General features: G+C 43.8%; 4 protein-coding genes across 6 annotated transcripts; 1 reads left to right on the top strand and 3 right to left on the bottom strand.

Moving 5' to 3' along the window:
* Positions 1-2699: 2699 nt before the first annotated feature.
* LOC147221005 (uncharacterized) lies at positions 2700-4605 on the top strand. The gene is made up of 2 exons (XM_086170506.1): positions 2700-3006; positions 4194-4605. The coding sequence occupies exons 1-2, from the start codon at positions 2790-2792 to the stop codon at positions 4469-4471; spliced, it is 495 nt and encodes a 164-aa protein (XP_086026632.1). The 5' UTR covers positions 2700-2789; the 3' UTR covers positions 4472-4605.
* Positions 4606-5382: 777 nt separating this feature from the next.
* On the bottom strand, positions 5383-13569 carry farsa (phenylalanyl-tRNA synthetase subunit alpha). Its single transcript, XM_086170505.1, has 13 exons — positions 13404-13569; positions 13026-13163; positions 11668-11766; positions 11464-11582; positions 10178-10270; positions 9744-9872; positions 9538-9653; positions 9353-9437; positions 9172-9271; positions 8688-8856; positions 8433-8510; positions 8195-8309; positions 5383-5765 (listed from the first exon to the last, which is right to left on the bottom strand). Exons 1-13 carry the CDS (start codon positions 13548-13550, stop codon positions 5660-5662), a joined length of 1494 nt encoding a protein of 497 aa, XP_086026631.1. The 5' UTR covers positions 13551-13569; the 3' UTR covers positions 5383-5659.
* Positions 13570-14830: 1261 nt separating this feature from the next.
* ilf3b (interleukin enhancer binding factor 3b) lies at positions 14831-32446 on the bottom strand. Of its 3 annotated transcripts, none has more exons than XM_086170412.1 (18): positions 32394-32446; positions 30902-30999; positions 30027-30247; positions 29596-29770; positions 26329-26476; positions 24915-25006; positions 23566-23661; positions 22520-22631; positions 22331-22428; positions 22143-22254; positions 21939-22052; positions 21347-21552; positions 20630-20806; positions 20230-20511; positions 19994-20120; positions 19780-19827; positions 17204-17620; positions 14831-16378 (listed from the first exon to the last, which is right to left on the bottom strand). In XM_086170412.1, exons 2-18 carry the CDS (start codon positions 30902-30904, stop codon positions 16248-16250), a joined length of 2559 nt encoding a protein of 852 aa, XP_086026538.1. In that variant the 5' UTR covers positions 30905-30999; positions 32394-32446; the 3' UTR covers positions 14831-16247. The 3 variants fall into 3 exon arrangements, with proteins under 3 accessions (XP_086026538.1, XP_086026539.1, XP_086026540.1); XM_086170413.1 differs by lacking the exon at positions 32394-32446 and adding an exon at positions 31478-31505; XM_086170414.1 differs by lacking the exons at positions 14831-16378; positions 17204-17620 and adding an exon at positions 17741-18517.
* Positions 32447-35318: 2872 nt separating this feature from the next.
* LOC147221008 (prostaglandin E2 receptor EP1 subtype-like) lies at positions 35319-38592 on the bottom strand. The gene is made up of 3 exons (XM_086170488.1): positions 38341-38592; positions 37087-37854; positions 35319-36058 (listed from the first exon to the last, which is right to left on the bottom strand). The coding sequence occupies exons 1-3, from the start codon at positions 38398-38400 to the stop codon at positions 35783-35785; spliced, it is 1104 nt and encodes a 367-aa protein (XP_086026614.1). The 5' UTR covers positions 38401-38592; the 3' UTR covers positions 35319-35782.
* Between the last annotated feature and the right edge of the window lie 32768 nt (positions 38593-71360).

Below are 71360 nucleotides of genomic sequence, written 5' to 3' on the forward strand. Positions count from 1 at the left end.
CCGGACGACGGTAAACTCGGGGTTGTTGGTCTGTTTGGCCCGAGCTTTATTTTTCTGACAAAATAGCTCGCGTGAACTGCAAATATTGTATTAATGTTGAGAGAGAAACATTCAAATCCAAAGGATTCAAAGACTTATATTGTATAAACCTTTGTAATAACTCACTTGAATTACTGCGGTACTTCACTATGTTACTTTGCTCATTATTTATTCCTGTATATTGGTAAATATGAGACTTCAGAGTTTATTTATTTTATTTTTAGTTTGTTTTGTCCTTGTCTGTCTTGCTGCAAAACAATTTCCCAAGCGCGGGATCATTAATGTACATCTCATGTCATCAAAAAAAAAAAAAATGGTTGGGAAGCAGGTGTGTGCGTTTCTTTGGATTTATTGCACAGTAGCGCTCCGACTATAGCAGGGGTTGGCAATTATTTTGTCTGGCGGGCCACATTTCTTATCTCATTTTTATGCTTGGGCCAACTAGGTGAACAAAATGAAAATATTTCAATTTTTTGGCATTTTATTTCAATTTCAAAATCATGAATAATAATATAAATGTACCAACCGACATTATTTTGGAAAGAAATTAAAGGAAAAAAAAATGAAAAAGGAAAAAATAAGTTTCTACATTCAATATTGATCGAAAATATGTGTTAAGATATGCAAAGAAATTAGCAAAACGGGACGGATGCGGGCCGTAAAATGCCCAGATCTGGACTTTGGGATACCATCTCAACCGTGCTTGTGTTTCGGTTTGTGCCCAAGCGACACACTTGTCAGATTCCGTCTATGTTTACTGCTCTTTGGGGTCATTGTGGCCGCTTTGACCCCACAATGAGTCGCTCATCGGCTATGTCATGGTTATAAAGGTGTAATTACTCGTGACTTTGCTAAAATGCCCGTTAAAAGGACAATTTCAACGTGCAGGGGCAGCTGGACTCGTGTCTCACTGCCCTTTTTTGCATCTGCTGGATATTCTCTTAATTTTTTTTTTTTTTTTTTCTGTTTCATCCTCACCCATCAGGGAGCGGAGAAGGAAGGACGACCTCCATCCTCTCCAGCTTCATTGCATGTCTGTCACTTTGAAGTGGAGGGGCTCGAAGACGGCCAAATCCCCATCCGTGCATGTTCCACATGGCGTCGACGTAATGACATTGCTCTCCCAGTCCACTTTTATCTTTTGTTCGTGCCAAAGATGCGACCCGCCGGGACTAATTGCCCCTCCGTCCGCCTCCCGCCAAACCGAGATGTGTGGCGTGATGCGTCCCTCTTGTTATGCCAAATGAGCCGAAGAGATCTGACATCTCGCCGGCTCTTCTGCCCGCTTCCCTCCACCCGACTTCAGCTGTGCCGGCTTAATAACGGGGTAATTACACTGCTTTTCATCTCCCGTGATAATTTCGGGTGAAAATCCCCTCCGGCTTAAAAGCGGTCAGATTGTCTACGTGTTGACCGTCTGTCAGCTTTTCCACAACAAATATACGGATCCTAATATGACCTCGCTATTCATGATATGTTTTTTTTTCTTTATTTAAAGATACTCAGTCAGCAGAGGAGTTTACTGAAGAGCCTGCGACATCACCGTCACACATATTCTTCATACGTATATTTAAAACTTGTCAGTGTATTCAAAGTCTCATACTGTAAATATATAAATGTATATATATACATACATATATTTATATTCCTTTCCCGAAAGTTAATTGCAATTTGAATAAATATATAATATGAATGAATATATTCCTGAAAATGAACATAAAAATCCCATTCCACTTCTGTCAGTAGATTTTTGATATAAAGGACTGTCTCAGAAAATTGGAATATTGTGATAAAGTTCTTTATCTTCTGTGATGCAATTACAAAAACAAAAATGCCATACATTCTGGATTCATTACAAATCAACTGAAATATTGCAAGCCTTTTATTATTATAATATTGCTGATTACGGCTTACATCTTAAGAAAACTCAAAAATCATATCTGAAAATATTATAATATCGTGAAAAAGTAATTTTTGTTGTTTTAATTGCATTACAGAAGATAAAGAACTTAATCACAATATTCAGATTTTCTGTTTATATACTTTTTATATAATTTATATCAGTATTTATACCATCCCAATTAGTGCAAACACACACACTATACAGTGAGTATATACACACATATATATATTATATATAAATAAATTCCATGCTGTTATATTACATCTGTCTATTTATCTAATCTTTATTTTCTTCTTATTTGGCCATAAATGATGCGGTAAGATTAATAAATAGATTAATAGAGATATAATTGAGAATAATAATTTATAGTAGAGAATATTTTAATAGAGATTAATAAAGAAAAATAATTAAATATGAGATAAAATAGAATAAGATAAAAATAAATTAAAATAAAACAAATTTTAATAGCTTGTTTTTTATTAGACAACAGTTATTTAAGAGTTTTTTTGTTTTGTTTTTTTTACCGCACATTACATTGTAACCCGCTGGATTAAAGGGAACTAAGTGATCCACTGACGCGTTCGCGGGTAACGCAAAAAAATGGGAAAAAGCAAACACCGCAAAGTGGGATTAAAATAACTTTTTCCGGGCGGGATTTTCCTGGCAACCCGTGCAAGTGACGGTGCACGTAATCCCACGCGTGGCCGAAGACACCACCCCCTAACCCTCCACAAACACACACACACACCCACACACATACATCAGGACGCACCGTTGCTCCACGCGTTCGCCCAACTCCCACTCCCACTCCGGCGTGAAAGTCCCTCCACCCCCCGCTGCTGCAACCATGAACGGCTGGAACCTCACCGGGCTGGACGCGCACGCCGTCCCCTTTTCCACGGCCACGGAGGAGCCGCTGTTCCGGCAGTACAAGCCCGCGGTGAAGGACCTGATCCCGCTGCCCAAGGCGGTGCTTTACCTGCTCATGGCCGCGCTGGTGGTGGTCGGAGTTGCCTACGCCATTATCGGACACCTCATCAAGGACCTGGCCATCGACGTAGCAGGTACATTTGCACTACTTCGATGCATTTATATTCTTATTTATACAAAAACACACCCTGTATGTACTCTCTAAGTGTATACAGGACTGTCTCAGAAAATTAGAATATTGTGATAAAAGTTCTTTATCTTCTGTAATACAAAAATTCTCTCTCAAAATCTAAGAAAATCATGAAAAAGTAATTTTTTGTTTTTTAATTGCATTACAGAAGATAAAGAATTTTGTCACAATATTCAAATTTTCTGAGACAGTCCTGTATAAGTGTTTGCATATACCTGTGGCAAAGTACTTGTGTGAAATACTTATTGTGAAATACTTGTGTTTAAAGTGTTGACATCAACTAATTATATTAGTAACTAATTATATTAGCATATACTGTTTATATGCGTGCATATAAACTTGGATGGATATACTGTGAAGGTGTAGATTTAAAGTACTCAAATCAGATATACACTGCATAAAAAGTGTATGTATATATGTGTATATGTACTTGCATTTAAAGCACTTGAAATATAAACTGTTTATCTATCTATTTATCTCTCTCTCTATATATATATGCATACATACACTGTACATATATTCATGTAAATGCACAATATAAACAATTTCTAGACACATTTGCTGTACCTATTAGATTATGTCAGTTTAATCCTATATTCATAAACAAATATCTATGTAAAAAATGTGCATATATACATATGTATCCAAACATACAAACCACTTGGTTTAATCCCATATATATATACATATATATATATCTTCATACACATTATTAGTGTCATCATTTTGTTTATACATTGATATACATATATATATGTGTGTGTGTGTGTGTGTGTGTGTGTGTGTAAAGTGACAACGCCAGTTCGATAAAGTGTTGTATTTAATGTTTAAAAATATTTTCACTGAGTTTTTTTAATGTTAACCTATTGTATTGAATTCAGGAAAAGAAATATCATACAGACTAATTTCTACACTTTCTTTAAATCAGACTGAAATGAAATTATAATAAAGGAGATTTTTATTGATTTTTTTTTAATGCCGTTCATTTATTATAAGATGTTTTTTTTTGTGTACTTATCTCACACCAAGCTATGACTCGACCTTAAACTTCTTTTTAATTTGAATGCATCGGGGTTGCAAGGGGTCCCCCCATCGGCATCAGACTGTAACCTTTGACCCGGTTTCCCTCAGATTGCGTGTTGGGTCCACCGGGCAACGAAGACAAGGACGGGGACGACTCCCCCCAGCACGTGACCCCCGGCCACCCTCCGCCCGTGCACCCGTTCACCCACAACGCCTTCCACGTGTGGGACCAGGACGACGTGGTGATCCCCCTGCCCCCGGAGGAAGCCCCCCCGACCAGTCCTCTCCTGCTGGCCGCTATTCCCTACATCCCCTCTTTCTTCCCGCATTCCCACAGCCCGGGATTCTCCGGCAGCCCGCTGAAGGACAGCGGGACCCCTCCCTGATTACAGGGGAGACCACCGACCGGACGCTCAGGGATCAGACCGCTGCGACGTGTCCTTGTATTTGACACGTCCTCGGCTCTCCCTCCCTTCCAAATAAACGCGATCGGAAAAGTCAAAGGGAACGGGGGTGTCCGATAACCGGGAGATTATTGGGAGATCGATCGCCGGACGTCGTCGTCCGCGTTCCGACGGAGGTAATGAGACACTTCGTCCGGGTACACGCGCACACACACACACACACCTTGATGACTGGCGCTTTTTGAATGAACTCTTTCGATTTAATTCTTCTATTTTGTAATTAAAGTCAAGCGACTGCCCGCTCCCGTGTCTGCGTTATTGGTATTCGTTTAAGAGGCCAAAAAGCGATTGACTGCGGTGTAAGAGTTTGCTGATCTGACCTAACTGGCCGCTGAGCCCACTGAGATGGCGGTCTCGCTCGAGCGAAATGTTATTTCAAGACACCGGTGGGGGATTAAGTCTAAGAGGAAGAGTTAGGGAGTTCCAGCTATTCAGCGTGTGTGCGCACACACACACACATACACAAGAATTAAATCCTCTGACCTTTATCTTAGGTGTCACACCCACTCACGGCTTTCCCAGTCTGGTAACACAGAAGAGGAGGAGGCCAGTCATTCACACACACACACACACACCAGATTCTCTATTTAAAAAAGGAAAAACAAAACAAACACGCTAAAAATACAAGGAGCTCGCAGCAGCAAATCCCTTCCGTCCAATCAGACCTCAGATCTTATCCTCAGATATCGAAACTACGTAAAGGCTGAGGACTATCGGGTTCAAGACAGACACTGTAAGAAGATGCGAAGAGACAGAGGGATGTTTGGATCATTCGTCGATGTTTGTGTGTGTGTGTGTGTGTGTTTGTAAACACATCATGAGCATCGATCCCATAATCAGAAAAGTTTTTTATTTTACCTTTGGAAACATGGTTGTGTGCATCATCCTGTACATGATACTGAGGATGAACCTGCTGGGAGCTGCGGTGTAAAGTTCAGACGTTGGCTGTTGACGGTTCCACCAGCACACACACCTCTGACCTCTCTAATTGGCTGAGAGGATCGCGGCGGATTAGGGGAAGCCTGCTGGAGCGGGACGCGGGGGCTGAGTTGTTACTCAAGCCAGCCTCGTCGGGAGAAGGCGGCGGCGTCTGCGATGCCGCGGAGGTGTTCAGGAGTCCAGGCGGCAAATGGGGCCGTCGTAGACCATCTGCAGGTTGACTTTGTGTCCCACCAGCTCCCTGATGTTGTTAATGCCGTATTTAATCATGGTGGGCCTGAGGGGAGAGGAGGAGTTGGATTCAGCGCAGATAGGAGACCTCAGGAAGGGCGTTTTGTAACAAGACGGGGACTCAGTTTATACGCATCTTCTTTTCCTTTTGGGCGGCCTCAGAACCCTTCTACTTAAATCCTCTCCATCCCTCCTTTGTCCACGTCCGAACCGTCCCAGTCTGACTTTTACCTCCAGAACATCTACTGTGTGCCGGCCCTCGGACGGGACTCATTCCAGGTCCTCCTCACTCCCAAAGAGAACGTCCACATCTTCATCTCTGCTGTCTACAGCTCTTCTCCCTCCAGTGTCTCTAAACCAGACAACACGGGTGGTCTCACCGCCGTCTTCCACACCTTTCTGTTCATTCTGCCAATGCCCTGACACTTTTTTCCCAGCGGTTCTGACCTAATTGCATGTTTTTTCTCCGCGTTCTTCGCTGCTTTGGGCCGCTGACCGGAAGTACCGTATTTTCCGCACTATAAGGCGCACCTAAAACCCTTTAATCTTCTCAAAAACCGACGGTGCGCCTTGTAATCCGGTGCGACTTATATATAGATCAATATTGAGTCGCAAGAGGTCTCACAACTACGGGAAGTAGCCTCCATTTTCTCCCGTAGAAGAAGTAACACGCGGTGCATCCTGGGATATATGACTGCGCAAAGCAATGCATTTTAATTTCCATTTATGTGGTTGTGTGTGTGTGTAAAGAACCCAGCAGCAAGTAGAGACGTCACCCCGGTTACTATTCGATTGAAGGCAACTAGCTAGTGACATGAAAATAAATGAATTTAGAGGTCTTTCTCGGTGCTTTCATGTTATGAAACGCTTTGAACTGTGACAAATGAAGTTGGAAAAACATTGTTTTCAACAAAGGCGGCGCAAATACCGGTAAGAGCTAGCAGTACGTACGGTACCGCATTGTGAATGCACTAACTTGTTTTTGGAGTGAACGGAGACGTCAGAACGTTGGTTTGTATTCTATATATTAAGTTTGACTGACTTATCAGACTGTTTTGTTGACATTCCCTTTAGCGCAGCTCCGTTTAGTGGATACATAACGCAACCCCAGCCACTACTGTAGCTTCTGTTCTATGCGCCTTTTATGCAGTGCGCCTTATATGTATATATAAAACAGTCTTTTTGAAATAGGCTATTTATTGAAGGTGCGCCTTATAATCCAGTGCGCCTTATAGTGCGGAAAATCAGCCCTTAAAATCCTCCACCTTCCTACCTCCTCTCCCCGTAGCCTCACCGCTCCACTCGGGTCCCTCTCATACGCACATGCATTCCGTTTTGACGCAGCTGACCTTCGTCCCTCTCCTCTCCTGAGCATACCATCACCTCTACAGAAGTCCCCCCACCTGCTGGTCTGCAAACACCATCGTGCATGGAGCTTTCTGTCTAACCTGTCGCTTCTCAAATTCCATGGGTGCAATGCTAGTGGGGACGTGCGTGACCCCAGGGAACATATTTAACAGGGATGATAAGAAAGGCGGTGAGAGACAGAGGTAATGAGACACACGAAAATCGACCGAAAGCTAGGACTATTCGCGTATTTTGCCATTGGCTTCACTCAGACAACGATGAGAAACAACGAAAAGCCCGTGTGTTTACAGTGTCTAAAAAGCGGACAGCATGAAGCCAAATAAATTACGGTGTCACTTAAACCCAGCCCCCCCATTATGCTGATAAGCTGCTTGAGATATTTTGGCGAGAACGTGCTGATTATTGACAACAATCATCCCATTTTGTGAAAGCTACATCAGTAAACCGGCGAGCACTGTTATGTAAAGAAACGTTAAAGTTATTCTTTGTTGCAAGGTGATATATACTTATTTCTTTTTCTTATCTTAAATGTTAATACAGATACAATGTTGTGCAGCGGTGTACATAGAACAATTTTATAGACAAATTATACTATTCTTCATGGGGGGGGGGGCGCAAAATGTTCCTAGGTGTCTTGTTCCTAGGTGGGGCGTAACAGAAAAATAATTGAGAAGTACTGGTCTAACCTCACATGTCAGCCAGCAGCAAACAAGAAGGGGCTCAGAGCAGAGCCTTGATGCACTTCCTGCCTTGAACTTCTCTGTCACCCCTCACCAATGTCTCCCAGCTCTTATAGCTCTTATATATGAATAACACCCCGGCCACTTCCGCTGTGGGACTGGATCCTCTTCTCCAGACCCTCCGTTGCTCTGGACCGCTGACCCCGGGTACCTTAAATCCTCATTGAGCATCAGCCTCAGCCCATTCAATTCTCCAAACTAGTTTATTAACACTGAATGAGGCTCTAAGAGGGTGTGTGTGTGCAGCTCCGCCAAAGCAGGTGGAAGAAACGTCACTCTCTTTACACAGTGGACTAACAGGCAGAAGAAAGTAAGGTATTTTCTTAGTATAGACAGCGCAGTCTCTTGTTTGTGTGTATATGCTCACCTCTCCAGAGACAGTCCCCAGGCTATGACGGACACATCCTCGGGCAGGCCCATGGGCAGCAGCATCTCTGGCCTGAAGACGCCGGAGTTTCCCACCTCCACCCACTTCTTCAGTCCTGCATTAGTTTGTTTAAAGGAGAGAACAAGGAAAGCGAGAGACGAGTGATTTCTCTGAGACGGACCGGTCCGAAGTCCGGCCTGTGCAGAAAAAGAAGGAAAGAACCTTGGCGGTACCGTACCTTCGTGGTAGCTGAAAACCTCCATGCTGGGCTCTGTGTACGGGTTGTAGGCGGGCTTGAAACGTAGCTTTGTGATGCCTGTTAATGGGAGAGACGTCCCATTTGTTCAGTTAGTCAGTCAATCAAACCATGTTTATTATGAGACACTCGTGTGTATGTTCAACACTTCGACGTCTCAGGACCTTTCGGGTCAAACTATGCCACCGCGATGCGACTGGTCAATCCAAACGGGAGTGTCACTGGGTCGACGCCCACCTAGTTTGGTGAAGAACTGATGCAGGACGCCCATGAGGTCCCCCAGCGTCAGGCCGTAGTCGGCCACCACGCCTTCAATCTGGTGGAACTCGGCCAGGTGGGTGGCGTCCAGGGTCTCGTTCCGGAACACCCGGTCAATCGAGAAGTACTTGACCGGCGTGAAGGTCTCCTGGTTGGCGGGAAGCGAGAGAAGGGGGGCTTCAGGGAAGAGTAAGTGGCAGCACGCGGAGCAAACAGGTGGGTCCCGGCATGTTTGGCTCCAACTGTTATATTCTACGTCAATCCCTCCCCGGCCCAAAAAGGCTTTTCACAATATTTTGGACTCAAGTTACGGGATTTACCAGCGGATTAGCGAGGTCAGGCGTATGAGCCCGTACGCTTAGGACTTAACTATAAAGGGCAATCACGCGAGACACAAAAAAAAAACAAAACAAATAACAAGTAGGGATTTCTGCCCGTGGCGACCTGGAGTGCGCGAACTCACTTGTTGCGCGAGTTTATATAACATCCGTGCGCTGACCGCCGTGGTGTGTGTGCGGAGGATGTTCTTCTGCGCCTCCTCCATCTTCCAGTCGTACTTGTACCTGGGGCACATCGGGGGATATGGTCGGCCCGGATGGACTCCGCCGGATTAACCTATGACGTCACTGGTGATAAAGTCTCACCCTTGTGAACCAAAACCTCCATGGGAGTGGACCTCCTTCACTCGCTCCAGGTACTGCTGCGGGAACTGGTGGGCGAGGGCCGGGTCTGAGCAGAGCAGCAGAGTCAAATCACTAGCGTGTAAAAAAAACAAAATAAACAAAAACCCACACACAGGAGGAATCCAGGTGTGCACGGCGAGGCTCACCGGACAGGAAGAATGTGTCGTGCTGGTCCCGGGCCGGATGCTGCTGAGGCTGGAACAGCGAGTCAAAGTTCCAGAAGGAGCTCTCGATGAAGTTGTTGGTCGGCATCTCGGTGAAACTGCGGGAACGGAGACCGTGGAGGAAAACGGATTTTGGCCAGGTTGTGTGGACACGCGCATGGACCAGTCCTCCCCAGAGGGGTACTCACCCCATCTCCAGGAAGATCTGCCTGAACTGTGTGCGCACCTTCATCAGCGGGTGCAGGTGGCCGCAGTCTGGAGCCACACCCATGGCCTCGAAGTTGTAGGGCTTAAATTTCTTCTCTTTCCAGCTCCCCCTGTGAGACGGAGGGAGGCGTTCTCATGGTTATCATTCATACCTTCTACCCACGCATAGCATGAGTGGTTTAAGTCTCATTTGGTTTCCGCTGGCCGTGTACCGCCTTGCCTTTAGGGCAGAGTCCCCAACTTGGGATTTGCCCCCTTATGTAAGCGGAGGTTCCTCTTTGTCCTCGACCTGAGACCCCGCGCGCCGTCACTGACAGGACGGGTCGGGGCAGATTGGACAAGACGCCGATTGTTTGGGTTTCGCAGCTTCAGGAGACGGACGGACAGAAGAGCGTTTTGGAGCGGCTGGACTCACGTGGAGATCATTTCGGGGGTGAGCTCTGTCTCCGGTTTGGTCACGTCAGTGCTGAATTCAGTTCCCTTGGTGATCCAGTAGGACTTAATCGTTCTAAAAACACAGCAATAAATACATCAACCCATGATAATCTTAAGAATTTTTTGGTGGGACAATGCCATTCCTTCTCATTCTTTCTGAATGAATGACTTCATATCCTGATGACGCATTAAATAAGTATTCTGAGCACAACAGGCGTTCCCAGATGCAAACAAAGTAAAAGCAGTGGTTGTGTCTCGTTCAAACGTAAACCCGCCGCCTGTCTGCATCTCCACACTTTATGCGTGAGGGTGGAACCACAGTGACTTACATGGAAAAGAAAAAAATGGCAGGCAGGGTTAAACCATATAGAAAGAGCGATCATGGGGTGAAGTGTTTTTTTTTACACTTAAAGTGCACACATTCAAAAGTCTTCCAGGTTTAGGGTTGAATTTATCGGAGCGTTACCACCACCGCCAATGTTATGCAACATGGTTAGTACTCGTGATATAAGTGTTTTCGATTGAGTAAGGTTTCTGATCGCATGATCTACCGGCAAACTAGTCAAACTCGTCATACAATGCGTTATTCCGAACTAGTGAACCACTGATGCGCCAGATATTTGCCTCGAGAGCGATAGTTTTTATAGTCAGACCTAAATGAATTCTTATAAATGGCATTTCTCAACAGCTGCAGTAAATGTATTATGCAATGGCATGTAAATGTGGTGCCGGCTGCTGTGCGGTACGAGGGGCTGCAGCCGAGGGAGCTAGATAAACCACTAATAAAAATATGGAGAATAGCAATTTGGATTTTTGGTGCAAGGGGCGCTAAAAAAAAAACAACCTCTGGATTATTACCGAGGAGCATCTTCTCCCAAAAACGTGTTTACGTCGGGGTGCAATCTGTCGTAAAGCACGAGGTGCGGTGCACCTGATGTAACCGGCTGCTTCCTCCCCACCCTCAGGGAGAATGTACGTTTGACACCTTGCCCTCGAGATCATAACTTATTTTCCCATCATGCGTTCACCTGCTTACTGTTCTACTGGTTGATCTTCATAGTGACACCTCTTTATGAATAGGAGTGCTCCAAACATGCTTCACAAATGGAAAAGATGGAGGAATAGATAGCTTGAAGCTGTCTGATCAAAAAAAAATAAAATCCTAGCGTCTAGCTCACCTGCATGAAGACACTGAACCTGTTTCATTTCTTCAAATGTCTACTGCCACCCACTGGTAGACGCGGAGTGTAGGTATTGGTCACTTACACTTCGGAGAGCAGTTTTCTCTTCTTAAGCTCATTCTTTTCTTTCTCATCTACTCGCGTGGTTTCGCCTCGCTGCACCAGGAGCAGGTTCTCTTTGACGCGGTCCGCGATGCTGTCCACCTTGGGACCAAACACCCACAAAAATCACAGGTGGAAAAAACACAAAAGCCGAGACCAATGTGCCGATTTTAAAAGGGACACGTACGGTCCTGAATATCCTCGGGCCCCCTTCGTGTCCCTTGTCCACCTGGATCCACTTGTTGGACATGGCCTTGCTGAAGCCAATCTTCCCAAAAGACAGTTTCTGCATGGAGACAAATAAAGAAATAAACTTAAGTCTATTCCCATGTTTATGACACACACAAATATACAACAGGGAGGATACAGATTGCATGTGAGGTTTGGCTAAATTGTCAAGGGACCAACAAACCTTTGAGGAGCTTTTATTTGACTTTTAATGTGGACGTACATTGCACTGGACCAAATTGCACCTCATTCACACACTCCCATCATGGAAAACACACGAAAAAATGCATATGATGCAGCTTTTAAGTTAAAGGCAATTGCACTGGCTGTCTAAGAAGGAAATAGAGCTGCTGCACATAAGCTTGGCATCAATGAATTGATGGTGAGACGTAGGTGACGGCAGCGTGAAAAACTGACTCAATATAAAAGCACGCTGAAACTTTCAGAGGTTAAAAAAAAAAAAAGCAGATGGCCCAAACTTGAAACATTCTTGAAGACTGGGTGAGAGCAGACAGCCAAGGTGTGTCCTCCGCTGTTCAATTCCGACACTGAAGAAGACAGCTTTAATGGTTTTAGTGTGTAGTGTATTTGATTAAAAGTAAATAAACAATGTTTCTGTGTTACATCCTTCAGTGTAAATATCTCATGTTACAGTGTGGACACCTGCAGCTTTTTGACAAGTGCAGCTTATATTCAGGTGCGCTCAGTAGTCCGGAAAAGACGGTAGTGTACTCGGGACACCTTTTGGGACGCTACAAGCTCCAAGGGACTTGGAGATATTTGCAGCTAAATGAGGGATACTTTTGCTGTTCAGCAGTTTGCACGCCACTTGCACACTCAAACTGCAACTCAATTTTTAAGATGTCAATCTGCACTTTCTCAACTTGCACATCCCTTGTATACAAATGTCTACTTTTTTTTTTTCTTCGTTTTTTTTTTGTTTTTGAGAAAAGTTTAATGCTGGACGAAAATAATATAATAATATTAAATAATAATAATAATATAATATAATAAATAACGAGATAAATAAAATTTAAAAACCCCTGCAAGGGGAATATAACATGTATTTACTTGGTGGATTACAAGGAATCGCAGACATCAAACTTTAAATTTGTTTACATTTCAAATTGGACTTTTCCTTTCAACTTCCTGTTCATCCTGTTCACAATAAATGCCTATAATTTATTGCTGTGTTTATGTCAACCTATCTGGCTTCACTGTGGACAGCAAAATAAGAATTTCATTGCACTGGGAAACACGTTTCCAGACTTCACATATGACATAAACACTTTGAATTTTGAATCTTAACCGACTCACCATAAGCTCACTCTGCGCCAGGCCCTCCGGCGGGATGGAGCTGAACACCCGGGCTTCGTGGCTACCCTGCTCGGCAATCTCTCTGCCCTCCCCAGTCAGCTCCCAGTGTTTGGAGCTGCGCAGCTCGGCTGAGATGACCTGGAGAGCAACAAAAACGACCACCTCAGCTGTGTAACTATTCAACTTGCCTGGCTCAGTGGAGAGTCATAAACAAAATTATAGGTTATTATGGCAGAGGGGGTTGAAGAAAAAGGGTTTGACGGCTAACTCCGACAACTTCAATCATTGCCTATTTATTGCATCAGTCAAGTCAAGCTAGCAGGTTTTTCCGCTGCCGGTTTTGGCGGTGCCTTTCTTTCCTGAAACAGACATACTCACTTCGTCCAGAGCTTGGAGACTCTTCACGGCTCCCACGATAAGCTGGTGGTCCAGTCCGGCACTGGACGCCACGTCCAGGCTGTCCACGCCGCCGTCCGTGGCCGCGATTCGTTCAAGAAGCATTTCTGTCACACCGGAGTCCGCCATGCTGGCTTCCCCCGCTGAGCTAAAAGACCGGATCTGACGTCGAGTGACGTTAATTCCGGAATGCCGTACTAAAATATTACTCATAAAAAACAAATACTGTATGTGCCGTCTGTTACAACACAATATTATTTGGTATGGTTGTATTTTAATGTTACTCCTGTTTGTCTAATAACATTCAACACACCATTCATTCTGGATATAATCGTGTGAACGAATGCTCCTGATTGGTACAATTGACCGGATATAAAATCACTTCCGGTTACACGTTCACTTTCCAGGTCTAGATAACAGTGCCCGCGGAACTTTCCCTAAATTCATTATTAATTCATTTTGAGGACTCAAATTCTTATTAAAATGTGATTATTATCCAGAAAAACTACCTGTGAAATGTGCAAATTTTCACATGCATGCTCTGCTGGCAAGGAAGATGTTGTACAAACATAATTTTTCTCCTACAAATTATTACATTTGGAATAACAGTAGTGTTCAGTATAAAAAAAGAAATCGTTGTATAATAAAAGCTGGGTCGATAACAATATCATTATAATGTCACATCTCATGAAGACTAATGGTCCATTGTTGTTATTTGAAGAATTTATTGCCAGATTTGGAATTATGGTTACACCAAAATAATGTGACATAATCTTTAATGCTGTCCCAAGGAATGTGTTGCAAGTACTTATGTCATATGTCAATAATGGACAGTATACTGGGGGGAAGCGTTGACGTGACGAAGGACAAATGTTCAAATAAATACATTAAAAATCTTTTGATGGCTACAGCTGCTCCTACGGTTAAAGGTTTTTGCTCTTCTCCCAATAATGATTTAGATTGGAATCAAATGTCTGGTTAGTAATAAATTCTGTTTAAACAATGAGACCAAGGGAGTACTTTACAAAATTACACACAAAATATACACAGCAAAAACAAACAAACAAAAAAAAAAAAACAGTAGAAAGACTTAGAATTGATATTGACTCTTGTGATTTTTGTGGACTAAAGGAAGAATCCATTTTTCATTTATTTTATTATTGCTTGTACTCACTCATACATTTGGTTAAATGTACAAGCCTTTATTGAGAGAACTGGATTCTCACTGCAGCTGCAGGGTAAGGACATTTTTCTTTACTAAGACCGCATGAAGGAAAAGGACTTCATTTTTTGTACAACTTTCACATTCATAAAAGAAAATGGACTAACAGCAAACCAAATTTCAGTCTTTCTCCAGGAAATGTATCAGTACAGTATCATTATAAATAGACTCCAGACCCTGAAGGCAGTTAAAACAAACTTTATTTTTGAAAAATGTGTTTAATTTTTGTTTGTATGTATATATGTACATAGAAATTATTTTTTTATACTCTATTAAGCTTTTTGATTATTTTATACATATATAGATTTTTTTTTTTGTGTGTGTGTGCTACCCCTGGCTAAACAGAATTGTTGTGTATATATTTGAAAAAAAAACAACAAAAAACAATTCCCACAGAACACATCTGCTTCTGGAGACATTTAGGAGTACTGGTTGTATATCTACATCTAGTACTTACGTTCCAACTACTAAATTATTTAATGTTGAGTTTGATTGAATACTACATTGACTAGCATGTATAGATTTGATAAAAGCGTCTGTAAACTGACCTGAATATACACATTCACTACCCTGTATACAAAATTACAGCATCATGAAAACAGTTCCCAATTTATATTTACAAACCTGAATAGATTTAAACCATCCTGAACAAAGATGAGTACACAAACCCAAGTACAGATGTGAAGTGCCAGTCGGCTGGAACTGGAGATGTTGAGATTGATGCATCACATCTTGAATCCTGTAACACTCTGTAAAGAACATTTATCTACGCCTGTTTATCATCTAAAATGCTTATCCAAGAGCTGTGCTCATTCAAATGAAGTATATGAAGACACTGGGTGTGAGGCCTTTGAATCTACGTCATGTCTTTTCAGTTCCTTTCCACATTTATGCGACAAATCAACTGAAGCCCCATGACAAGACCTTTTTTTCAAAATAAAATTCATTTATTAATACACACGCACACACACACACACACACACACACACACACGCAAGCAGTCAGTCACGCACGCAGTCACATACGTAAACAGGAAGAGAATCTCACCCAATCAAAAAGCGACATCGATCGGAAACGTTTAACATCGCATGTGCGTTTCCCATAAATATCCTAGGGTGGGGGGAAAAAGGGTTACAAAATAATTAGGTTACATTAAGAAATATTACAAAAGAAGCCCAAAGTTACAAGCAAAGAATAACTATCCACAATGTTTGACTTGCAACACACACTTCAACTCTCATCACAAAACTCTTCACAAAGAAACTCCAGTTCTGAACTTGAGGAAATGAGAGCATCCACCTTCATACTTGACTTAGCAAATTGGTCATTAAAACAGATTCAAAATAATAATTAATAATTATGAGGGAAAAAAAAACAAAAAACAATCAAGACCATGTACAGACCATACCAATAATTCAGCCACAGATGAGGTCTGACGTCTTTCAGTCAGCATGTGCTACATACATAAAAACCGAAAAGCACATTGATAGGAAACATGGGACAACGGTGGAGAATAGGGCAAGGCGTCAATCACTTTCTTTGGAGGAGACTCGGGACACTGACGCAGAATTCTCATCGCTGGCGACCCACAAGCTGAGGGGAGTCTATCTGTACTGGTAATTCATGCTGCTGTCTCCTTTGCCGTAGCCAACTTGACTGTGGTACTGAGAATGGCTGCTCCCAAAACCTTGGCTCTCTCCAACTTGTGAGTTGTAACTGGACTGGTTATTGAAACCTGGAAGGACAGGTAAAGGACATTGAAAGGAAAAAAAAAAACAAGTCAAGTTACATGCACAACACAATGTTTATGTTTACATTGCACTGCATGTCAAATAGCTTTCGACTTGTGTTGATCAGAAATATTGTGCTACTCATTACAATGTCTCATTCTGCAGAGTAATTGGAAAAAAGAACTGACATTAAGAACCCTGTCCCTAGATACTCCATGAGAAATTGAACAAGCACGTTGATTCAGAATGTTGGTCATTTAGCCAAAACACGATGAGGGGAATGATTCCTGGAAGAATTCTTTCCCGGACGGTGACAAACCCCCTTCAAAACATAACGCAGACTCGAGATCTTTGCAATGGTAGTATGAGGAGGGATGGGGAGAGCCCTGTGAGACCATGTGCGATCTGCCAGTGACTGTCTGTTTGGAAACACCGCAGACAAGTAGCAGGATAAACTCTGAACAAAGTAAACAACTCTTCACTCCCTGCTCGCATTTTATGAGAACAGCTTCGAAGAGTAAGGATCGAAAATGTATGCGAAGAGGAAATATCTCTGGTTTTCACATTTCAATACTCTATTCTCTTGCCCAATTAGTCAACCTAAAGCGAGCTGTATTCAAATGTAAGTGTGTCTCTGAAACGATTATTACATTTTGTTTTTTTTTTTATTATCACTCAAAGAAAGGCCGTTGCTTTATTGGAGGCAAATGTGCATGAAATATGCCGCTACCAGAACGGCGATTGCACGAGGTACACAACGTGTACAGTTGACCAGTTGATTTTTAACAGCGGCACACTTGAGAGCGGACGTAAACATCCCATTAACTCACCTTCATAATTGTAGTCCTGGCTGCTTCCTGTGCCACTGGTGACTTGGCTTGGGTAGGCAGTGCTATACGAGTAGCCGCCAGTTCCCCCCTGGTTCTGGCTGAAGTTTTTCTTTCCCTGCCCGTAGCCCTGGCCGTACTGACTGTAGGGACCCTGGCCCGAGGGACTGCTGGACTGGTACCCCCCTGCTGAGCCACCACTCACCCCGGAGGGGCCTTGAAAGGGTGACTTCCCCCCCTTGTGCATGGGCGGTTTCTTTTTGGGGATTTTAGCCGTGGAGGTGGCACTGTAGGCTCCATCACTCTGGTAGTATGAAATATAAGAGCTCTGCGCCGACCCTGGGGCCGTGTTTGCCGGGGGCCCCGACGGACTACTCGACGTCCCGGCTCCTCCATTCGTTCCTCCATTGTTGTAGTAATCTGGGGACAACAGGACGGCACAGGCTTAAAGAGGATAAGGCGTTCTCTATGCAGGTTTGTGTGCAATGCAGTTATGCTGTGCATGGAATTAGACCCTGTAGCGATAAAGTTATGAATTGTGGGAGACATTTATTTAAAAACAGCGCAAAACATTCTGCCTGTGTGCAAACCTAGTGCCGACAGCTTCAGTCTGCTGGTTTAGGCAGTATAATGCGACCGTGACGTGCAGCCACCACAAGAGCGTCATGCATTCGGTGTCGCCATTCTTTTAAATCAGTGTTGCTTATAAGACATTGAAACAGCAGGTTCTAAACAAACGATAGCTATTTTCAAAAACAAAGTAGAAGTAAAAAAAAATTAAAAAATAAAAAGACACAGACAATGAAAATACTTCTCAGTATACTCGTTCAAGTATGAATGGGGACAGAGAGAGAAACCGTTTTTTGGACTCTTCATAATGTCGATAAAGACAATAGGCTTTTCAGCTCTTGCAGGGCTTCGGCTCATCTCGAGCCAAATGGACGCACACAGAAGCCCGGCTCTGTTTTGTCAAAACGGAGGCTATCTGTAACAAAAATTGTCCCTTTGGGTGTCCAGGTGCTCGGGCACCCCCCCACCCCCGCAGCAGGTGACTTATGGCTGCATGCATGCAGCGGCAGGTGGTCTCCCCCGACGACGCTAGTGGAGTGGCGAGGAGCCGGGTGGGGGCGGGGGGGGCCCGCTTTATTCCCGGGTTGCAGACTTGATGTTGAAGCGAGTTGTGGATGCTGGAACACTACTGACTATTTTGTCCAGTTTTATCCCTCCTAGAGGACCATTTTTTGTTTTTCTAATACTGAGGGAGGAGGCTCTATTTCGCAAACTCGTGGTAGCCATAGCAGTCTGAGACAAAGTCACCTAAAGAGTGAGACAGGGCAGAGAAGGGGGAAAAAAATTAAATTAGATTTCTTAAGATTTTTTTTTTTTTTTTTTTTTTAATTCCTGCCGAAAAAGTGGCAGATGATTTTTTCATTTGGTCAGATTGCATTCAAACTGAGGATTTAAAATTATTATATTTTTTTTAGATTTCTCTGCTCCTGTCACGCTCAGGTAGGTCAGTCCCCTGAACAGGCTGCCAGAGAGAAGAAAGCGGTTCTACTAGGAATGGAATGGGGAGGGGGGAATCAGGGAGTTGGGTTTGTGGAAAAAGAAATTCAATCCTGTGGCTTAAAGCAGAGAAATGTAAAATTATTTGCATGGGTCAATACTACGGTGTCTCCTGAATTCTAGAAAGGAGGTGTTTTCAATTTAAAGGGCCTCAAACTCCAGACAGGGGTGTTTCGAATTGGGCAAACTGATGTGATCCTGGCTCGGCACCAACCGTGACGCACCGCATTACTTTCACACTCGGTAAGATGCAGTGATCAATGGCATTGGATACGAAAATTCACTTCAGCCCGTGAAAATAGAGCTGGTTGTGTATCCCGATTTCAGCATGATAATCAGTTACGGAAAAGAGTTGTTTTGTAAATGCAGTACGACCTTCCTTTCTTCCCTCCTACACCTGCACAACCAGGATATGCCTATGAAAGAAGTCTGCCTCCTCCATTGCCCTATACATTCCTACCCATAAAGCGGATTCGACAACTTCATTAACGCCGCCCCAAAATGTTTTGCAGAGATTTTACACCAGAAGGTTGTTTGACGAATAGAAAAGTTAACGAGTAATTTTAAAATCGAGCTGCGCGCTGGACCAGAAAGCAGATTGGGTCAGGTTCTCTCTGGTTTGAGGGTCTTAAAAGGGCATTTGTGTACAGAAAGAGATTTTTGATAGGAGTACCACATTAATTAAAGGTGCTGGTAGAACATGGAGATAATGACCATTTTCAAAGAAATATGAGAGCGACCAAAAATGATATATGTAGAATAAATTAAAAAAACTAAAAAATCCATGACTCGTCCCTACTGACACATCGGTTTGTAGAAGTTGGATTTCAGGGAGTTGCATTTGAAAGAATCAGTTATGCGATATGATGAAAAAACCAAAAACCAAAAATCAAATCAATCAATAATTGCAACCTCGATATCAATCAATAATCTCCCATTAACAAGAGAACCTTCTTAGAAACAGTGCAAATACATTTCTAGCAAAAATCATAAATGGACAGATGAATACTTACTGTATCCTATGTTAGCACTGTTCCCATAGCCATATGTCCCGAAGCCACCTGGTTGGAAATTAACACTGATTTAATACATATAAATATGAAGTGCTGTTCAAAGAGCTGTACAATTGAGAAGATTTGTATTGTAATTTTGCATTGTAATTTTTTACGTAGACGGCAGATAACTTAAGTTCCTGGTGCATGTCCTCCAGTAGCAAGCAGCATTTACCTCCGTGGCCGTAGCCTCCTCCATTGTTGAAGCCTCGGCCCCTTCCACGACCCCGGCCTCCTCTCCCTCGGCCCCTCGGTGCAGCTGCGTCTCCAGGGGCTCCCATCATGCCGAAGCCTGGAGTGTGCTAAACACAGAGAAAACCAGACATTTCATTTGTCTACTTTGTCGTCACTAAAACAAACATGAGTGCATTTGTCCTTTTCCCCTTCGTGGAAAAATAAGATGGGGTTTACCATAGGTGGGCCCTTCTTCTTTTTGGCGGCGTCTGCCACAGAGCCCTCGGGGAAGAGACGCTCCAGAGCAGCAAGGGCAGCGTAGGCCTTGGCCACTTTCTTATTGGAGCCCGTGCCTTGGAACTTCTGCCCGTCAATCTCCACCTCCATGACGAACCGCTTGTCATGGCTGCCACCGGTCTCTGAAATCAGCTCGTATTTAAGGCCCCGGCGCTTCTCGTTCAGCTCCATCACTGGGTTCTTGCCGTGCTTAGTCAGGATTGGTCCCTGTTGCCGAGCAGTCTGAAGAAGAAAACCGAGGCGGGGAGCAAGGCATTGAAGTTGCAGCAGTAAGCGGGACAAAATAGGACAGACCTCGAGTTTTAGGCACGGGACTAACACAAACACATTAGCCTCTTACTTCGGCAGCATCTGGGGTGTCTGCATTGGCCGTTCCCGTGACAGCGGCCGGCGTTTCGTTGGCCGTCACTGCTGGTTTCAGTTCTTCAACAGCAGCGGGAACGACGACTTCTTCCGATTTCACTGGCTCAGTCGTCTTTAACTCCACTCCTGTGGGCAGACCCATGTCCTGAAGGACCTGCAATCACCCAAACACAATATTAGATTGGCATTGTTGTCAATGGTAAAGAAATATGAATATTTGACACATTCTAAGAGGCTAACAAGCACTTTGTATAGTAACTGTGGGGACAGTTGATTAAACTGAAAGATTTAGCTATTTGCTTTTACTGGTACAAAATAAAGAAACCCTGCAATAAGAATATCATTTCAGCGACGTCGGGATAGCTTGTGAGTGTATCAAGCTAACAAAGTTGTATTGTATACCTATCAATCGACTCCCCTTCCAATGTGGTAAATAATTGAATAATAGTGAACTGCAGTTGATCACTTGTCCTGTAACACAGAAACTAGATCGCTGCATCTCTGTGACAAAGGTTCAAGGAATCATTTAATTGGCGTGTGACCTACGGCGCAACGGCACTCTATTTATTTCAACGTTCATAAATGTATTTGTCTTAAGTTCAAATGACAGAATAGCAAAGGTAATTATTACAGCTTAAAAAAAAAGGCAAACCCTTGATTCACTTCGTAATCATTTCGCATGCGAGTTGCACACCTTTACAGCGACATGCAGCTTGGCAGTGCGTTTTGATGGACCGGAAGCCTCGAAGGTCTTTCCATCGACTTCTACGGCCATAGTGAAGACGGGAACGTGAACTGGGCCGGTCTGGGATATTAGCTTGTACTGGAGTCCCGGCTTCAGCTGGTTGAGGCGCATCAGAGCGTTCATAGCCTGGGGAGGATCGGCCTTCTCGTCCGCAGCTGGAGGAGAGAAGGGGATACCAGTTAGAGCTACAGCCGTCAAAGTCTCGAGGACGTTATTGGGATCCGCTTGGGGTCTCAAAGCCTACTTTTGTAACTCATTGTTTTATTCCACATTTAATTCAGCTCCAGATTATAGATTGTTCCAGATTATTGGTTTCTCTGAGGAGGGATAGACACTGAACACTGCCTGAACTTGAAACTTCTTGGTAGACAATTCGGTCACGCGACAATAACAGCTGATGAACAGATTCATTCGTCAACTTAGCCGGCTAGCAATTTAGACTACGAGGCGTCACAAAAAATATAAATGATCCAAAATCAGAAGTGAATTGAATAAACCCCACTGGCCTGTCACATAAACCCTTGTTATAAAGAGCATTTACATTTCTTCTGTAGCTTTTTCTTCTTCTTATTGGGACTCTTGTCGTCAGTTCCCTCTTCTTCCTCGATGGGTCTTTTCATGGGGGGAGCATACGCCGTGCTGGGTGGGATTTGCACTGCAAAACAAAAAACACAAAATTGTAACACAAACACTTGATGATGCTGCGTCTGAATTAGGGATGGCGAAACGCACGCCTGCTCGCTACCTGTGTAGTCAATTGGAATCTCGCTACGGGGCTTTTTGGGCATCTTCGAGGGGAGGGAATCCATTCCGAGCACTTTGTGAAGCTGTCCAAACGCAGACAGCCTTAAGGCATGCTGAGGAAAGATGAGAAACAGTGTAAGTTCCACGTTACCTCGACCAAATCCAATCACATGCGCGGTTTCGTCTTACTTGTGCACTTGATGTGATGTCTTCTCTCTGCTGGTGGTTCAAGTGGCCAATTGCGTCAGTGGGCTCCTTCTCACACGGGTCTAGGATGCCAGCACCATCTGCAAAATCAGTTTGGGTCACTTTTACGAGCCGGGCACAAAAAGGAAAAACGAAAACATGCGGTTGAATGACATTTCGACAAACTCCTACCTGCCATTAGTATTCCTGATGCCAGACACTCCAGCACTCGGCGTAAAGCTTCTCCTGCCCCCATCGGCCGGTTTCCTGTGCCAATCGCTTTCTCACAAATCAGCTCCAGTGGCTGCACAGCAGAGGAGGGAGGGAGGATCTCTATTCGAGGATGCTATTTTAAGCTTGGTCACTAACATTTGAGGTCATTGCCTGGAAATACTGTACGTCTACACAGCGCTTGGTAAATTTGGTCTTCTTTATGTGTTCACACTGATTTGATGCAAAGGGCTACATATCAACAGCTTAAGAGCCAGTACAATAAAAGAGGGTCGGGGGTACGATGACTGAAGCTCCCTGCTCGGTAAAATCACAGATCCCGTCAGACCGGATATTCAGAGGCACTGTCGAGCATTGCGATCCCAATGAACCGCTCTAAATACAGACCTAAAGCCACTTAGTAGGCAGTAGGAGCAGAGCCCGGTCACCGTAAAGACAGCACACTTGTTTGCAGTCAATATGGGAGATTTAAATAGTAACTTGGTTGTGCTGATTCAGGTACAATGTTCAAGCAGAAACTTGGGGGGCTATTAAGGTCACCATTACAGTCACTCGTGTTTATGTAAAGTCAAGAATTGCAGCTCTCAAGTGCTTCTAGTCAACAACCGATGACAACCAGTCGTTTGAAGACGATGTGGCCTGATCCGTATTGAAATCCTACCTGTGTAATAGTGATGCACAACACAAACTTAAAAGGTTACAGACAAGTTTGATGGCATGCTAAATTTGATGGCAGATAAAATACAAAAATGGCCCCGGGAAGTACCTTAAAATCACATTTAAAGACGGGTAAAATTTTCACATTAATGTGAAGTATGACCATTTAAAAAGTCTTCATTAGCAGGTGCATAAAGGTAAAACTCAACAAGGATAAAAGTGGAATTCATCTGCAAAGTATTTCCCATCTTTCCATTCAAACACAACAGACTGTGGTGAATATTTTTTAAAACCATATTCTATGGACAGATGCCCATGAAAAGATGTACCTACAGGGGGGATTCACTCACCCAGCCACAGAGAGGAGACCAAGAGGGGACGCGAGCGCACAGGTCGCGTAGTATCCGGATCACGATGACACAGGAACGCAGCCCATTGGCTCTGGCCTGTGTACACAAACAGGGACGGGAGTAGGGGTCGGGAAAATGGGGAGAGGGGATGGGGAAGGGGGGCATGAGGAGGACAAGCAACTTTAAGTCACGTGGGAAGACTGTGAGCCGCATGAAGCAAGACAGCCATACAAAATACATGGAAATTAATTCAAAAACGGAAGCCACACAGACTACAACAGCTTATCTTTGTCAAAATGGAGGAGTTTAGGGGGGAAAAAAAAACAACAAAAAAAACAAAAAACAAGCGAATCATGTTTTTGACCAAGCTGCTAAAAGACCGTACTTTTTAAAAACATTCGCGGGGATGGTGTCAGTCGACTGGCAGCACAATTGATGGCACGGTATCACCAGAAAAAGGCTCAAAATCAGGATATGTGACAAAACAAAGCCATGTGACTCTTTAAATCAGAGAACCGAGGGGAGCGGTTTGCAAAAAAGGGAAGCTCACGTATGGCATAATTAAAAGCGGATCGTGGTTAAGTCAATGGCTACCCAAGGTGCAATATTCCTGGTGGTGTTGTCACACACAAAGAAAACAGAGCAGCCAGAGAGCAGGGGAAGCGGAGGCCATACAATACGAACATGAAGCTGCAGAGATGGAAGTATCCAAGTGTGACAACCAAAGATGACATAAACCACAATATAGTTATGAGTCCGCTACCAACACGCAGCACTACTAAGACACGCCTCTGCAATGTGTGCTCTGAGTAACTTGCATGATGTAGGAAAAAAGAAAAAGAAATAATCACAACCACTGCTGCTACTACTATTAATACCACTATGGCTACTCACATCAACAGTTAGTAGAAATATTGCACCTGGGTACATGTTAAGCCCAGATGTTCATTTGTGTTTGATGGGATCAAGCAGCTGTTACCCAAAATTATGGCAAAGGGGGACAGATGGACAGACAGACTAAAAAGCATCAATGAATGTCCTTCTGAGAAAAAACAAAAAAAACAAACAAACAAAAAAAAACAAGAGACACTGCAGTTAAGTGAAGATCTGTTAAGTGAAGAAAGCAACTCTACAGCAGTGTAATGACTATATTTTCCTACGAAACATCCATATCCATATCAAAAGTAAACTTCTAAAGATAGGAAAAAAAACAAAAAAAAAAACAAAACACATCGAACGCCCAAACAAAAGATGAAAAGAACACATATCATACAAAACTCAAAAACTACTTTCTTTTTTTTATTTTTATTTTTTATTTTTTTAGAGACAAATAAAGACAAGATTCAAACCTGGAACCACTTAGCGTGGCGGAGTGACGCCAAGGCAGTTAGGCATTTCTGCCTGTCCAGAGCATCCGGGGGATCGTTGACTGAAAGCGTTTCTATTGGCAGGTGGAATAAGAAGACAAGGTACAGTTTGACCAAGGGGAGTTCTGTCAGCCGGCCAGGGGGAACACAGGCAGTCTTCCCAAACCATAGGCAGGAGGGGTAAGGGGAGGGGGACCCCTCCAGTGGAGAACCACCAAACGCTCACAACCTCCCAGTTAATATGTTTTTCGCTTGTTCCAGCAGGAAATATTCAGATTTAAAAAACCCACCAGTGTGGTGATATGGGCTACAAGATGACGTTATGAAAAATGTCACATGGAAACTGCATTTGCTGAGGGGATAATTGATTATATCAAAAGGGAGGTAGTCTCTCCATGGATTCTTCAGTTTCATATTTTTTTTTCCTTTTCTGGCAATAACAGGAGATAGAGCCCCTCCCCTTTACCCCAGTTCTGGGTACACTGCACTTTGCCCCTTCCGAGACAGAGAGCGGCCAGTTGGTCAAAGGTCCAGCGTCCCTAAAAATTGACAAACTAGAAGGCTTGACAGAGAGAATCAGAATTGGAACCACAGGTAGAAGTTATCAGATGCACAAAAGGTGGGTATCGAAACAAGTCCACACTGCAGCAAAACTGATGGCTCGGAGGGACCCAAACTGGGGATTACTGTAAGCACAGGGATGCAGATAAGGTCAAGGTTCAGCACCTGCTCAATCTGTTACCTTATTTTGGTGCGCTATCGCAATGAAACGAGGCTGAGGCCTAGATAAATGTTCAAACGCTTGGTAAAGCCTATCCATGGGGCGGATACATTTAAAAGTGAGCGATTGACAAACACGCAGGGTCTACGTGACCCTCGTCGTTATCTGCAACCTCACGCCGTCCACGCCAAGGAACGTCAGACACAGTCGATAGCCCACTGCTTGAAAAACAGTTTCGCGGTACATTGGCGCTACTCATTTTTGCTGCAATGCAAACCGTTCATCATCATTGATAAAAAACACATGCAAACAAAGTGGTCTCTCTTTTTTTTTTTTTTTTGTCTTTGGTTAAATTCTCAGTAAGCCTTCATTTCATTGGTGACCTTGATCATTAAGGGGGGTGGGGGACAAAGCCATGTCTTCAGCAGTCAGTAAACTATCTGCCCTATACTGTATATTGGGCCATCAAAAATGTACAATTACATCACATGGAACTATGAGAGTGTCTAAAGAGCTATAAACATAGCACAGTTTTATTATGTGACAGCACATTCTTGTCCCCCTAGCTCCATTGAAGGCCCAATAAACAATATCTGCCTTGCCCTGTTGCCTGCCTGGGCTCCCTGCAGCAGGAGGGGTGCCACTCAAGATACGCCGCGGCCCTGGTGCGCTTACCCCCAGCGGCTGTCCTCTCAATCTCCTCACGAACCAGGGGGGAAGTCAGGTGAATAGTGAGAACAAGGGGGGGTTCGTTGGTGTTCTTGATGGTGATACATGCCTCTCTGACGTGCTGGCTCACAACGTACTTGTCTTCTGTGACGACCTGGCCCAGAGAGCATATAGTTATAGAAATGAGTATTCACTGTTAAACTGAAGTCTTTCGTCACCACACTGGGTCAATGCAGTTGTGACCCAGAGAGCACAGAGCAGTGTAACTTCTTAATTTTGCAAGGCTGACCCGTCATGGGCCTAAAGGCTCAGTGGTCAGAGTAAAATAAAGAAAAGGTTCAACTTAATTGTACACTTGAAATTGAAAGTTAAGGGTCACGGTGAATTTGGGATCTTTAAGGAAGGAAACCAATGTTTTCAAAACTGTTGTGGGTATCCACTCCGTGTGCTGCCACCTTACACTGGTGGGGGGTTTGTGTGTCCCAGGGATCCTATGTTGTCGGGGGATTTAGGCCACTGGAAGGGTCTCCAAAGGCAAAGAGGTCCCAGGGGAGAGACCAGTCAAAGTGTGTCTCAGAAGAGAAGACTTCCCATGTAGAAGACAATCATTGGACCTTGTTTTCCCTTGCCCAGATGCGGGTCACTGCCCCTGCCCCCCCCCCCCCAGAACCAGGCCGTGGGACGAGGCTCGGTGGCGAGCGCCTGTTGGCTAGGTCTTTACCCATGGGTCTCGGCCGGAACGAACGACATGGATCCCTCTTCCCCTGGGCTCACCACCCACAGGAAGGGCCAAGGGGGTTGGGTGCAGTGTGAACCAGGCGTTAGCCGGCGCGGGGGACCCTGGCGGTCCGATACTCAGCAGCAAAAGCTGGCTCTTGGAATAAAGAATGTCACCACACTGGCAGGGGAGGAGCCCGAGCTGGTGTGCGAGGCTGAGATTCCAACTAGATAGTCGGAATTTCTCGGAATATAGTGACGGGTTCTGACTGTTGTTTGTGGCTATGCAACCAACAAATATTCAGTTTACCCAATCTTCTTGGGGTCCGTAGAGGGGCTGCTCCTATCGGGGACTCCCTCGGTTATACTGGGAGACTTCAACATTCATGTGGGCAACGACAGAGCGACTTGGAATGAGCAGTGTTTTGTTAATTGAACTGCTGTGCTCGTCACGGATCGACCATAACGAAAACCATGTTCAGACATAAAGGTGTCCATATGTGCACTTGGCACCAACACTCTTTAGGCCACAGTTCTTTGATCAACCTTGTGGTCATATCGTCTGACTTGTGGCCGCATATCCTGGACACTCGGGTGAAGACACTTGGGTGGCACTGTCAACTGATCACCAGGTGGGGGAGGATGCAGGTCAGACCTGTCAGACCCAAACGTAATGTGAGGGTCTGCTGGGAACGTCTAGAAGAGTCCCCTTTCAGAAGGAGTTTCAACTCCCACCTCCAGAACTACAACCACATCCAGAGGGAGGCAGGGGACCTGGGAGTCTGAATGGGCATATTCCGTGTTATCATTGTTTAGGCAGCAGACCGGAGCTGTTGTCGTAAGGCATAAGACGGAGGGTTGTGACAACCCTCGAACCCGCTGGTGGACTCCAGCAGTGAGCTCCAGCACCTGAAGAGTCCTATCGGGCATTCCTGGCCTGTGGGCCTCTGGAAGCAGCTGACAGGTACCAGCAGGCCAAGCGGCATATGGCTTTGATACTTGCTGAGCCAAAAACTCAGGCGTGGAGGGAGTTTGGGAAAGACCATGGAGAATGACTTCCCGTGGGCGTCGGAGATTCTGGTCCACCATCCAGCGGCTCAGGAGGGGGAAGCAGTGCTCCGTCAACACTGTGTACTGTGGGAGCGGTGTGCTGCTGACCTCAACTCGAGATGTTGTACATCAGTGTCAGGAATACTTCCAAGACCTCCTCTACCCCATTGAAATGCCTTCCATGAGGAAGCAGAGCCAGGGGACTCTGGAGCGGACACACCTATTTCCGGGGCTGAAGTTGCTGAAGCAGTCAAAAGGTCTTTGGTAGCGTTGCTGCTGGGGTGGATGAGGTCTGCCCTAGGTTCCTCAAGGATCTGGATGCTGTAGAGCTGTCCTGGCTGACACGCCTCCACCGCACTGCGTGGATGTCAAGGAGAGTGCTGCCAGACTGGCAGACCGGGGTGGTGTTTCCCCTTTCTAAGAAGGGGAATCGGAGGGGTTGCGCCAACTACGGGAGGATTACACTCCTCAACCTCCCTAGTGAGGTCTATTCAGCAGTGCTGGAGAAGAGGGTCTGCCAGGTCATTGAACCTTGGAACCAGGAGGAGCAGTGTAGTTTTTTTTGCAGATGATAAGGTTCCGTTGGCTTCATCAGGCCATGATCTCCAGCTCTCAAAGGAACGGTTCGCAGCCGAGAATGAAGCAGCCGGGATGAGGATCAGCGCGTCCAAATCCAAGATCACGGTGCTCAACTGGAAAATGGGTGGAATGCCCACTCCAATTCGGGTAAGAGGTCCTGCCCCAAGCGAAGGAGTTCAAGTATCACGGGGTCTTGTTCATGAGTGAGGGAAGATGCGGACTATGTACCGATCTGTCGTGGTGAAGAGGGAACAGAGCCAAAAGGCAAAGTTATCAATTTACGGGCTGATCACCGATTGTCACCAGGTGTGTGTAGCGACCAAAAGAACGAGATAGTGGATGCAAGTGGTTGAAATGAGTTTCCTCTGCAGGGTGGCCAGATTCTCCTTTAGAGAAAGGGTGAGATGTTGGGTCATCCAGGGGGAGCTCTGAGTAGAGCTGCTGCTTCTCTGCATTGAGAGGAGCCAGATGAAATATCTCTAGCATCTGGTCAGGATGCCTCCTGGACGCTTCCTGGGGGACGTATCCCAGGCATGTACATCTGGAAGGAGACCATGGGGAAGACCCAGGACATGCTGGAGAGACTGTTGCCAGGCTGGCCTGGAAACGCCTTGGGGTTCCCTCAGAGGAGCTGGACCATGTGGTGGGGGAGAGGGAGGTCTGAGCCTCACTACTCCAGCTGTTGCCCCCGCGACCCGACTCTGGATAAGTGGGGCAAGATGGATGAATGGATGGATGTTGCGGGTATAATAAGAATTATAGAACATTTTCTTCCAGTGTTTACATAGTTTATCTTCTGTTACCGACAGACCCTTCACCGTATTATGATGCCCCTTCAGATGCGGTGGAACCCTCAACAGTTGGGTCTTACACAACATTCCTTCCAAATTTTTTGAATTGCACTGATTTAACCAAGGTCTACCTTACCTTGAGCTGTGCAACAAGGTTATCAGACACTTTCTTCAGCAGGCTAATGGTAGGCTTGTCCTTACAGAGGAGAACCAGCTCAAGGTCCAAGTCCCCTTTCAGTAATAGGCCTTTGGCAACCAAGCCCACTCTCATTACACCACGTAGAGAGCGAGTGACTTGGTCCTTGTGCTCACTGCAATTTCAGACAGAAAAGAGGCATTAACCGGGGGTCAGGGGTGGACAATGATTCAATTTCCAACTTTCCCCACTCCAGTGGGGAAATTAAAATACGTTGTTAATCTGTCACTGACAGAGAGAAAGAGAATACACAGACAAGACTGCTTTTGGCGTGTGGCCTTAGCTAAGGAAGTTTTAATGTTGGGATATAATCAAAACAATGTTTTTGGTAACTCAAACAAGTATACCACTGACCTCTATATGTGACTCACCTCTCCTTCTCAGTGTCTGTACTATCAGATTCTGACTTTGAGGAGCCTTTCTCCTGCTTATCCAGCCAGTCAGAGACGGCCTTGAGGGCCCGCTCTGTGTGGGAGACCATGTTCTGTACACTTTCTAGTTCGTCTTGGGTCGGATAGATAGCAGAGTGTTTGGCCATGACATGGCGGTCGTCATTCATAAAGACACGCATGCTGCGGTGGCGCATTGGGGACTAGGGGTGAAAAGAAACAGGTTGTGAAATATGGAAAAACACAGTGCAGATTCCAATTACAGTATCCTCCTTGCCAGAAGTGTGCTCGCTTTTAAAACATTGACCCCAATACAGATGCAAGAGACTTGACTCCCCCCGCTTCTAATTCCCTGATAATTTTTTTATGTATTTCTCCTTTTTAGGGAATTTCTCATTGAATTAGTCAAAGTATGTTCAGGAGTCAGGATTATATTTGATTTCTGAAAAACATATTTTGGTGCTATTCAATGAAATTCGGGGTGGAGGGGTGGGGGGGAAACCATGTGGAGCAACACAATCTGACAAATTCATAAAGCACTTTCATTGCAGAGAAGGTTGCTAATGAGGATAGATTCAAAGCCTCCATCACCAATGATTGCACAGATAACAGTTTATATAAGGACACCCAAAGCCAATTTAGAGGAGTCCAGTCATGTGGAACATGACTGGGCTACAGTATGTGTTTCAAATCCTGAGGGAGACTAGAAAGACAAATGCTCGCACCAGCTGTCAGACTTGAATTACATGCCTTTAACTCTGTACATAACAAGGTGAAAGAGAGGTACACTTCACTCGTCTGATACCAAGATGCATGTCTTAAAGATCATTCAAATAATTCATAATTCAAATGCCTACCATTGTTGTCCAGGAGACTGTGGTAACTCTTGAATCCTGCGATCAGTCTTTTAAATGAAGATGTGACTGCAAGTAGATGTCAATGTTGGACTCCGTCTCTAAATAGAATAGACATACTCTAATGATCTCACTTGGGAAAATGTTCCCATGTAACAGCAGCAGGGTGGCAGAGCAAAAAAACTATACATTAAAAAGGTACACTTTAGTGGGGTGGTAAAATAAATTGTGTTTGTAGAAAGGTGTTGGGAAAAAAAAAACATTAACACTTCTTGATAAAAAGGCATCTACAGCTAAATGATAACTATTACACTATGGAGACATTTCTCTGATTCGGCAATATGTGGAAAAAAAAAGGGCAACAGTTGACCATTTCAAGGATTTGGAAAATAAAAGGAAGTAATTAAATAGTCGGGTCCTTGAGCGATGACAACAGTGATTTGACACTCAAAGTGCCCAGAATGGTTTATACCTGTGTGCTGCATCAAGAGGCTCCAAAGCAAACATTTGGAGATAAACAACAAATGCAGTATCTCCAAGAAGTACACTTTAATCACTCTGTACACATTCCACACTTACAGCTTTGATTTCTTCCGAGAATGCAGGCTGGACAAAGGCCCCTTGTATTTGGAGCAACGGATGAGGATGCAAGCATACATCAGTGGATAACACAAAGTCGGACTCTTTCAGACCCAAATATTGTTGTTATAAGTGATTTGATCATACCCCAATGCCAAAAAAGGATAGATTTACATGGCAACAGGATGAAAATTGTGGGATGGAGTGGGCAGAGTTTTCAAGTCCAATTACTGAGATACAGAAGATGCTAACACAATAGTTTCATTACAAGAAGTAAAATAATATAAGCTATGGTCGATCTGTAGTCCACTTAAAGGACAAAAGAAGTGGAAGACAAGAATAACAGTCCGCCAGTCAACAAGTGACTGAGGTGTGGCAATGAGCCGTTGTGCCAAGCTTCTTTAAGTATCTTTTAAGTCGTTTACCGACGGTTTCATATGCTACATTTTAGGAAGAGTTTTTAAACGAATAATTAGACCACTGCTCCACGGCTTCATTGGGGAAGGGGGACGCCATTTTAATTCAGTGCAAGTGGGTTACTGTCTGGCAACAGCTGCTAACGTTAGCACACGACCCACACTTAAACATCGCCTACATACCGACAATTCGTTGCAAACGTTCACACGGTCCTCAATAAAACACACAAACGCGTAAATATCCTACCGGGTTGTTTTAATTTTTCACATATAACGTCAAAATGGTCGGAGACAAGACCGAGACCCCAGTAAAGGGTCAGCCACAGTTGAGTGTTTTAGCCGGTTAGCTTAGCCGTTCACAGCAAAATCAATCGCTTGCTCGAGCTTCAGAATTAGACTGTAAATAACCGAGAACTTCAGTTTCACCCCGTTGAGTCCAGATGTTTGTTTCACGTCTACTTATGTCGTGGTATGAACATTTCTATATCTTTCACACTCACCGGTGCAGCACGTTGATGATCCCCAGACAGCTGTACATGAGAAGCTGGGGCGGGACTATCGGAGAAAGCGACGCCTACAAACGCATTCATTGGACGAAGGTTGATTCAGACGTTTTGTTCAGCCAATCGGAAAAGGGGAGATACCAAAACCGGGACGTTTCCATCGATTACTATTGTGAACTAAATTCTCTTGTCTTTGTCTGCCACTGCCCTTCTTGGAATTACTCATTTTTGCGTTACGGGTAACAATGTTAATAACGTTATTATTGTCATCTCACTAGGAGAAATTAAACAAATTCACGAAGTTTTAGGTGGAATGTTCCTGCGCACGACGTGCCGCGTGAGACAAGGGGTCATGCCAATTAACCGAAGAGCATCGCTCCCCTTTGCCACTTGAGAAGCTGAGCAAAAACGCTTTTAGGGGGCTAGAATTTTTACAATTGTTAGTCACCTATAAACAAAAGTCATGTAGCAAAGTTAGTATGAATACATTAATTAATTCACTATTATTCAAACGCTAAAAATTAGACTAGCAGTATTAAACAGCTAGTGGGGGGGGGGGTACGCGAACTGTGACGTCATGCTCAATCTGCAAGCACGCAAAATCATCATCATCAATGACGTCAGTTCATTTCTTCTTTAAATAATTAATCAGTGAAATGAAACAACTTTGAAGGATGATAAATAATAATAATAATAATAATACATACGATTTGTATAGCGCTTTTCACGGTACACAAAGACGCTTTTGATAGGTCGGTAATGAACAGCTACTAAGTCTAGTTTGAATACCAGAATACTGGAATACTATTCTGGCCTGGAATGGACTTGCCATTATTAACGTGTTATTCATCATGCAAAGAGGTCAATTGAAAGCGCTCTGGTCTTTAGAATATAATGTATTATTTTTTTAAGGTATATTTTATCGATCATGGTGAAGCCATTCCAAAATCAGCCTTCGTTGAACCAGTAACTTTCTTTGTGAATATCTAGCATCAAATATTTACATTTATGTGGTAAGTTTCCCTTGTTCGCTTGTCAAATGGTTAATGGATGTTTATTTTTTACCTGGTGTGTATGCATACTGCCTGATTTGTTTATTTTTCTCTCCTCCCTTTGGGTGGTAATTGAATCAGATCTCCTTGACCAACTTGCTTTGTTAATTTTGCTCCCACGATGCAAACAACTTACAACCATTCTAGATAATAAAAACTGGCAAATAAATATATTCAGTTTGTTTTTTATGAATTATTTCATTTAAAAAAAAGAATACAGAAGCAAGACAAATACAGCAATACAAACCAATCAAACCTGCCGTGCCTGGATAATATGTATTTATTTATCCATGGTTGAAAAACAAGACTTTCAAGTGTGAAGCGCTTTGAAAACCACCATGTAAGTCAAGAGCATTTACCATTTATCCTCTGGAGAACCTCAAAACGTACTTGGACTTGACCACATACAGTATACGTATGTTGATATTATAGTCGGTCTGATTTGGTTAAATCCGAAGATGGCATGAATAGGATTAGTGTCGATCTTCTTCATGTCTACATGTATCTTGAACTTGACAGGGTTCATTTTTCTTATGCAACTCTTATGCAACAAAAACTCTGGCAATGCGTCTCTTAATCTGTTATTTTTTTCTTCCCCAGCCCAAAGCTGGAGGTCGTACCGTGGGAGACCGCTCGCATACGGTAAATGAGCTGGTATTTTAAGATCTTGGCTCTTTGGTTTAGTCCCTCTTTTCGCCAAAACCAGAACAATGCCAAGGTGTCAAACTGCCCCCTGCGCCGCAGGAACAGCTTTTTCCCACAAGCCATCCCTCCAATGAACACATAAATCCCCACAACACCTTACGCACCATGTCATGCATGAAACACTAAAATCTGTGTTTGATCTGCAGTTTATTTGTTATTCTATTTATCTAATTACCTCATCTTTGCACTACCTCACCGACCACGTGTGCATCATCAGAATATATAAACAGACATTGCACTCTGCCCTTTGTGTTTTGTATTGTTTATATTGTCCTGCCGCCCAGTTGTTTTTTACCTCGGCGTGGAACTGTCATCTGGAGCCAAATCCCTTGCATTAAAGCTTTATTCTGATACCGAATATATTTTATAAGATGAGAGGATGCCTACCGGCGCAGCCGTAACTAAGACGCCGAAAGCGTCCGAGATTTTGATCAACAGAATCTGGCATTTATTGTGGTTTGGTTTAGATATTAGCAGAAGAGCTTTCCTTAAAAGGGTTTCTCATCCTGGGCCTGCTGAACTTTCGAGTCAGAACGTTGATCATCCCGTCCCACTTGTGTTAATGTATTCCAACAGCCAGATCAGCTCCCACCATGGAAGCAACTCAGCGGAGATTTTGGATGGTGTTATTAGTCATCCCCAGTTTGATAGTTTGATAGAGAGTTCTGAAGACAGCTCACATTGGGGAAGTCTCTTAAACAAATATATCACACACTCATGCGGGGGAAGCACTCCCCGGTGCTTTCGTCAAGTACTTTAACTTCTGGCATGGGGGCGTGACCGAAAAAGCAACAGAATAATTCCAGGAAAACTGTAAAACGACGGCAGAAAAATTCTGGAAATGAATCCAACTCTGAATCTCGAGGACAAGTGAAGCAGAGACTTTTTTTTTTTTCGCAATTCCTAACGGGTTGCAGATTGTTATATTGGAAGAACCGCAGCCAAAGAGCTAGTCGGAACCTTATATAATGCTTCGTAAAACCTAAAGGAGCCGAATTCTGGCGCTCATCCCTCATATGATTATCACCACGGCAGTCCTCCTTCAAAGGGTTAGCTAATACCTTAAACAACCGTTTACGGAAAGAATGGCTTTTCTGGGCGTCTGTGCAAGTCGAAATCTGCAACTCATACTTACCTTTTTGCACAAACGTCAGGGTTGCAGAACTCGGGCTTATAATCTTTTATTATTGCGTTTTTACATCGCGTTCTTTTTACGTCAATACATTCTTTTGCATTGTCAGACATGTTCACTCGTGTCTACATATATATATATATATATATATATATATATACACACGTATACATATACTGTACATATATATATATATACAGCTACAATTACAAAACACAGTAAAGATTCATGTTCACATTCATGTCACAATAGTGCACTGGACACACACGGGTTGTCATTTAGCATCTTCGAGCTGAGGTTTCCTTTGCAGAGTTCCGATCGGCGGCCAACGCATTGGAAGCATCAATGTCCGCTCTCGTTAAGGACAGCCACTCCCAGCATGTGTCCGATTTGTATCCACCGCTAGTCCCAGGTGGATTGTAAACATTGTTATCCCTGAATTCAGATCCGGACGCTCCCCGGGAACAACTGGCGGATGTCGGGGCCGTTTGCGTCCGCTAGATCGCAGCCATGCTGTTTTTCTCAGAGTTCTGAAAGGAGCTGATGTCCCAGCGGATTGAGCGGAACGTGCTCCCCCTGAAACTGGCCTGTTTCTTCGTGATGCGGTAGATCTTCCTGAGGATAGAGCGCCGCAGCAGGATGTAGACCCACGGGTCCAGGATCTGGTTGCAGGTTGCCATCCTGACCCCCATTATCAACAGGTCGCTGTAAGTGTCCTTGTCACTGCCGGAGAGGCAGTTGTAGGACCGTGTGGCCGCCATTGGTCCGAAGATCTGCAAAAAAAAAAAGGACTTGAACAAGCCGCTGGGAGGATAGAACGAAACAAATCAAAGAAACATCAAAATATGCACAAAGTTGGATTGTGTCTACTAACTGTTCAAATCTGACACGTTATGACATTCAATTAGAAGCTCCGTGTCTTGATGTATCAGAGTTAGCAAAGAGAGCTCATCGGGCGACGATCATTCATCTTCTTCCATTGTATTGAGACATGCAACTGTTCACCCTCTCATTCAACGGTCACACAGCGACAACCATCCTCACATCATATTGAGACACAAAACCATTAATTCTCTCACTGATACATTATATATAGACACATAAGCATGCACATCTAGGCTCTCCAGTGAAACCCCTGTATGTTTTTGGAGTGGGAGAACCCGAGGGAACCCACGCAGACAACATGGAGACGCCACACAAAAAGGCCCCCATGTCAGAAACAAACCAGGGGCCCTTCGTGCTATGACGGAGAAGCGATAACCACTGCGGCAACATGCTACACAATGCTGAATTGTGAAATGCTGAAATGCTAAAATTGGAACGGAAATAGAGGAGAGATCTGAAAGAAAATATTTACGGACAATAATGAAATTGAATGAGAAAATCACTGTAAACCGGCGCCTGTATGTGGAGGCTCGATGTCTTTAGGTAAGAACATGGGAGATTTAATCGACCGCAAAGCACACGTGTATTAAATAGAATTTCTGTTGTATGGTCAACCTCTGGAGCGTGAAAATAACCTCAGGGACCGCAGAATGCTTTCATCTTTACTAAACTCACACACCGACCTGCCTGTCCAGGCATGCAGGAACTGCCCGCCTACTCAAATAACTTCCTACGCGTCCCTGAGAAACCGCCACAGTGTCGGACGTCTGCACAACATTTGTAATAATGGGAAAGAATGATAACTGCTTATCAGTATTAACAAGTGATAAGGTAAAGATGACTGCATTTCTTTGGGGGGGTTGAGGGACTAATGTGTTGTTTCAACACATTTTTATCCTTCATCCCAGCGACTTACCAGCAGAGGGCTCCAGCAGATGCAGGACGTGACCATGATGCCCACCAGCTGAACAACCATCTCTGTGTCATTGGACCTGGCCGACCTGCGCTGGAGGCAAGACTTCTTCTTCAACCTGGCCCTCAGCAGCGTTATCCCGCTGACGGTGTTGCACACGAAGGCGGAGGCCAGGGAGGTCAGAGCCAGCCCAGAGAAAAGCATCACGAAGACCAGGTCCATGATGTTGACGTGGTCGTTCACCTTGATGAAGCACCACGTCCCCGGGTGTTGGGAGGTGTAAGCGCCCAGGTTGAAGAACGGCAGAAAGGCCACGCATAACGCCAGCAGCCATATCAGGGCGAGCGCTATCTTCGCCCGTGCCGTGGTCACGACACGGGCGTGCAGCAATGGCCTGGTGACGCCCAGACAGCGCTCCGCCGCCATGGCGCTGCCCAAGAAGAGCGGGCACAGACCGAAGAACACCATGCAACCTCCCAGGAAAAGACAGGAAGCATCCGGATCGGAACTGTTTTGGACACCGGTGGCTCCGGATGCGGCGACTACCGAGTATCTCTTCAACACCAGCGATCCGGGGATGATATGTCCGGCCAGATCGGTCGCCACCAAAGAGCTGGCAAAGAGCAGGAAGGTGGCCTTTGACCTCCGGCGAAATCGGTTGTAAGCCTTGGCGAGAATGACGAGGGCCAGCACGTTGAACAAGATGCCCAAAGTCATGGTGATGCCGGCAGCTGCAGGGTTCGTCGTTAGGTCGGAATTGTTCCGGGGGCACTGCGGGAAAGGAGAACAGATCAGCGTCTCAAAAAGAGGACCCCCCCTCCTTTAGCTGGGGTGCAAGGAATACACCGCCCCAAAAAATTGGCTCCATCCCATCGGGCTGCACTTGAAGCCTCAACAAGTTCTGACAGCTGTTGATATCGTGCTTTTGCTGTGGACATTCCTCTAAAAGTGCAGGGAAAGTGCCAAAGTTTGTATTCAAATTTGTTTTTATATAGAAAGTAAGTATATGCACGTGTTGAAATACACTGGATTTGCATAATCTTTTTCTCCCTGAACATGCACGCTGCGGTGTCGGCCACAAAATCACATTCTCTCAAGTCTAAACAACGCGTTAACGATTTTCACTCTGTATATAATTTCTGCTGAATTTCAATTTTGCATCCAAAGCGCTTTTACATTGTGCAAGAGCCGATCACCCGTCACCGTGCGACATTTAAACCGAATCTCTATCTTTTCGATACGACAGATCTCTCTTACCTGGGGTGGAAGGACGTCGCAGTGATGATCGGGAACATTTTGACTTTTTAAATTACTCATAACTGAACTTTCCTTAAAGCCGAGCCCAGATTTAACCCGGCTGCGGTCTTTGTTTTGTTTTGTATTCTCCAAAGAGTCACGGCTCCTTCACCTGAGGTGTTTCTTCCCGAGCCAGCGCGTGCAGCGACTCCCGCACAGATCTCCTGTCTGAACAGGCATCCTCCATGTAAACGTTGCAACGGCGTGTTCTCTGTTACTCCGCCCGCAGCTGGCTGCTTTTATACGCCGGGGCTGCGTTGTTCAGACGTTGCCTGTGGGTGGCTCAGAAACCTCTGATTTCCTCACAGGGAGAAAAAAAAAAACATCCAGAGGCACACATGGTTCACGGAGGAACTTCAGATAGTGAATTTGTAGTGATATTCAAATCTTCATCCCCACAGGGATAATTGTATTTTACATAACAATTTATTTGATCTACAGTTATGTTAAATGTCATGTTAAAATCAGTGCTGATAAAACGGTGTTTGACAGTTTTTTCCGCTTAGAGACACGCCTGGGAAAGAAAATTCAACTCTGCAGAATTAAATTACTCCACTGCTTACACGCCCCATCTGGAAGTACCTCAGTACTCCAAAATTTGGCCCAAACACAGCACTAAAATATCATTTGTCAAGGCCTGAACCTGCAGCTGTGGTCGACTGGGGCCGGGATGCGACTTCCATGGAAGACAGTTTATTCTTAAAGCTGAAAAGGATGGGAGGAAAGTGAAACGTGCCATTTTGTTTCCAGAGGTCGTACAGTAATATCGACAGCAACTCAAATGGCCGCTTCTGCAGGTCTCTGGCAACAACTCTCCAAATCTGGGACGCAGAGGACAGAGAGCCAAGACCTTGTTTCTCAGGCGGTTGTCTGTGGACCATTTGGAACTGGAAAGAAAGACTAAAGTTGTTTTGATTTATATGAATTTAACTGTCATTAGTTCTCCGGAATTTATTTTGAAAGAAAATGCCATTTCGCTTGCACCTTGCTCAGTCATAGGGCTTCTCCATGCATCAGGAATTTTGGGTTTACACCAAACAATTGTCACAATCGCAAACTAAAAATTCAAAGTCGTAGGAGTTTGAACGGAGTCTTTTTCCTAGTCTTGGTGTCATGATTTTCGGAGGGTGTACCTGACTCAAATGCGAGAACACTTTGGATGTGAGGCGTTTTCAGGGGTTTATTACAAAGGAAGTGAAAGGACGTCTGTCCTGGATTCAGGTTGTCTCCGGGGTCGCGTCAGGGGAGTCGCAGGAACTAACAAGGAAAGGCGAGACATTGAATTCTGAAACAGGGAGCATGCCAGACGTGGAATTCTGTAATGTGGACTGTGCGAGGGAAGGCGAGACTTGGAATCCTGTGCGCACTGCACACCTGCAGGAGTCCACCCTCCAAAGACTACGTTGTCCCTACACTGGCTCCCGGTAGCCACCCGCATCAAGTTCAAGTCCCTGGTGCTCGCCTACCAGGCAGTGAATGGGACGGCCCCGTCTTATCTCCAGGATATGGTCGAGCCACATGTCCCTACCCGATCGAACCAGTCTCGGCTCTTCTCGGTCTTGGCTCATCGGTGGTGGAACGAACTCCCGAAAAAGGTCGGAACAGCGGGGTTGCTGTCCATCTTTCGCCGTGAAAACATACCTCTTCACCAAGCACTACCCTACTAATCCCGCTTAGCCCCCAACCCCCCTGCCAAAATAAAAGTAAAAAATAAGGATGAAATGAATATATGTATGTATGTACGTGGTTCTGAGATGGCTATTAGGTTGAGTGGTCACTTCTGACTTCCGACTCCTGGTACTTCGGATCTTCTTGTAAGTCGCTTTGGATAAAAGCGTCTGCCAAATGACTGTAGTGTAATGTCATGTAAAAGACTGATAACCCCGAATCCCAGCACTTGGGCTTACGACTGTATCAAACCTTTTTGATATTATTACGAGTCTTTCAGTCTTTATGGTGACGCAAAACAATCAACAACCAATGGATGAGCTCAATCAAAACTGTAAAAACGATCACCGGAGCGGTATCGGTGGCAGGGATGGTATTTCTTTGTGGTATGGATGAACGGGAACTACGTCTAGAAACAGAGGCATTGACAGGAGGCAGAGCTGCTGGTCGCAGAAATTAAGATTTTTTTTCTTTGGGAGTGACAAAGATGGATAGGCTCAGGAATGAGTCCATCAGAGGAACAGCACATGTTAGATGTTTTGGAGAGAAGGTCAGAGAAGTCACACCGGGATAGTTGGGTCATACAGAGGGGGGATAGTGAGTCTATTGGTAGACGGATGCTGGAATCGTAGTTGCCAGGCAGGAGGTCTTGAGGAAGACCAAAGAGAAGATTTATGGACATCGCGAGAGAGGATATGAAGTTAGTCGGTGTGAGAGAGGAGGATACAAAGAATAGGGTTAGGTGGAGAAGGTAGCAAGCCCTGAAGGGAAAAGCGAGAGTGGACTCTGTGGTGTAAAATGAGACGTCTTGAGTATTTCAGTTCCACTTTTGAGGTGAAAAAAATATCCATCAACTTTGGAATTTATGGGGAAAGAGAAGGGTGAAACAGGCGGCCTGGCAGCGAGAAGGTACGCAGTTGGATTCCAATGGGGGGGCCGTTTCTGTATAGTTTTTATTTCCAGGAGCTCCCATTTCCTTCCACAACCCAAAAACATGCAGGAGGTTCATCGGAGACCCTACGTTCTCCAGACGTTAAAACACTCGAAGTCCCGCGACTGCGCTTTTTCGCGCAGGCACGTTTGGAGTAACGTACACCTCCCAAACATATGTTAATGCTGCATGCAGTCCCTATTTTAAAAACAGACACATCCTAAAGTCGCAACATGAAATGAAAAGGGTTTCTGAAGGGAAAACGGCAACATGCCAAGAGTTGCAACAGAAATCATGTACAGAGAAATCTGCCATTTGCTGCAAGTACACCTGTAGGAAATGTAGAAAAGGATCTCCATTTGTGTGTAAAAATTGCTAAAAATGTGTCCCTGAGATCACCTGGTCCAGGGTGAAGCGCAGCCTCGAGCCCAATGACCACTAGTTTCAGTCACGTGACTGCAGGATTGGCAGTATGGATAATAAATGAATGCATGAATGATAAAAGCAAAGTGGTGTTAGTTCTCATTATTTGGGTTTTTCATCCTTCACGAAAGGTCAAAAGGTAAGTATTGGGGAACGGAGACAATCCCTGCTCTCACTGAGAGGTTTAAATATCTTTTTTCATCTTTTAATCCCCCCTCCTTTGGTTTTCAAATGAACCAAATTCAAAACCCGCAAGCGTTTACTTTCCAGCCACGAGTGAGAATCGTCTATTACTATTATTATTTTTTTCAAACCCCACTTTTGAGAGGCCCAGACACAGGAAAGCACTACTTTACCCAGTTTTGGCCCTTGAGGGACTTATTTCATGACACAGGAATCTACTGCAAACTGCCCAAATCCAGTAAAATGAACAGAAATGCTGGTGTTTGCTACGCCTATTTGGCACAAGCTGCACATATCTTTAAATCTTCTTTCATTTCGCTCATTTTCGCAGTCCACTCGGACTCTTCGGACTGTCCTCCGCGATATGTCATTTGGGGGAAGGGCCTTTGCAAAGCGCCGTTTACTGCATTTGGTCGATCTCCATCGTCTTTATGGGCCCCGTTGGTATTATATCACCCCACGTGTGTCTCGCCTTCTCATTTGGCTGGAAATTGCAGAGCATAAATACCCAGACGCGTCAAGTAATGCATTCTGATAATTCTCCAAACGGCTCACTCCGGTCGACCACATGCAGTGACAACATCCTTCCTGGCACTTCGGTACCGGGGGTTCCCTAGAGGGATGGGGGACGGGGATGGCGTACTGCAAGTTTTATGTAGTCTGAGCTCGATTTAGCATCTGCTCGAGGAGAAGATGGTGTTGTGTTCGTTATCAACATTATTATTTTCATCATCATCACTTTGGAAAGAAGGGGGAAGCTTGGTGTCGCTACAGCAGTTCTGACTATTGTAGCTGCCTCTGAATGTAATGTCCAATCAGCACGCAGAGCAGCTCCGTGGGGAAATGCCACTTTTTGGGTGATTCTCCGTCAAGTTGAATCACCTTTCTCTCTCGTAGACTCGGAGATGCATTCCTTGCGGGTTTCCGGGAGGGCTTGCACATACATGCTTACGTCATGCGTGAAATGGTCATATTCATATTCAGAGATATGTGAAGGTAAACTGGCAATTCTTCTATGAATGAATGGTCAATGTAGACAATTTCACTCAATCTTAGATGTACCTTCCTTGCAGCTAGTGTCGCTAAAGGGATCATCTTTGTGTTTACTGTTGGTTACAAGTTGTATTGCCATGTCATTTTGACAAGACAGATGTAAATTGTAACAATTTACTTGTCACTTGTTAATTTCCCTTTTTTATGGGTCACCTTACTCATCATTGCAAAAGCTGCCCCCCCTAATTTTGATAATTTTGTCATTTAAGACAGAAATGATCCATAAAGCAATGCGTGCAGAATGGGAAGAATTCTTTGGAGTTTAGGCCATAAATCAAAGGGGACAAAATCGTTGCCATCGGACTATTTAGGCTCTGGAACTACCTTGGAGGGCGCAACGATGCCGGCTAGTAACGCCTTTTCCGGACTATTAAGCGCACCTATATATAAGCCGCGATTGCTAAAATAAATAAATAAATAAATAAATAAATAATAAATGTGTACAGACATAGGCCACACTTAAGCTGCAGGTGTCCACATTTTAATATGAGATATTTACACAGAAAACATTTTTTTTTACTTTTAATTAATTACATATCGGTAACATCCTGAAATTTTTTTTTTTTTTTTTTTTTTTTTTTTTTTCAAAAAAATATCAGCAATAAATTACACAAGGACAAGTCCATCCATTCATCCATTTTCTCTTCGGTGTCAGAATTGAACGGCCTCAACGTTTTGGCAGCGTGAGGCTTGTTAGCCCAAAAAAATCCATTAATTAGCTGCATCAGTGTTAAAAGCTTGTGAAAAAAAATCAGTCATAAAAATCTGAACGTGGACGAGTGGACCAAAGGAAGCAAGTGAGCACTACATTCTCAAAGGTGATGTATTGGAATATAAAATGAGTGACTTTGACAAATTCTGATGGCAAGGCGAATAAGTCACAGCATCTCCAGATATTTCGGGAATCCGTATTGTACAACTTGAGGTCAGAAGACACACAGCTGGTAAACCATTGAAAAGGGTCAGGCAGGGGTCACTAATGGTGTTGAACTTGGGTCATTTCATGGAGTTGTATTACTCTGAGTCACTCACTGAAGTAACCAGTTCCCTTGAGTCCGTGTTGTCCCTCCCCCTTCCAAAAAAAAATCACAAAAAACAAGGGGGTAGGCCAATCCTTAAGTTGTGTAGTCCTAAAGTATTTTTGTCTCTTGTCTAGCAATTGAAATACTATAATCAGAATCAGAAATTCTGTATTCTGTTGTTGTTTTGCTCACAATAAGATATTCTGTGACCACAACAACACCAATAGCGAAGCATATCTGGCACATTGTGAACAGCAGTGCGTTTAACCACTTGTTTACTACAATACTTACTACTTAGATTCACTTTCTGGTGCGAAACCTGCAAACCAAATCATCTGAGACTGCAGTGATTCAGATGAGTCCGTAAATACGAATCAGTGAACCGAATCATCTGCGCCTGCTGCTTTTCGGCGATTCCTCTGCCAACTCTGTTGTGCACTTAGCGGTAGCAACCATAGGACTTAGACGATGTGGATTCATGAAGACCTCCGACTCATAATTCCTGTACATCCCGGTACGAAGATTCAAATCATCTACCTGGGCGATTCGGGAAACGTGACGTTGGTTCTGACAGAAATATCAGAAAACAAAGTAAAGCTTACATCTTTGTAGTCGGTGAAAGCAAGTCTGATGAAAATAACTAGAGTGAGCAACAAGTTGGACCACAGAAAAATCACATTTACATCATGTGAATGGGTGTCTGTGTGTAGACAGTGTTGTTTTCTGTAGATTAATTGGATTAATATGAGCATTCTGTGTGAAATCGTCAACTTTCTAAAATCAGAAAATGATCCAGTATGTGTTTTATGTTTTGCGGTATTTATTTATTTATTTATTTATTTTAACTCAATTTTTATTTAGTTTTTCACAACATTAATATGACAGGTACATGCACAACATATGATGAAATTACATGGTAATAGATAAGTATTGGCGGGGGGATTATAAATATCAACTCGGCACCTAAAAATCCAAAATAATGTGATGCTTAGTCCAAATGTGTCGGTCGAAAACTCTTTGTGTACAATCTCATTGTATTAGGAAAGACATGACAGGTTCCATTTGTTTAGTAAAAATAGGCTTCTGATGTCTTCTGATATATGTCCCATACTTTTTGGACCTATTATATATAAGGGGATCCGGTTTTAATGGTATTTATGATTTATCATTTGTTCTAAGTTGGGATACAGGATATTGCTGTATGTGGAATATAATACTGGAACGTTAGTAATACATGTGAATACTAGTTCACCATGCAGTTTTAGCTTCGTCTTCCTTGAATGAACCGTCTATAATTATTTAACTTAAGTAATTGTATCTGGATTATCGTGCACACAAAGCCTGTTGGCAAGTGCGGGTGTTATACAGCCAACGCCCTGATTCTTAAATAGTCTTGCAGGTGTTCTGTTTTGCCAGCCAGAACATCTGAAGCCAATCAACTGCGGCCGATCGCCGTCTGCTGACCTCTTAAAAACCAGACCCAAGTCGAACAGCGGGCCGAGGGGTGGGTGAACGGCTCTGTCTGGTTTTTTGTTCTTCATGCAAACACCCAGGTAGCGGATCTTTCGCTTTATGAGGATTCTTTGTTTTATTTTATTTTTTTACTTGATTGTAATTGCACTTTTTTTGCAAGCTTATTCAATAAATACATTTATTAAAGACATTAAATCTGGTGTTACTTTCCTCTCCAAGACGGGACCTAACAGACGGGTGTAAATCTGAATTTAATCAGACAAGATGAGGTAAATGGTCTTTCCTTTGTTACTGCTGATAACTTTTTATCGCCTGATTAAACACTGAATTTTTTTTTGACGATCCAGCATTGCAGCTGTTGCATTGCCCTCCTGGTGGGACGTTTGTTTACTGTACCTCCTCGCCAACGATTTTTAAAAATGGTGCATAGCCAGTAATTCAATGCCTTGTTCCATCTAAAAAAAAAAAAACTTTTCCCATCAAATCTTGTTGCGGCATTTGGACGCGAGGCTTCTTTAGTTCTGAACTGAGTTTGTGGTGTAAAACCTCTAGAGTTGGGTTCATTCTGTTTATGAGTGAGTTGTGCAGCACCTGGGTCTAATGGGTTTATGTCAGGCTCTGTTTATGTGACCTTTCGCTTTCATTCAAAGTTTTAAAATAGCTCACCTTGCAGACACTTGAAAGTAAACCAGCAGTCAACAGTTTTTCTTTATTTTTTGTGATGAACTAAACAGTCTCGGCACAAATGTGGGGACTAAAGGCAAGCATGAATTAATGAGGTTGAATCATTGTTTTGATGTGGTAGGTCTCAGATGTCCCACCAAAATTTTAAGTAACTTCTTATGCAAAATACAACAAGAACAGAGTGTTAAACATGTCCTTTCAATCTTCATATCTGCAGAGAACACCTGCCTAAATGTGGGTATATTTATTTTCCCGTGACTTGCAGGGCAGATGCCGCTTTCTTTGCAGACTTGCACAACCTGACACTTGAAGCTCAACACTCCGTGTGGATGAATTTGTTTTTTAGAAGACATCAGGCTCACAAGAGTTTGGTGACACCTGAATTTTTTGATGTCACACAAAAAATGAATGCTCTCTCCACATCTCACTTGGAATTCAGAAGAACCAACTAGTTTCATTGAATCTGACCATGTTAACTGTTTTGACCTCTGACCGCTTCCCCCAGAAATTCCTGTAATTTGTGAATGACTCCCTCCAAGTTGGTTGAGGCATAAACCAGCACCTCCATACTTAACACAAATCTTCAATATGTCTTAGTTTCATGACTGGTATAAGCCTGATATAGACCTAAATAAAATTCACATGATGACACAAACTCACTTCATGTGTTTTGCAATTATTTAAGCTGCCATGGGCAATGTTGAATTTGCTGAGGTCATTGTTTTTAACCCTTATGAGCCCGTGATAAGGTTTCGTTGAAGTGGTTTTTATTTTATTTTATTTTTTTGGAGCGCTCTTCCTCTGCCGTCTCACGGTTGCACTGACTTAACTGATAACTTTGATTCCTGAAAAAATGAATAAAAGCCTGCCCACACTGACAGCTTATTGGCTTATTTTGCTGCGTAAACCAATCAGGATGCTCTCTGTCTAGCACATGATCTCTCTCTCGTGCACGCATTCTTAGACGTGTATTAGATGCACGAAGCAGGCATTGATATCTTGTGTGCACGCTCTTGGTCTAGATTCTGGGATATCTAATCCACTTCGCGGGCATCGGGGAGCCGCTATCAATAGGCGGGAAACTCCTGGAACTGCCGTGAGACTTGAGATGTCTGAGATCCAAACTTTGTGAAAGATGCATCGGAGGAAAATGGCGAGGAACCAGTTCTCTGGAGTTGGTCGTTGTTGTTATGGGCAAATACAGACCCCGTTCAAGTTGAGTGAGGAGCATGATTGGTACCCTGGAGTCAACACTCTTGTGATTACAGTCTACTCAACTGCGCCTGGGGACTGACTGCAACCTTGTGCACCTGCCAGTTTTCAAAGTGTTGCCTTTTTCCTCTCTACATGGGGGGGCGGAGGTGTTTTCAAATGTTTACGCTCTGGAGCAAGCAACTAGTTCTACATTTTCAGCCAAATACGTCGTCGGGTAACCGGGGCCTTAATATGCGTGTTGCTTGGGCAACAAAGCTATGAATTTTTGGGGACTCTTCTGCAATGGAATCTTAATAGTCTTAGTATGTCTTAGTATACCTGGACTCAAGTTCAGGCTGGAGCCACCAGGGTAGGTTTTTGGCTGTTGACCCTTCTGTGTGGGTTGTGAGGTACAGCCAGAGGTCCTTGTTGATCCGTCTTGAGGCGGATCTCAGCATGTTGATGCAAGTAGCCAAAAGGTCGCGTCTAAGATCCCTCTTCTGTTCAGTGAGGGTCTTTCCAGTTTGTGGCCCTTGTCCTTCAGGTGTTAGTGGACCGTGGAGTCCAGACCTGAAGAGGTGGCTCTCCTGCGCCATGCCATCCGCTTGAGAACTGTTTTTTTTTGGTCTGACCGATGTAGAGGTCTTCACACTCTATGCACTTTACATCAGACAACTCATTCTGGACTTTGCGTATGGCTGTTCTGTCCTTGGGGTGCACTTTACCTTAAGGTGTTACGGGGTTTTAAATGTAACTGCATTTGATGTGCGTTGAAAGCCTACATTTTTCAGAAATACAAGAAACATATGTTATTACATGAATGGGTATTTGAGTTTTTACTTTTATCCACAGTCACAGGAAGGACAAACTCTCTAAAAGCACAACACAAACTGCCTTTTGCCTAATGTGATATTCACAGCCAGTTGCTGTTGGTAGTGTAGTTTTCATACACAGGGGAAATGAATGATTTCCTGTCTATGAGATACTTGTGCAGCGGAAGAAACATCAATAACGATAATAATGCATCCTGTAGATTCAAGAAGGGCAGCTATTTACTGATTAAAGTGGTATTTTGTCACACTCAAAAAACAAAAGCAATAAGCAAGCATGGTTTTAATTGTTTTTGGCAAATTTCAAAAATATTAGGAATTTTAGTGAGGATAAAAAATAAAAATGCACATGTATTTGTTGAAAATAGAAAAAAAAATAGGTGCACCCACATACTATATATTGCAATCATAAAAACAACAATAATAGCGATGATGATAATAATGATAACAATACTTCAGCTTAAAATGATGCATTAAGGTGTTTTTTGAGGGAAAAATACATTGCAGTTTTTGTAAACTTTCAAAGATTTATGTTTAAACCGAAGATTATTCGGTTATTGTTGAAAAAACCTGAAATAAACAAACAATATCCCCTTGCTTTCTGTAAGAAACAAAGCAACCAACCAGGAGAACATGACATTGACAAAAAGTCAAGACCCCAAGCAGAAATTATGTAACCGAAGCAAATGCTCGGACTTCACTGCATCTTTGCGCACGTAAACGTCGTAAAAGTTTGGGCTCCCCTGATCATTTTCAAGATTTTCCTTTATAAATTGTTGGTTGTTCGGATCAGCAATTTCAGTTAAATATGTCATATAAAAGACAAACACAGTGATATTTGAGAAGTGAAATGAAGTCTATAGGATTTACAGAAAGTGAGCAATAATTGGCTAAACAAAAGTGGGCAGGTGCATAAATTTGGGCTCCCCAACAGAAAAAGTACATCAATATTTAGTAGATCCTCCTTTTGCAGAAATAACAGCCTCTAAAAGTTTCCTATAGCTTCCAATGAGGGTCTGGGTTCTGGTAAAAGGTATTTTTGACAATTCCTCTTTACAGAACATCTCTAATTCAGTCAGGTTTGATGGTTTCCAAGCAAGGACAGGTCTGGGGACTGAGATAGCCCTATGAACCCTATAATCCTATAAACGTCATTTCACTTCTCAAATACCACTGTGTTTGTCTGCTATGTGATATATTTAACTGAAATTGCTGACCCGAACAACCAATTATTTATAAAGGTAAATCTTGAAAATGATCAGGGGTGCCCAAACTTTTTCGTACGACTGTATGTGACGATAACACAACGGATTTATCCCGAATTAAAGACTCATTAGTGAGTGCCTCCATAATCTAAAATAATATATTGTCTGTATAGTGTTTGCCAATTGTTCATGTGTATATACAACATATATTCAAACAGAAGAGTTCCATACTGTTTAACTATCCATCCATCCGCCCATCCATCTTCTGTCGCTTATCCCGCACTCAGGGATGCTGTCATTGGGCGACAGGCAGGCTACATCCCTGGGCTGGTCGTCGGTCAATCGCAGGGCTACATATAGAGACAAGCAACCATTCACTCACTCAATCGTTCGGGCTAATTTTCCCAATTTTCTCCAATTATCCTGCATGTTTTTGGAGGAAACCCTCGCATACACGGGGAGAACGTGCAAACTCTGGGAAACTCTGTAGGAATCGAACCGACATGGGGACCACTCTTGAATTTGGTTCTGAGGAGTCCCCTCTTCTACAGGGAACTTTTTGCTTTTGTGTTTGCACGGGCAGTAAGAGGCCACGGTTGGGACCGGTATGACGGAAGCAATCTCTACCTTTATGGAAAAGAGAGGAAAGGGCACTTTAGAACAACATTCCTGAGGGACAGAACTTTACAGAGGTTACTAACCATTTTCTTGCGCCGACCCCGACAGAGAGCTAAAGCAAACATTTTTGCACATAAGCTTCCTTCCTTTCTTCATTCATTCTATTGAATAACTCAACCTGTGTAGTTCTCCCAGTGGCCTTTATGTGGGTCATATTTATTTTTGCCCTGCACTGCTTTTCTGTGTGAAAAACCCCGCCGTTGGCTAATTCTGGACTTATTATGGCCGAAATATTCTGGAAAATCCGGGCAAGAAAATCTTGGACCTCCCTGTCACTCCATTTCTCACTGGTTCGATCCATTTTGTTACAAGTCGCAGGAAAACAGCTGACAAATGACCACGTTAGTTTTTTAAAACGGCGCTCTGCAGTCCAAAGGAAGTATCTATAGGAACTGAGGTCCAAACTCCTGAAAAGGTTTTAGTAACAAAATGTTCCTGCAGTTTGAAAAGGGTTAATGTGAGTGAAATGCTATTTCTGGGCAACAGCTTTAAGAAACTTGATTTGCATAATCCCTGCCGGGAGACTTAAATGGTGTTTGTTTGTAAGCAAAGAATCTTATTGGAAATTTCAACCGTGACTAAATTATAATGTACAACCATTCTAGCTCCCTGTGAAAAGAGCTCAGACTGACATTCCTCTGTCTGAAATAATCACTGCGGCTTATTCCACTTTACTACTCCACCTCCCAGGATGTATTTTAAAACAATAATACGTTAACATATGTTTTAGAGACAGCAAGGTGCAGTAAAGCTCCTTCGACAGCACAACAACCTCTCTACTTCCTTGTTCCTGACCAAATGTCCAGGAACTGACCAATCGGAGGAAGGAAAACTCAGACTGAGGTATGAAAACCTCAAAGGTAGATTGACGACTGTACACTTGTTAGTGTCATATAGAGTCAATAACTTTTTGACGTCTAAAAAAAAAGGTACCACTGTATATATCGCTTTTTATTACCTTTGCAATTTGTATAAACAAGTGTGTAGTGTGTTGCTTCTGAAATTCACAAAGTATTACGGAGAAAATTAAATTTTATTTATGTAATGAACTTATTTTGAGCTTTGGGCTTTCAGAGCGTGTAGCGGAGCCTTGACCTGAATTTTAAGAATAAATCGGGAAAAAAATCACTGTGTCAGTAAACAATAGAAAATAAATATTTGCAAAATATCTTCATAAATATTTATTTTACCTGGTTTATGGGACTTCTGCTCCTGAACTTCTGCACACTGCATCTGCAAATCGGGACTTTACCGGCTGGAGGGTAAACTGACTTCCGCGATCGTGATGTTATTTCGAGCGTCGAAAAATTATAAATATAATTTTATTTAATATTTCAAGATCACAATAATCTTCCAACTTAGAACTAAAAGTTAAAAAAAGGAATTAACACAAATGAAATACACTTCAATTAAATATCTATAATTTATTTTCCCCAGCCACTCGGAGCCGCAGCGTAAAGATGAAAGAGCCGCATGCGGCTCCGGAGCCGCGAGTTGCCGACCCCTGGTCTAGTTTCTAGCAATTCCAGTGATCATTGACAACCTTAGCCTAATCGGATTACCATTGACTCGTGGTGAGCCAAGTGACAAAAATGATTTTTGAGGTCACCATGACATTTAGTTTTGACCTTCTCGAGTCGATCCAAATGACATCAATCTCCAATTCAGGTCATGCGTAAATAGCTTGATAGCTCGAGGCCTCGGCATCATGAAGGCGGAACCAACGGTCCACCCAAACACCAGAGAAACCAAACCACAAACCTTAATTTAACTTCCTGAAAATGAGGCATGCTTTTGGAGTTGCACTTTCACCATACTGAACATCTTTGTCATCAATGTCAGCAATTAGGAAGGCCAGGAAAGGTTTGGAGAAACGCTCCATGGGTGGTCGAGTCCCAAACAGACTTAAAAGGGGGTGAGCTTAAAGAACCCGTTGACCCAAGTCAAGCTCAAACTCACACACCCAAGGCAGGAGAGAGAAGATCGTACACGACAGAATTCCCAAGGTGAAGCGAGGGTGAGCTTCCCGCCAGAACCCTTTCAAGTTTGCCCGCGGCGTTCGTGAGGAGGCTTCAGACCGGGCAGGAACTGGAGCACTACATCAAGATCCCGGTCAGTGACAGCTAAAAGAAGTTTATGCCCTTCCAGCGAGACAATCTGAGGTCAAGCTTGTGGTGGACAAGACAAGACAAAGCATCATCATCACCTGGACCTTATGGGATGCTGTGCCAAGCATACAAGTACTGTCTCAGGATCTTGTGGACATACTCCTTGAACAGAGAATCCACCTAAAGGAGCTGGAACAGAGTATCCACCATCTTTATCCCCAAGGATAAAGACTCCTGTGCTAACCAGTTCATAGATATTGCTTGCTTGGACAAAAGTTGAGGGGGAAGATCTTTTTCTTGTTCATGAAAAAAACCTGTGACAAGCTTCCTCCTGCAAACAATTCTGGCCATAATATGAATTTATCCTTTATTAATCCCCATGGGGATCTCTGCAATTAACCCATCATGGATGAACCATTGGGTGTTCAGTGTCTTGCTCAACAACACTTCAACACACTAGGAGGAGCCAGGAATCAAACCAGGAATGTCTGATTCCCAAAGACGACTGCTCCGACTCCTACGCCCTCCCCCCCTAAGACAGCAAAAAACAGCAATCCTGGGTTTTCCCTGGGTTTTCATGGGCTTGTGAGCAAATCCAGGCATTCAAGCAACACAAATCAGATCTCTGGATACCCCGGCTTGATATTTGAAATGCTCATGGGTCTGTTCCCCATCAGCCACGTCCCCTCGGCTCTGAATAGGGAAGGGAGCCAAGAATAGCAATATCTGCCCCTTTGCTGGTGTACCAACCTGTCAGACGCTTTGGTGGGCCTTTAGATTGTGCCGCTTCATCAGGCAGGAAAATGGGCCTGCATCAGGAAATGGCTCGGCCTTCCCTGCGATCTCTGGAGACATCCTGCGACTGGTGAAAATTAAAAAAGAGCTACAAGATCAGAACTGTACAGAGCAAATGGACAACCTGGGAGCACATCGTAAACAAGTCAGTCATCTGGGCTGACATGGAGGATTCCTCCAGCAAGGCTTTGCTTTCTCAATAGGGTCGAGTACGTTACCCCTCCTAGTCCAAAGAATTTGTTGAATAGATCCCATAAGAACAACCAATTCTGCTCCTTCCAGAATCCTTTCAGGGTGCACAGCAACTTGGTGACAGATGGCCCGATTACACCAGTTAGTCCCAGAAATATTTGGGACACTGGAGCCATCAACATCATCTCTGAGGATCCAGATTCTACACGTCAAGACCATCATGACCAATCGATGGCCTGACATTACCGTCTGACAGAAACTGTCGTGGGTGTACTTACTGACCCTTGGGAATGGGGTGTAGGGGCTTGCAAAATTTCCACCTGGGAAACTTCTAGAAGAAGGAGGCTCTGAAGGGGAGAGGGCAGAGGAGGCAGAAAGAGGGAGCGTCTGGTCCACAGAAGGGAAAGAGCTTTGGGTAACTTGGACCCGGTGGTGACTTCAATGGGACAGAATCATCGGCGAAGGGCGGCTCCCAGCTGGAAATCCATCCACTGGCTCACTGGAGCATTTAAATACTTTTGTAGACTATTGCTCTGCTTTTGGTCCATACCACAAACATGGCTGCGACCTTTACCGATCTCATCGTTTACCAATTGAAGGTAAATTAATGGCCACTTTTTGGACTCGCTGGTGTGCTGAAAAAAAAGAAAAGGACCGCACAAAAGCAAACGTTGGCTATCAATTAGCTGCACTGATATAAATCACTATTAATCAAGACAAACGTGAAAATAAAAATGCATCCACTCAAAGTGTATCATTCCACAAAATTCAACGACGGGAGAAAAACCATTTTTCTCAAAGCTTCTGCAGAAGTACATTATAATAACTCATTGATAAAAGTGTGTGTGCACGCGCCACCAAAGCCTAGTAGATTTATAATTATAATCCCTTTCGACAGGTGATGCGTTGCAAAGCGTGGAAACATTTTTTTTCCACTAGCTTTCCATTCTGCATCCACACTTCCGTGTGACAAGTCTTTGCTATTTTCGGCCCCATTACTTCTCCCCTTTCCTCATATTTGCTCCAGGCAGGGACATTAATCTTGTTCCTACTCGTCCCGGCTGTAACTGTCTTCACCGCGTGCTGGACAGCGTTGCTTTCAGCTCGGTTTCTCCACGGGCCAGAACAGGGGGTCAGCGTGAATTTTTCACATTCTCGTTTTTCACTAAAAATGGCCGAACCACGCGATCAGCTCTGTGATAGAGCTTCCCGCTCCTATAAGATCGCGCATTGCTTTTGATGCGCTATTCAATCTTTAATTTTTTTCATTCGTTTGTTTCTGAACCAGTAACCGCATCCTTTATGTCATTAGTAGAAATCTACACTGGAGCACAAAAGTATGTTGTCAGGCACCAATTGTGCAAGTTTTCCCACCTAAAAGATGAGAGGGGCCTGTACTTGAGAGAAGAATTAGTGGCTGACGAAATACTTTTTTGACCCGCTAAACAAAAGCGATTTAACTATGCATTTTTTTCTCTAATTTTTCAACTTTTTCTGAGTGTCTTCTGTAGAATGCCTTGGCAACCATGTTGTTATGACATGGTGATGATGGATATGGATATAATATGGCTTTTGGCTCTTCTTAATAAACATGATTTAAAAGTTAGGAAAAAAAGAAGGTCAAAGTTTCTGAATAAATTAGAATCCAAATTCCGGCATGCTAAGACTCACCAGCCTGTTAGGGCGCCCCTCGCGCAGTTTCCGATTCCGATCCAGGCGCTTTGACCCTGTCCATTTCGACCTGGTGCGCCTGCTAACTCCTTCGCAGGGTTTTTACGCATGCGCTCACCACGGCTGATCGGACCACCAGGTGACCAGAGGCTGTCCCGCTGTCCTCCACGATGACCTCGACCACGGAACGGGGGTTTCTTTCTTCTTGGGTCGCCCGTTTCGGCACCCTGTCGGACACCCCTTTGGACAGGGGTCTACATTTCCTGTTGGCGCTCTGGTCGGCACTCTGCGGGGTCATCGGGGGTGAAGTTGCATCACCGTTCACCTCTTCAACTCCTGTACGATGGGCCGTTCCAGGTTCTTGAGACAAGTGGTACAAGTTTTGTGCTGAATATGGACGTGTGTTAAGACGCATTTTGTAATAACGGTGCATTTTGTAATAAACGTCCAAAAAATAATAACTTTTTCACTTCATTTTGCAATAAAGACGCATTTTGTAATAACCTGCCCCAATGCATTTTGTAATAAATTTTGCCGCATTATGTAATAAGTTATTACATTTTGAGAAGATCATTACAAAATGCACTTGCAACTTTTTTATTCTCTAGGAAATGTAATAACATGGAATTTATAGAATATTCTCTGTTAATGCAACCTTTGAATAGTGTACTGATAGTAATTGTTAAGTACTGCTACTAGGCTAATACAGTGATACTGATAATAGGCCTAGCTTTTACAAATACTTTAAAGTAAAATAAAATACAATTAACAAACAAATTAACTATGCTTTAGAATTGTTATTACATAATGCACCATGTTATTACATTTCCTAGAGAATAAAAAAGTTGCAAGTGCATTTTGTAATAATCTTCTCAATATGTAATAACTTATTACATAATGCGGCAAAATTTATTACAAAATGCGTTGGGGCAGTTTATTACAAAATGCGGCAGTTTATGACAAAATGCGGCTTTATTACAAAATGAAATGAAAAAGTTATTACATTTCGCTAGCTCAGTGTAGCTCAATGCTAGCTCATTTGCCCTCAATGTAATGGAGTACTTTAGTATGTCCATTTAGAGTAAAATAGACGATAAAGCAGGATGTACTTTGAAAAGGGGGCTACGAAGATAGATTTTTCTGACTTAGAAATATTGAATATGTTCCCTCATCAATGCACGATAGCAACCTCATTGTCATCCAAGTGCTTGGGCTCTCTTATGTCGCAGGTTCCCAAGGGCTTGATCCCACGCAGTGTCTCACCAGGCGGCCACCCTTTATATTTTTTCTTTGCTCCCTTCGCTCCTTGTCTTTCTACCCTGACCGATCGAGGCTGAAGGCCGGCCACATCGAGCTTGGATCTGTCCAAGGTTGTTTCTGCCTCTCCGCCATCGCCAAGTGCTTGCTCATGGGGGGAACGTTGGGATGGAAAGTGTCAACAGACAAATGTGTTGTGATTTGTCACCATAGAAATAAAAACAGCCCTAATGTATTTTAGGACAAATGGAATTCATAGTCTTAGCCTTTCAAGTCTTGTCTTCGTTCGTTTGAAAATACCGTCCTTGCTCAACATCGCCCAACTCTTAATGGGTTTTTTCTTGGCGTCGGGACCCATCCTTCCACAGAGTGCGGCGAACACTTCCCTCGCAGTTTGTCCGTCGTCATGGTGACCAATAGACAGACAGTGCCGACACGCCGACGGACGTCCAGAATTACAGACCCTCCACTCAGAATGACCAAACTGGCCTTTTTTGGTAGTTGGGGTGCAATTATCATTTCCTCTTTTTCCCCGCCCTGCCCTTTTTCTCCACAGCGGCCGAGACAACCGAGCTGAAAAGCTTGTTGACCCACATACACACCCGGAAATAACAAAATTTCAAATGACATCGACGGATCGGATGGGTAACCTTTGACCAGCCGCCAGGGCGATCTGTGGAGAGTTTGGTCCCATTTGTCATATTAGTCAAACGTTTACATCCCGCTATCCCAATCCCGACATTCCACCCCACCCCAAGATGCTGAACTGTCTTCACCCCCCCGCTGCCCCCCTTTTTTGGACTACTAGTACTTTGCACTGAGAAAACCACCATTCTGCTTTTGCACCATATAAGAATGAGAACAACTTTATTTATCTCGAAGAAAATTGTTGTGCCAGAGTTTCAATTCAAACATAACAGTAATAAATAATAGTAGGAAATTGTATAAACAGTAAAAAAAAAAAAAAAAGGCGGGGGGGGAGAATAAGAAATACAAATAAAACTATAAAGTGTCAAAGTCAAGGCTATAAAGTGTTTTAAGGTCTTAAGTGCAAAGATTTGAAGATTCCCTGCAGCTGAAGGAAGAGGAATTAAAAAGTATAATATAAAAGTAAAATATACTGTTATGGTACAACCTACTGACTTTTACACTAAACTGTACACAAAAAAACCCCTCTGCTGCTCCTGTTTTATGACATCAAATATCAGTTTGTATCTGCGTGCACTTTATACTTCATAATTCATAGTGTAATGTTAGCTGTTTAATGTAACAGTGCACTTTACTGCTAATTTAACTTAGTTGATGTCAAGAAATTGACAATATTGCTGACTTTGACTGAGCATATTTAAAGGGCAAGGTGCTTTACATCCAGTAAACATGATGATGTGTCCGTTGAATCAGCTTTATAAAACTTAGAAAGTATGTTTTTCACAAATGTTCATATATGCATTCATAGGAACTGAAGTTCACCGCTTCGTGAGTACTCGCAGAAATGGCTCAGTGTTTGCTGACAAATCGGCCCTTTCATATCTGATGAAACACGCCTGGGCCGTTCCTTAGGTAAACCTCAGCCGGTGCGAGGAACGGACGGAGCTCACAGTTTCGCTAAATAGTGCGGAACAGGCCGGAGGCGTTTTGACGGCCCGTCGCCGTCCACTGTTATTAGCTTGTTTTGAAATGATGGAAAATGAGAACTGGTTCCCCCTTGGCTCGTGCCTCGAGAGGCTGTGAATGGCTTCTTTATAAAACTATGGAGGGTCACACTTCCTGTTTATTCACCTCTTACATATGCTGTTAAACATCTGCGTTCCTGTCAGTGATTCAGAAGATGACATTGTTGACATTATTTTCAGACACGATGAGCTCTTTGGTTTACGTCCCGGTGAAATTTATGTTTGTTCCCCGGTTTAGTTTATTTTCTCTGAATTTAAGTTTCTCTGTTGAACTCGCCAGCATTGGGGAGCCTTTTTTCTAAGCTGCACTTGATACCTTTGAGTCAGAAGGGCACAGTTTTAAAATGCGAAGCACAATTTGAATTGTCAAACGTCCAAATTGGTGGCACAGTGACGGCACTTGTGCCAACAGGAGGCCTTTGGAGGTTCATTGGAAGCCCCTGATTGTCCAGAAGTGAATTACACAGTGAATGGTTGTGCGTCTCAATATTACGCGTGAACGGTTACACGTCCTTGTATGGCATGTCAATGAACGAATACTTTATTGATCCCCAAGGGGAAATTCGTGTGTTAAAGTAGCTGTTGAACTTCTGCAACAGGCTGCCACCTTCCAGCGCCATCTTAGAGGAAAGAAAGGGGAAAGGAGAAGGAAAAAAAAAACTCGCCCAAACTGGGCTCCTGTAGGACACAGTTTGGAATTGGGAAAAAAAAAAAAACACTTCCCCAAATAGCAACATAATAAGACATTACAGAAACCCAATAATGAAGATGTCTTCAGCGTCCTCCGTGGAAAGGATTGACAGACACGTAGTCCTCCACTTCCTCTAGGAGTCCATCATGTATCCGGCTGTAAACGCTCCGTCACGGCATGATGGCTCACCTTTACCTTGTCTTCTCATCGAGAAAATTTGGTCGATTTTGTCGAGAGACCAGTTGTTCTATTCCATTTGTGGATTTCGGGCGAAATCGGGTCAGACAGGATTCGGCAGGAGACAGAGTAGCAAGCAGGGGATATAAGGAGAGAAGAGAAGCGTCCCACTTGTAGTTGGATGTTTACAGCTGATGTTTGGATATTGGAGAGTGCTTTTATTGGGCAAAACCAGAAGAATGGATTACATGAATAGGGATCATGCGTGACGTGATCGATGTGAACATCGGCACATGCCATTACTTTGTCTGTTCTGATCCTTTTGGGCAAAAGTCATCAATTAACATGCCAATTAGTTTTTTCCTTCACACTTTCTCCCGATGTCTTCACGTTGCCTCCACAGCCAAACACATCTGACGCACCGACAATGCATGTGCACCAAGTTATTGTCAAAAAATTGATGGTTTTTGACAATTGACCCATGACTTTCATAGCTCCTTCCTCCATTGTGCACCTTGCAGTTGTATGCTATTCTCAAAGTTTACAAAGAAAGCGCAGACAAGATGAGCCAGCTCTCACCAACCCTCGCGAGAAGGAAAGAACATTACTCAGTGTTCCACAGATTTCCATATTGTTGCTCAGGGGCCGAGGGCGCAACAATTGGCCGGATATGCCTTTCTGGCGCCATGACCAAAACTCCCAGGAGGCTGGGCAAAGTGATGCCGCTGCGGGTGGAGCGCTGGTGGTGAAGATGATTCCCGGCTCATGAGGGGATGCTCTATCTTTTCTTCTGGCAAGGCATCAAGTCGCAAAAGGGAACCTGGTTTGATCTGGAGTCCTGCGTTATAAGCTCTTAAGCGATGAGGCCTCGAGGTATGCTTTTTAACCGCATACCTCAAACGCCAGATTTACCGAAGTGGAAAATGGAGTCCCGAAGATACTTACGGGAAGGATGTGCCTGAGCCATGCCAGCCACCTAGATTTTTGTTCACAAGCAGCACCGTGACATGTTCGGGCGCCAAAGACCCAAACCACTTTAAATGTCACCGTGACTTGGGCTGTTTGTTCTACAGTACACAGAGTTTCATCCAATAAACTCAAAAAGGCCTCATTCACGCAATGCCAGAAATTATGTCCCGGTCCCTCCAGATTGAGACCAGATGCTTCCCTCCGCAGCCCATCACATCCTCCGTGTATTCTGCCTTCTCTCATTGTAATCCAGGAATTAATCGGATACGTGCAGTATCTCTCCTCTCACACGTTCCTTTCAAATGTTGGGCGCGGTGCTTTTTCTGTATCCTCGTTATCCTTTGGGGCGGTATGTTTTACATCCCCGTGATCTGAAGACAGTTTGATGGCTTCGTGAAGCTAAATGTGCTTAACCCAGGCCAGTATTAACTAGCAAAAAAGGTCTCAGAGATGGATTAATGCTCTTCCCATCCCATTTGTACTCAAGCCCCTTCATCGATACATCATAGTAATAAAATGTGGGGATGGGGGACGCTACAAATTCCATTTATCTAGTTAGTTTATAAGCTCATTTGCTAGTTTTCTCAACGTAACAGAATACTTTGGTGAATTTTGGTGTAATTTAGGGCAAGAGAGACGGACATACTTTAAAAAGGGGGCCACAAAGTCAGGTTTCTGACATAGAAATATTGATTGTTGTTGTAGTTCAGGCCAGGCTAGCCCCTGGTTATGCTCCTTTGGGCTTACTCCGCCCTCCCATCATGCTCCTTTCTCATCCCTCCAACTCTTACTGTCCTGTCTGCACTCATGTTCCATCATCAGGTTCCCAGGGGACGTAGCTTGATCTACCGCAGCGCTTTGCAAGGCGTCCACCATTGTTTATTTCTTTTATGAATATCAGCGCTACTGGTGTTAGTAGTCATACATCATTTGCACCCTCCCAACTCCCATTCCCCTTCTGTCTCTATCGCACTCTTGCTTTCCGTCTTTTTGTCCTTCCCTCTCAGGCAGAAGGGTTGTGATTTGGCGCCATAGAAATAATATCTGACTTGACTTAGAGTGAAACACTGGTGCGCTGTCGTACGCAGAAAGTGGACTACAAATAAGGAGCCGTACCTGAACATGTGCCGCATCGCAAGAATGCCAAGCAAGTGAGCTTGAGTTCTCAACAGTGTCCAAACTTGTACTTTATACCCTTTCTGCGCGGCGGGAGGTCGAAAAAAATGCGTTGAGACTGCTCTTGTAGAACGAAACAACAAAGTTGAAAGGGAATTGTTCAAAGCAGAATGAGGGAAAATGGTTATAGATAGCGAACGTGTTGGATTTGTCAAACGGCGTCGGGTTGCAATATTTGGCACGGCTCAGAATTAATGAAGGATAGAAAAGGCGGCGAGGAAGGGAAAGAGGTATCAATAAAGAACAAGCCAATGCGGACCTTCGTAATGACCGATGATTGATAATCAGAAAAAAACACAAGACTGCGGAGGGCAGTGGGAAGTTACAAGCTCCCCAAATCCCTGCACCAATGAGTTCATCACCAAGGTCCGTCTGGACTTCTGGTTCTCTAAGCCCCACCAAGGAACATCTCCGACGCCATTCGATCACACGGCCACATATGGGGGAACAAACGTTCACTCCCTCATTTACACATTTACACGAACCTCCTGCATGTTTTTGAATGTGGACGGAGACTCCAAACCGAAAGGCACTCCGGTCGGAATCCAGCAAGGGACCTTCTTGCTGTGAGGCGGGGAAGCCAACCGCTGCGCTACTGTGCCGCCTGTTCCATTAATACATTCCTTATCATCATTTATCTCTTGGCAAAAACTATAAATAAAGGTGTGATTCTTGTGTAGTGAGGTCAGTGTTTATGAGGTTTCACTGAACAATAACCCTTTCATACACCGACAACTGGGCGGTCTGGGTCGCTGTTATCAACATCATCGGTTTATAGCCTCTGACTAAAGGATATATACTTTCCTCTGTCTATTAGTAAACGCGCCGCAATAAGATTTGTGGTCCAGTTGATACACTGGATTTGTTTTTTTCACCCCTTGTATATGTTGATACATTGGCAAGGATTGTTTTCTAGGCAGCCTCGACCACTTTTAAGGAATCGATGAGTAAGCGCCGAGGGGAAGCTGGAAAAAGGGATCGGTTTTAATCGGATTCCACTTTTAATGCACTGACATCCTAATTTTCCTTTAAAAAACTTCGACAAAAGGGCTCCCGTCGATTTTCTTTCATTTCCCCCGGGATGTGAGATTGGCAGTTTGAGCGAGCTTGCCATTCCGGGAGAGACCGGGGCCGGTTCTACTGAAATAATCTGACATCATGGGTGGCATTCGTTCACTGGAACCACTTAATGGAGTTATGGAGCAGGAATTCATATTTCATATTAGACCTTCTGAATATGTTTGATTTACATGGTGACTGACAGCAGCTGATGAGCCCAATATCACTGGGCTGGAGAATTCAGATTGATCGGATCCTTGAAGGCAGTGGTTAGCATTTTAATTATGTAATAATGATAATGATAATGATAATGATAATGATAATGATAATGATAATGATAATGATAATGATAATGATAATGATAATGATAATGACAATGACAATCATAATCATAATCATAATCATAATCATAACGACGGCAATAAAAATAGTAATACTTATACTAATACTACTACTACTACTAATAATAATAATAACAATAAGAAGAAGAAGAAGAAGAAGAAGAGGAAGAAGAAGAAGAAGAAGAAGAAGAAGAAGAAGAAGAAGAAGAAGAAGAAGAAGAAGAAGAAGAAGAAGAAGAAGAAGAAGAAGAAGAAGAAGAAGAAGAAGAAGAATGGCAATAAAGAATACTAATAATGATGATGGTGGAAATAATCATAATAATCTTTCTTCTACTTTGTGCTTTTCCCTTCACCACAGCGAATTAACCTCCTCTAACCCTATTCTCTGTATCTTCCTCTCTTAAACCAACTACTATCTATTTATCTTCGCTATGGTCTTCCTTGAGATCTCCCGTCTGGCAGCTCCAATTCCAGCATCTGCCTACCAATATATTCACCATCCCTCCTCTGTATATGACCCAACCATCTCAGTGTGGCTTCTCTGACCTTCTCTCCAAAACATCTAACATGTGCTGTTCCTCTGACAGACTCATTCCTGATCCTATCCATCCTGGTCACTCCCAAAGAGAACCTCAGCAGTTTCTTGACCTCTTGTCCACACTCTCCATTGCTCTGCACTGTTGACCCCATGTACTTGAAATCCTCCAACTTCTTGATCTCCACTCCCTGTAGCCTCACCATTTTGCCTGGATTCTTCTCATTCACACACACCTAAATTTTGTCTTGATGCGACTGACCTTCATTCCTCTTCTTTCCAGAGCATATCTCTGTCTCTCTAGATTACCCTCAACCTGTTGTCTGCTCTCACTACGGATAACAATGTCAACTGCAAACATCATGGTCCATGGAGATTCCTGTCTGACCTCATCTGTCAGCCTGTCCATCACCACTGCAAACAAGAACCTCCACCTCCACCTTGAACTTCTCTGTTACCCCTACAGCACACCGCACTACTGTCTCACAGCTAGCATACATGTCCTGCACCAGTCTAACATACTTCTCTGCTACTCCAGATTTCCTCATACAATACCAGAGTTCCTCTCTTGGCACGCCGTCACATGCTTTTTCTAGGTCTACAAAAGCGCAATGCAACTCCCTCTGACCTTCTCTGTATTTCTCTATTAGCAACTACTGTATCTGTAGTACTCTTTCTAGACATGAAGCCACACTGCTTCTCACAAATATTGACTTCTGCTCTCAGTCTAGTTTCCACTACTTTTTCCCATAACTTCATTGTATAGCTCATCAGCTTTACCCCTCATTTGTTAATGCAATTCTGCACATCCCCCTTATTCTTAAAAATGGGCACCATCACACTTTGTTCCCATTCTTCAGGCATCTTCTCACTCGCTAAGAACCTGTTCAATAATCTAGTCAGAAACTCTACTGCTGCCTCTTTGAGACACTTCCACACCTTCACAGGTATATTATCAGGAACAACTGCCTTTTCACTCTTCATCAATAAAGACACATGTCTTATTGACTCAAGATAAAAGTTATTAATTTGTTGAAATTGTTACTAGACCCAAAATGTTATAATGAGGTCTATATATCATATCTATCTATCTATCTATCTATCTATCTATCTATCTATCTATCTATCTATCTATCTATCTATCTATCTATCTATCTATCTATCTATCTATCTATCTATCTATCTATCTATCTATCTATCTATCTATCTATCTATCTATCTATCTATCTATCTGTCTGTCTGTCTAAAGCTCGAGTCGGTCTTCCAGAGGTTCAGATGCTATTTCATTGAAAGGAAAAACAAAAAAACGATCCTGAGAATGCGCCGCTAATAGCTTTCAATCTCGACGGGTTTGTGATGGAGTCACCTCAAGTGTTACGGGAAAAACAAACAAACAAATGATTTCTTTGTCTTCTAATCCAAACCACTGACTGTCCTGCATCCTGTGTGTCCTTTTTTTTTTTTTTAAATAAAGTTCACAATGCTGCAAGTGTTTCCCGGTTTCAGAGCCCGTGTGTGTGTGTGTGTGTGTGTGTGTGTGTGTGTGTGTGTGTGTGTGTGTGCATGCTCCCTGGCTGCACGGCTTCATTTTTATTGAGCCAGTGGGAGCTGAAGAGGCAAGGCGATTAACAATAGCCATTATGTGAGGACAATAAGCACTCCAGAAGTGCAGAGCGTCCCCGGGTTATCAGCGCACAGTTCTTTTTCAGGAGAATCAATCATCAGTTCCATCAGGGATTTTTTTTTTTTTTTTTGACAAAGGCACTTGGGTTTTTTTTTTTGAAGGACAACCACTGGAGCCTCAGGGCCAGAATCAACAATAGAGTTGAAACAAAATGATCAGCACAGAAACACATAGCAGGGGCGTTGTGGTGCAACGGTTTCGGCCTCCCAGCAAGAAGGTCCCCGGTCGGATTCCGACGGAGGAGCTTTCTATGTGGACTCTCCAAGTTCTCGCTGCTCGGGTTTCCTCCGGGTTCTCCTGTCTTCTCCTGATGTCCAAACAATAATCAGGGGTTCATCAGAGACCCTGAATTGGCCAGATGTGTGAAAGAATGAGTGTCTCTTTATGGTTTAATGTTTACAGTTTAATGTAATAGTGCACTTTAATGTTTAATTTGCACTTTATAATGTTGTTAATTTCGTATCTTCATTCCTCTGTATGTCCATTGAAGCTGACTTTGACTTTTTGACTTTGAGTGGTTGTTGATCTCTATATGACGTGCGAATGACAACATTTTTTAATTCCCGGGCATAGCATTTTGGGACAAGAGGATAAGGCATGTTCAAATACAAAATTTAAGTAAAGTACAATAGGAAAACATGAGGTAGGGTGAGTGGTATAGATAATGAACGAATTGCATAAAGGTAGCACAAAAAGTCGGCATATCTTAATGTACCTAAGCTTCTTGGCAATAAATCTTATACTGTCGTAAAGTCTGTTTATTTCCCTTATAAATGACGCCACATTTGTAATCAACATGTGTTTGTGGGTCCAGAGGGCGGCCTGAATTTCTGGGCCACGAAAAACTCGCCAAGTTCTCTCTGCCGACACCAAACAACCTTATTCTGCTTGTAGATGCTTGTTTGGCGTCATCGGGCAGATCGGACCGTTGAAATCTGGAGAAACAATACGCTCAGTGTATTGTGTTTTAAGAGTTTACCCATTTAACAAACAAGAGCCTCGCTAGCGTGTGGAAGAAGCAGACACGACAAGGAAACAATCCCCTCAGCACACATTTCCTGACTTTTTGTTAACCATTTGGAATCAACACTGGGAAAAAAACAGCATTGTGTTATGACACCCAGACAAATGTGTAAGGAGTCATATAAACTAGAAGTGGTTGGACGCATGTCTAACAGCATAATCTTAACATTTATTACAATAGCCCGGAGACCTTACAAAGTTCCCAATTCATGACCTCGTAAATAAACCTCCCTGGACGCCTCACCTCCTCAAAGCATCCTTGCATTTGGGTCAGGCATTTGCCGAAAATCATGACAATAACTCAAATAATCAGCTTTAATTTATCAATCGGATTAAGGTTTTTTTCTTGTTAGATGTCGTCCAACTTCTGGATGCAGAGTGGTGTGATTCAGCCTGCTTGGCTCAACTCACACTCTGATCCTAATTTACAAACATGACACAAGTCGACCTAGATCCGAGTGCCACATTAATCGATGCCGACTCATCAAGTCCGATTTTATTTATTCAGCGTCTAATCGCACCGAAGTTGTCTGATAACACTTTCTACGTCAATCAGGTCTGGAGCACGCTCTTTAAGATTATTTACAGAGACCCAACATTGTCCAATGAGCAAGCACTTGGCGAACTTGCCGGTGAGGAAACACAACCTTCCACAAATCCCGGCTCGAGGTAGGCGGCCTTCTGCCTCGACCGGTCGGTGCAGAAAAAGAGATTGATCACGGACAATTACAAGCTAATAGCTTAAAATGATATGATAATAACTTTAATATTGGTGGGCGCCTGGTGAGAAGCTGCGATATGAAAGATATGAGGTTACTATCGTGCACAGATGGTGGAAGTGCCGACGGGATGAGAGAAGTTGGTTCTAGTTCCACGATTCATTTGGCTTTTTTTTTGCCTTTCCCGTGTCCATAAAAACCCAGCTCGATGCGGGAAAGCCCTAATTCCTACGGTGACAGGATGTCATGATTTTTCAAAAGTGTACCTGACCCAAATGCAAAAACACTCTGGGCTTCTGTGGTCGTGTCACTGGAGTCTCAAGGACTTGCGAGGAAAGGTGAGTCATAGATATCTGGGCTCCGGACCGATGCGATTCTCAGGAACTAACTTGGAAAGGTGGTCAGAGTCACGGGAAACTTGCGGGGAAAGGCGAGCCGTCTAATTCTGGGACAAGGAACTTGCGAGGAACGGCTAGATGTAGCATTCTGGACTCAGGAATGAAAGAGAAATAATGGATCTAACTGTGGACATGAAGATCAGCAAGGAAGGGATGAATGGTACCAGCGGCGGCACCTACTCTAGACAAACAATCTGCGCCCGAAGGGATGGCCGGCTCCTCTTACGAGGATTTGTGCATTGCACACCTGCTGGAGTCCACCCTCCTGCACGGCTGCTGTTTGATAAGGCTCTTATCAGGCTCACCTTGATGTTTTCCAGCGAGGATTGAAAGGCCGGCTGTGCACGTGTGGGTGTCAATACGTTTTTAGCAACAAGATTTCAGACCTCATTCCCGATTGTGTGATTCAGAACATATACTCTGACTAAGTTGGCTTTTTTTTTTGATAACGCGACTGAGTATGCGGGACTCCAGGGGCGGGTCGTGTTTACGAGACCCCGTTTTGCTATTTTGAACCCAACTGTGATTTTTTCCCGATCCTGCACCAAAGGGCCCTTTGTATCCAAAAGCGATCCTTATCTCTAAGAACACGGTAACTCAGTATTTTGCAGCAGTACCAAACAACATTAGATCACTGCCATTGCGCAACGACATCGCACGACCTCAGCGGGATTTTCAAAACATTCCATGCCGCCGACACGGTCCTCGTCGGATTGCATCGGCGCCATTTACGGCTGTAGATGGATGAACTTTTGAGTTACATCGCCACCAGTTTGGCGCTCATATCCATATTAGCCTCCTGTTCAAAACCTGACGGATGGAATTTTTAGGTGCAGCCCAGTTGTTGAGGTTGATCCCGTTTGGGGGCCTCGGGATCCGGGTCTCTGCTTTTTGCCGGCGATGTAGTCCTGTTGGCCGAGAAAAGAACCGGCACCTACAAATTTGAGAACCGTGGTTCTCTGCTGGAAAAAAGTGCAGTACAATCTTTTCTGTGATGTGATGCGAACTCCGCGTCGGTCGGTCATGTTGAAGATGGAGCTGAGCTGAAAGGTGACGCTCTCAATTCAGCCTCCTGTCCTCGGGGAGAAGGTACCGGAGTCTCCACAGCCGGACCCCAAAACACTGAATTCTGACAATATATTGCACTATTTGCACTATTTTTGCCCAGTTCCAGTGAAATCCATCATACTGCTACTGTACTTTATACTATACACTGACTTTTTTTTATGACTTTAAATCCACTTCATTTTCCTACCTGCAATTGTATGTTATTGCTCTTTGCTTTTTGCACTAAACCACACAGAAAACTCTGCTGCAACACTATATTCAAATTCATCCATCCATCCATCCATCCAGCGGCGGATGCTGGATGGATCTTATCCTTTCACTTCAGTAGATTGTGCACTTTATACTCTATAGCAGGGGTGTCAAACTCAAATACACAGTGAACCAAAATTCAAAACTGGGACAAAGTCGCGGACCGACATTGATATTTATTGAAAAAAATCTTCCTCCGGATATAACAATGAACCTTTTCATATGGACCCAAACAAGGTTTGATTGAAAACCAAATATGGAACAAGCATAGCTTCACACGATGCAATATATAACTTAATATTGCACACATGCAAAATCCTATTTTCTGCCTTAGTAGCAGGGTGCAGGTATTAGCATAAGGTCGCTATGGCTACTGTACACAGAGGAGAGGGTGTTTATGGGTCCTGTTGTGATTTACGTGCTAAAACACCAGCAGAAAATTCTGGGATTTGTAGAATTAACGATACATGCACTGTAGACTATACCGGCGGGCCAGCTCTAATAGTCATTTGGTATGGCTTTACCGGCACAAAATTAATTACAGTGCGGGCCAAATTTGGCCCGCGAGCCAGAGTTTGACACCTTTGCTCTATAGTTTAATCTAGGTTTGTTAATTGTGCACTTTACTCTTTGTCACTTCCCTCCAGGAAACACGCTAGGCAAAGTTCTTCTGTCACTGATGGATATTTATTTCTTGTTGCAACTTGAATCCACCGTCGAACTATTAAACCACAGGTGGGCAAACTACGGCCCGCGGGCCACATCCGGCCAGTTGGTCTATTTAATCCAGCCTGCCAAAGATTGGTACAGAATTCATTCTTGATGTGAATGATTGGATCAATGAATGTGGGAGCTCAAACAGGAGATTATTTCATTTTTGGAGCTACTTGAGAATTTTCCTGAGCTGAATGACACGGATTGGCTTTTTGATTTAGCCTTTACTCTGGACATACTGACACATGAATGAGCTGGATGTGAAGCTACAAGGGAAAAAAAAAGTTTGTGCATGAAATGCAAGCAAACGTCAGAGCCTTCAAAACCAAGTTGGATTTATTATCAAAGCAAATGTCGGACAGGTTGATATGTAATGTTAACAAGTGCGTTTTTTTTTTTTTGGTTTAATTTTATCGTATCTTGTTGTGACCCGGCCCATCTTTCAAATTTTCAAAAGTCAATGCAGCCTCTGAGCAAAAAAGTTTCCCCACCCCTGTATTAAACAGTAACGTAACACATAATGAACAGACAGCCTATCACCGAAACAAAATGCAAAAAATGTCAAAGGAATCATATATCATAAAATACACATACCTCGCTGACTGCATGCCACTGAGAGGGAAATGAACTTAAATCTTTATCAACCAAACTTTGAACAGCGTGCAGCTTGCTAACTAGAACCACCAGTGCGAAACGTCAGTGCACAACATCCAAAAGGCGTCCGTGCGAAACGATCAATCAAACGATCAGAATATGAAAAATATAAATGAAAAGAAAAATAAACACACACCACAAGCCAGTGAAATTCAAACAGCTACACTGTTCACCTCTTGTCACCGTGGGAAAGTGAGAAATGTCTCCTGGATTCCCCTGTACGCCCAGTACATGTGGAGAAATTGATGATAAAGCTGACTTTCATTTATCGATTGATCTGCGCTCCCAACCTCACCTCTGGTCACGAGCTGCGGGAAGTGACCGAAAGAACCAGATCACAGCAAAAATGAATTTCTTCTCCAGACTGTCCAGGCTCTCCCAGAGAGATGGGGTGTAGATTGTTGGCCTACTCCAGTGGCTCAGGAGTTGTCGCTCCTCCCTTTTCAAGCAGAACCAGATTAGGTGGCTCGGACATCTAGTCCACACGCGGGTACCTCCTTTGGTAAGAGATCCAGGCACGTCCCAACGAGAGGCCTGGACACGCCGGAGGGAACGCGTCTCCCGGGTGGCCTGGGAACTCCTCTGGATTCCCCCGGATGGGGTGGACAAAGTGATTGACAGAAGTCCGGACCTCTCTACTTGGGCCTCTGCCCTCGCTATCCAACCCCAGATAAGCTGCAGAAGATGGATGGACGGATGTTGTCGCCTTCTGTTTGGTAATATGAAGCTTAATGGAAACAAGCAAGCCTGGATATTATTATCTCCCCGCACCTGAGCCCCTCATGCGTTGTTGGGGTAAAACTCGTCTCCGACGTCTCCGCATCGCACAACAAGTCTTCCCTGGACGGAGTCCAAAAGCGACAGAGTGTTTAGATCATTCGCAGCGGCGATGTTGATTACACGGGCCGTGCTTTATTTTTGCGGTGATAATCTCTCACTCATTCTTGCATTTCTATGTGACTCACCAAGTGCCCGTGTTTTTCCCTTTTGTGGTCAGGCTTTGGACGCCGCGCTGATCCGCGCAGCTGCGGAGCTTCAAGACCGGAGCTTCTGCTTCTGGCGCAGAATGTGTCAAGGGGCGACATAGAACCGAATGTCTCGGATTCTGACTCAACCGGGTTCCTGTATTCTGCGGGACTAAAGATAGAGAACGATTACCGGATGTGATCATTTCCCCTTCATCAAAGGGTACCTTGTCATTGGGGCGTAATGATGCTAATTCCACTAATTCCTGGTCTGTGCTTCTGATTATATTCCTGATGGTATTCCTGGTCTGTAGATCTGATTCCATGTCTGATGCTGATGTTCCTATTTGCAGTGAATACTTGCTTAGTCGCTTTCCTGGCGATTGCTATGTTGATTGCTACGTAATCTGTTTGTTTTTTTTCGTCTCTGACAGACTTTCCTTTGTCCCTGATTAATCCCGTCAAGTTCCACGCCGTTGCCTTTACAATTTGATTGGTTTCTATCCTCGTCGTATCCCAACCGAAGTTTTTGGTGCATTGACCAAGTTGGTAAAATATTATTTGTCATGGTTATTATTGACATTTTGGAAGACGGAGTAAGTATGCGCCACTTATATATCACCAGAGTACATTAGCGCCACGCAAGGCGCTAACCAGTCATTCGTGGGGGCAACTGGGGGGGGTCAGCATATTGGCCGAGGACGCTTCAGCATGCTAATAGGAAGCACTGGGGACCGAAATGCGACCTCCTGTTTGGAGGGAAACCCATTTGCTGAAGGATTTAACCGTTGCTAATATAGCAATGGCCACATAGCACATTTCCAATGATGACAAGTAGTTAATCTGAATTCAAGCTATATGGTTTAAGATCTTATCAACGTCTAAATATCTACTTATCACGTAGCAGTTGTCAGCTTCCTGACTTGCAGCCACATTCATACATTATTAGATATTGTCTTTGACAATTGAGCAGTGCGGGACAGACCCAGGCCCGTACTGGACTAGTGTGAATGGGTGACTTTAATTCAGAATCAGCACAATAATTGATGCAAAAATTGCAAAAATAGTTTTCCAACCTATGAACTGTGCTAAACTGCATATGCAGTCTGTTTTTCCATTTGCTTTTTTATTTCATGATGATCTAAATTCCGTCTCACTGATTGCAATGATTTATTCTGTTGTATTTTGCCGGCATATTGTTTCTGTAGATGCAATATTTGTCATGAATGTTAGATTTCTATTGATTGGTTGATGTACAGGACAATGGAGCCCCTGGTATTTTCCTTGAGCTGGTCCCAAGCCCAGAAAGCTGCAGATAACTGTAAACCCGATTGGACGAAGCTTGAGTATCATCAACCGCCATTGGTGTGGACGACCAGATGGACATCGGGTTGCCGCTGGTCGAAGAAGGTGAGGAGAAAGGCATGTTGGTACGCAAAGAGAAAAATAGGGAAGGCGAGACTCTTGAACCCCTGTTTTGGGCGTGAGAAGCAAACGATCAGTGGAAATCACTTGCGGG

Source organism: Fistularia commersonii, chromosome 23 (genome assembly GCF_037954325.1).
Source record: "Fistularia commersonii isolate RoL2024-O1a breed Wild chromosome 23, RoL_Fcom_v1.0, whole genome shotgun sequence".
Classification (NCBI taxonomy): Eukaryota; Metazoa; Chordata; class Actinopteri; order Syngnathiformes; family Fistulariidae; genus Fistularia; species Fistularia commersonii.

Coding starts and splice junctions, on each gene's coding strand:
- LOC147221005 (XM_086170506.1), top strand. CDS start 2,790: ATGAACGGCTGGAACCTCACCGGGCTGGACGCGCACGCCGTCCCCTTT. Junction 3,007..4,193: donor CCTGGCCATCGACGTAGCAG/GTACATTTGCAC, acceptor GGTTTCCCTCAG/ATTGCGTGTTGGGTCCACCG.
- farsa (XM_086170505.1), bottom strand. CDS start 13,550: ATGGCGGACTCCGGTGTGACAGAAATGCTTCTTGAACGAATCGCGGCC. Junction 11,583..11,667: donor GCCCGAGGATATTCAGGACC/GTACGTGTCCCT, acceptor TTTGGTCCCAAG/GTGGACAGCATCGCGGACCG. Junction 9,654..9,743: donor CAGATCTTCCTGGAGATGGG/GTGAGTACCCCT, acceptor CCGTTCCCGCAG/TTTCACCGAGATGCCGACCA.
- ilf3b (XM_086170412.1), bottom strand. Junction 25,007..26,328: donor TGAGAGGACAGCCGCTGGGG/GTAAGCGCACCA, acceptor ACCTGCCAATAG/AAACGCTTTCAGTCAACGAT. Junction 22,255..22,330: donor ACATCACATCAAGTGCACAA/GTAAGACGAAAC, acceptor ATCTTTCCTCAG/CATGCCTTAAGGCTGTCTGC.
- LOC147221008 (XM_086170488.1), bottom strand. CDS start 38,400: ATGAGTAATTTAAAAAGTCAAAATGTTCCCGATCATCACTGCGACGTC. Junction 37,855..38,340: donor GCGACGTCCTTCCACCCCAG/GTAAGAGAGATC, acceptor CCTTTCCCGCAG/TGCCCCCGGAACAATTCCGA. Junction 36,059..37,086: donor TCTGCTGGAGCCCTCTGCTG/GTAAGTCGCTGG, acceptor TTTTTTTTGCAG/ATCTTCGGACCAATGGCGGC.